We start from the raw sequence: 72,089 nt of genomic DNA on the forward strand, positions 1-72,089 counted from the left end.
CTCTCAGATTGCTTGCCATTTAGGAATGGTAAGAATTCTGTGTTTTAAGTGCATAAAGCTTTTAACATTCCTCACTAAACTGGGAAACTGAAAGAGAAGAACAAACAATGTTGCTTCACAGTTTTCTGTATCAAAGGCTGATGACTGAGGGAAAAACAAGTTGATTAACATGCTTTCCTCACATATGCGTAGGAAGTACTCAAGGGAATACACAACCTCTACTAGGTGTGATAGTTTGATACCAAACAAAGAGATGCTGATGGGATGCCAAGGGAAATAAAAGAAGAAAAAAAAGAGAGAGAGAGAGAGAGAAAGACTTGGTAGGCAGTTTAGACACCAGCCCAGGAGAAGGAGACAGTATTAAAAATGAAGAATTCCCTCTATGGATGGAAATTTCCCTGGCTATGACTCCTCTTCTAGGTTCAGAGATTTCCTGGTGTTTCCCAAATAATACTGATGCAAAGCAGCTTCTTGTGGAGGCGCATTCTCTGGCCTCCAGCAATGCTCAAGGTTTGAAGAACATGAAAAATAGAAGAACCAAAAAGGGGTCTAAACTTAGAATGAAATACACAAAGAAACGGACAAGCAAAGGCCAAGAGGGAAAAATAAAGTTGCATTTAAATTTAGGATTGCTGCAAAGTAAAAGGGGATGAATTTTCATGGGAGAGGGAGTGTGGAAATAAAGATTTTTATATGTTATGTTGTTGACACAAAAATACAGCTCTCATCTCAAACAGGATAAGGGATAGTTTATTCTGGAGGTAAGTATGAAGGACCCAGACCTGGAAGCACTCATTTATATTGCCCTAATACCATGTTTCTACATGTTAACAATTTTATAGTTAATGACCAAAAATAAAGTCATAAATCAAGGCACTTTCTAAACAGAACTGGTGAAAATGAAAGTGAGACAGGTCACAGCAAAGTGAGAGGAGAGTCTGTTCTGTGTCTCAGGCAGTATTTGATGATAATTTTAGCCGTTAGTTCGTAGAAGCTAGTGGTTCCTTAGTACATTCTAAAAGAAGTTACCTTAATAGATATTGGATATTAGGTCAAACAGAGATAGGCAACAAAGGGCTACCAAGGACATTAAAGATTCCCAAGGTTAGCTTGGCTATGGATCTACAACACTCCAGCTCTTCACTGTCATAGACAATGTAATCAGATTAATCAATGATGTGACATTTCTCCGGCAACTTCAGTTCAGAGGAACAAATAGGATGATGAGGGATGTTTTCATTTAAAAACGACCAACTTAAAAATAATTTGCTTTGAGGGTAGGGTGCTGCAATCAGGATGTAAAATAAATGAATGAATAAATTAATGAAAAATTTGATCAAGTTCATATCCTTCTTCTTCTATTGGGTCAATGAACATTTTTTTTTGTGTCTCTGAAGCTCAAGATTGAACATTTATTGTAAAATAATGTGTGTGAAGTTGGCAGATTCACATTTCACTAACATCTATTTTAATTTAATTTGAGACCAATGTTCTTGTACTCTTAAAACACAGTTTATATCTGAAACCATTTTGAAGCAGGCAATAAATAAGCCCATATTACCTTTAATATCCTTACAATTTTTACTTAGAAGTATAAAACAATGTAAATTCAAGCCTGAGCATTTAAAATAGTACTATAGAATTGGGCTTTGAATGGGAGAATAATATCTGTGAGGCCCTGCAATATGTTTGAGAATCTAAAAACAAAGCCACAGGGACTAGGGAGCTGGCTCAGTTGACAAAGTGCTGGCTATGGAGACAGGGTGACCAGTATTTAGATCTCCAGGAACTCTGTAAAAATCTGGGAATGGAAGCATGTACCACAATCTCTAGCATATGACTTTAGCCTGGAACATGGGGTAAGACAAACAGAAAGATCCTTGAAGCTCACTGGTCAGAAAGACAACTCAATAAATTTCAGGTTCACTGAGTGACCTGTCTTTCAAAAAAAAAAAAATGAAGCATTGAGAAGAATAGGAGATATCAACATCTTGGCTCTACACATATATGCATATATCCATGGACACATATGTCCCATGTGGTACCATGTACCACACACACACACACACATTTTTAAAATCAAGTATTTAATCATTGGCTTATAAATTTACGTTTAATTTTGATTTTGTGGCCTTCTCCTACCTACTGTACTTGGAGTGCTATTTTTCCATGCTGCCTCTGCACAAACTAACACACACACACACACACACACACACACACACACATGCAAACACACACACCACACACACAGAGGAAGAGAGAGAGAGAGAGAGAGAGAGAGAGAGAGAGAGAGAGAGAGAGAGAGAGAGAGAGAGAGAGAGATTTTCTTTTTCTTTTTTGGAGAACCCTAATAGAATCATTTTTGGGAGATTCCCTTTGTTTCATGAGACAGTTATAGATATTTGTCTTTTATTATGTGTGTATAAGTGTATTGGCTAGTTTTGTGTCAACTTGACACAGCTGGAGTTATCACAGAAAAAGGAGCTTCAGTTGAGGAAATGCCTCCATGAGATCCAACTGTAAGGCATTTTCTTAATTAGTGATCAAGGGGGAAAGGCCCCTTGTGGGTGGGACCATCTAGGCTGGCAATCTTGGTCCTATAAGAGAGCAGGCTGAGCAAGCCAGGGGAAGCAAGTCAGTAAAGAACATCCCTCCATGGCTTCTGCATCAGCTCCTGCTTCCTGACCTGACTGAGTTCCAGTCCTGACTTCCTTCAGTGATGAACAGCAGTGTGGAAGTGTAAGCTGAATAAACCCTTTCCTCCCCAACTGCTTCTTGGTCATGATGTTTGTGCAAGAATAGAAACCCTGACTAAGACAATAATCCTGTTCTGATTTTTTGAAACTTTCTAGTATTCTAGATAAGCACAAAGTAGACTAAAACATTAATGTACATGTTTTGGGTGAGATGTAACCACTTCTTTTGATGCTCCATCTTTCCTTCCAAGAATATAGCCAGTTTTTCTTTTTATCACTGTGTTTTTGAGGCCGGGAGGTCAGGTCAGTGGCAGTGACTGTAAGTCATAAGAGTGACTGTAAGTCATAAGAAACATAACGATTTGCCTGATAACCTAAAGAGACCCCTTCCAGGACTCAGTGGAGTTGAATTATTCAACATTCTTCCAACCTACAGGAAAATCCCTACCACAATCAAGAATTTTCCTAGATATACTCAGGGCATACTAAGCTTAAAAACTATCCCAAATGGACCTTTGGAAGATCCCAAACCAGTTAAAACCCAATGCATATGAACTGCCTTTCCTGCAGATTAATATGATAGAATAGAACACGCATGAGAAATATAGAGATTTTAGTCATCTATATGAATTAAGGAAAGGCCCACCTTGTTTGTGTGCTCCACTACTCCATTTTGTAATTGAAAGTCTGTGGAATAGAAAATGAAAATAAGAATCTTTTGAGTTCTACTTGCTTAAGGCTGCTCCCACTTTTTTTTAAAATCCACTTTCTTTTGTAATAAATCTATGTTTTTGCTACTGCTTTTCAAGACGCACAGACTCTGGAAACCTAAACACCCCACTTCAGGTTTAACAATAGTTTCTAATTATATTTCTCTAGATTTCTGTATTTTTGTTGTTGTTGCATAATTGCTGATGAGAGTTTTCTGCTTATATTTCCTCTTTAAATGGCTGTGCCAGTGAGGTGGTAGGTAGATGAATCTAATTGATTGTTTTTGCTGTTGTGGAAAACCTGTCCTTTGATTGTCTGTAATTGTTCAATGGGGATATATAGGAGAACTTTAATCTTATATGGTTTTTCTTTCTTTCTTTTTTTTATTTTTTATTAGTTATTTTCTTCATTTACATTTCAAATGCTATCCCAAAAGTCCCTACACCCTCCCCCCACCTTGCTCCCCTACCCACCCACTCCCACTTCTTGGCCCTGGCATTCCCCTGTACTGGGTCATATAAAGTTTGCTAGACCAAGGGGCCTCTCTTCCCAGTGATGGCCGACTAGGCCATCTTCTGCTACATATGCAGCAAGAGACATGAGCTCAGGGGGTACTGGTTAGTTCATATTGTTGTTCCACCTACAGGGTTGCAGACCCCTTCAGCTCCTTTGGTACTTTCTCTAGATCCTCCATTGGGGGCCCTGTGTTCCATCCTATAGATGATTGTGACCATCTACTTCTGTATTTGCCAGGCACTGGCATAGTCTCACAGGAGACAGCTATATCAGGGTCCTTTCAGCAAAATTTTGCTGGCATGTGCAATAGTGTCTGCATTTGGTCCTGATTATGGGATGGACTCCCGGGTGGGGCAGTCTCTGGATGGTCCATCCTTTCATCTTTGCTCCAAACTTTGTCTCTGCAATACCCTCCATGGGTATTTTGTTCCACATTCTAGGGAGGAATGAAGTATCCACCAGTTGGTCTTCCCTCTTCTTGATTTTCTTGTGTTTTGGAAATTGTAATTTGGGTATTCTAGGTTTCTGGGCTAATATACACTTATCAGAAAGTGCATATCTAGTGACTTATTTTGTGATTGGGTAACCTCATTCAGGATGATATTTTCCAAATACATCCATTTTTCCAAAAATTTCATAAATTTCATAGATTTTAATAGCTGAGTAGTACTCCATTGTATAAATGTACCACATTTTCTGTATCCATTCCTCTGTTGAGGGACATCTGGGTTCTTTCCAGCTTCTGGCTATTATAAATAAGGCTGCTATGAACATAGTGGAGTATGTGTCCAGTATTACCAGTTGGAACATCCTCTGGGTATATGCCCAGGCTGGATTTACTGGTATTACTATGTGCAGTTTTCTGAAGAACCACCAGACCAATTTCCAGAGTCTTTGTACAAGCTTGCAATCGCACCAGCAATGGAGGAGTGTTCCTCTTTCTTCACATCCTCGCCAGCATCTGCTGTCACCTGAATTTTTGATCCTAGCCTTTCCGACTGGTGTGAGGTGGAATATCAAGGTTGTTCTTGATTTGGATTTCCCTGATGATTAAGGATGTTGAACATTTTTTCAGGTGCTTCCCAGATATTCAATACTCCTCTGTTGAGAATTCTTTGTTTAGCTCTGTACCCCATTTTTAATGGGGTTATTTGAATTTCTCGAGTCCAGTTTCTTGAGCTCTTAGTATATATTGGATATTAGTCCCCTATCTGATTTAGGATTGGTAAAAATTCTTTCCCATTCTGTTGGTGGTCTTTTTGTCTTATTGACAGTGTCTTTTGCCTTACAGAAGCTTTGCAATTTTATGAGGTTCCATTTGTCAATTCTTGATCTTAACAGCACAAGCCATTGCTGTTCTGTTTAGGAATTTTTCTTCTGTATCCACAATTTCGAGGCTTTTCTCCACTTTCTCCTCTATAAATTTCAGTGTCTCTGGTTTTATGTGGAAATTTTTGATCCACTTAGACTTGAGCTTTGTACAAAGAGATAAGAATGGATCAAATTGCATTCTTCTACATGATAACTGCCAGTTGTGCTATCTCCATTTGTTGAAAATGCTGTCATTTTTCCACTGGATGGTTTTAGCTCCCTTGTCAAAGATCAAGTGACCATAGGTGTGTGGATTCATTTCTGGGTATTTAATTCTATTCCATCAATCTGCCTGTCTGTTTCTGTAACAATACCATGCAGTTTTTATCACAATTGTTCTGTAGTATAGCTTGAGGTCAGGCATGGTGATTCCACCAGAGGTTCCTTTATTGTTGACAACAGTTTTTTCTACGCTTGGTTTTTTATTATTCCAAATGAATTTGCAAATTGCCCTTACTAACTCAGTGAAAAATTGAGTTGGAATTTTTATGGGGACTAGCTTTTGGCAAGATAGCCATTTTGACTATATTGATCCTGCGAATCCATGAGCATGGGAGATCTTTCCATCTTCTGAGATCTTCTTCAATTTCTTTCTTCAGAGACTTGAAGTTCTTGTCATACAGATTTTTCACTTCCTTAGCTAGAGTCATACAAATGTATTTTATATTATTTGTGATCATTGTGAAGGATGCTATTTCCCTATTTTCTTTCTCAGCCCGTTTATTCTTTGTGTAGAGAAAGGCCATTGATTTGTTTGAGTTAATTTTATATCCAGCTACTGCACTGAAGCTGTTTATCAAGAGTTCTCTTGTGGAATTTTTAGGGTCATTTATATATCATATCATCTGCAAATAGTGATATTTTGACTTCTTCCTTTTTCAATTTTTATCCTCTTAATCTCTTCTTGTTGTCGAATTGCTCTGGCTAGGACTTCAAGTACTATATTGAATAGGTAGGGAGAAAGTGGGCAGCCTTGTCTAGTCCTTGAATTTAGTGGGATTGCTTCGAGTTTCTCTCCATTTAGTTTGATGTTGGTTACTGGTTTGATGTATATTGCTTTTATTATGTTTAGGTATGAGCCTTGAATTCCTGATCTTTCCAAGACTTTTATCATGAAGGGGTGTTAGATTTTTTCAAATGCTTTCTCAGTATCTATCGAGATGATCATGAGGTTTTTGTCTTTTGGTTTGTTTATATAGTGGATTACGTTGATGGATTTCCCTATATTAAACCATCCCTGCATCCTAGGGATGAAGCCTACTTGGTCATGATGGATGATTGTTTTGATGTGTTCTTGGATTTGGTTTGCAAAGATTTTATTGAGTATTTTGCATCGATATTCATAAGGGAAATTGGTCTGATGTTCTCTTTCTTTGTTGGATCTTTGTGTGATTTAGGTATCAGAGTAATTGTGGCTTCATAGAATGAATTGGGTAGAATACTTTCTGTTTCTATTTTGTGGAATAGTTTGAGGAGAGTTGGAATAGGTCTTCTTTGAAGGTCTGATAGAACTCTGCACTAAACCCATCTGGTCCTGGGATTTTTTTTTTTTTTTTTTGGTTGGGAGACTATTGATGACTGCTTCTATTTCTTTAGGTAAAATGGGACTGTTTAGATTGTTAATCTGATCCTGATTTAACTTTGGTATCTGGTATCTGTCTAGGAAGTTGTCCATTTCATCCAGGTTTTCCAGTTTTGTTGAGTATAGCCTTTTGTAGTAGGATCTGATGATGTTTTGGATGTCTTCAGGATCTGTTGTTATGTCTCCTTTTTCATTTCTGATTTTGTTAATTTGGATAATGTCCAGCTCTCTCCTGAGTTTCAGTGGTCAGAGTACTCTCTGCAGGCAAGCTCTCCTCTTACAGGGAAGGTTCACAGAGGTCTGGCATTCAGACCTGTCTACTGGCTGAAGATGAAGGTCTGAAACAGGGCCTGTCCCAGAAGATGTGTTGCCTCTGCAGTCTGCACTCTCACCTGAAGAGCCTGGTCTCTGAGGGACCCGGGACACAAGATGGCTCCCTCACCTTCTCTGGCAGTCAGAGCCCTACCAGGCTGACACCTCTCCTCTGGTGGGGAAGGTGCCCAGATGTCTGGAGCCCAAAACAGGGTCTGTCCTAGAAGCTGTGTCACTTCTGCAGTCTGCTGGCTCACCCTCTGAAGTCAGCGAGCTGACCTGTACAGACTGGTCTCCAAGGGACCTGGGACACAAGATGTCTCCCTCACCTGCTCTGGCAGTCAGAGCCCTACCAGCAGGTTTTTCTTTCTAATGTACAGGCTTCTCATATGTGCTGGCAGTTTTGATTTTTCTCTTGAGCTGCTAGAATTTCTTAGGTTTTTGTTTTGTTTTGGGTTTGTTTAGTTGTTTGGTTTGTTTTCATGTTGTTTTGTTTTTGTTCTTTTGAGACTGGGATCTTTTTATGATACCAAGGCTGGTTTCATATTCCTGAGTTCAAATAATTCCTCCTACTTCAGCCTCCTGAATACTGAGGATGAAAGTTTTTCGTTGAATTTTTGTCAGAAAGTTATGATAATCAAACTAATCCAAAGAGATCTTCCTGTCATTTCCCAGTGTTCACACCTATATGTGTATTTTGTACATTGCACCTGATAGAACTTAAATTCCAATGTTGTCTTTGCCTTCTTTATGGCTTTATGAAAATGTTGCTAACAACATACTAATGAGAATAAAGTTTTTCTGAAGATTTTCAATTCAGAATTCCAATTATGGCTAAGAAAATTGTAGGTACCTGTTACCAAGCCTGCCACCTATGTTTGTTCCCCGAATTCCACATGTGAAAGAAGAAAACAAAACAGAAAAATGGATTTAGAGAGATGTGCTGGTACATACTTACAATACCAGGACTCAAGAAGCTCAGACAGAAGAAAGGTCCTAAGTTCAAGGCCAGCCTGTGCTAAATTGTGAGACCCTGACCTAACCACTCAAAACTCCAAAACCATACCACGTTTTGACCATTCCTAAATTACCAGGTTTTTGCTTTAAAATATATTCCAATTTATCACATGCTGTTTTATTTTATATTTTTGAGACAGGGTCTCATGTAGTTCTGACTGGCTTCAAATTCACTGTGAAGCTCTGGATATCTGTGAACCTCTGATCCTCTTGCCTCCCCTTCCTAATTGTCTTGATTCCAGGCATGTGCTTTCATTACTATTTTATAAGGTTCTGGGATGGATCATCCACTCCTCTAACTGAGCTATAGCCTCTGTTCCTTTCTATTAGCCACTGAAAAGTTAATCTGTTTTGTTGTTTTTACATAATAACACAGTGAATTTCACTTATGTATTTCCTACTGTTATTTGTACAGTTCTCATATAACCAAACATACAGAATTCATTTTGCTAATATTTTCTTTTTTAGTCCTATGTACGCTATAATATATGAAAAATATTGATGAAAAACACCTAATATGTTTGAGAAGTGGATTTCAGCTACCTTTTGGATAGTAGGCAATTCTCATCATCTGTATCATCTTGATTTTATTTTGGTACTTTATATTTCAATGACATTTGCTTAGTTCTTCTAGATTTACAAATTTGCTATTGTCACTTAATATGAAAAACACTGTATCACTTGCATGAAAAGGAATTGTGATGGATAGGTATGTTCTAAGAATATGCTTTCCTGGGCCTGTTTCAAGACAACCCAATATTTGATGAGGGGATATAGCTAATGTGTGACTTACTAGTCAGTGTCTTTTTCTAGAGGCAAATATAAGTGCATTTTATATTTATTGCTACAAGGACTAGGAGGTGAAGGTTTAGATTATTGATCATCAATGTGGCCATAGAGTGAGAAGTGAGGAACAACAAAGTTCATCTGTGAAAGTATAAAAACAATTCGTCATCCTTCTTGGTAAGACAACTTCCCCCCCAAACCATCCTCTGCTACCAGATGTGGGGCAGTGGGCATGGGGGAATAAAGGGAATGGGAGGAAACCTGAGTCCTGCCAGAGTTCTGGTGTTCTGGACAAGCAGACGAGGAAGACTACCTACCGCACACTTTCCACATGGCCCCCGGTGGGTGCCTGGCTATGGGAAGCTATGGACCCAACCCACTGAGTTGGACAAGGGGCAGTCCTAGGTAACAGGTTCTTAGTCCCAGGCATCCCAGACACCACTGAATACCATGGAAGAGCTGACAACAAATGGGGGTCCTGGGGGCTGCTTGGTTAGCCCCAGAGCCAAAGGAAAAGGAGGGCAGGGAGAGAGGTGGCGCTGGGTGGTTCCCACACGGGCGAGCGAGTATCCTTGGTCTGGTCCGTGGCTGATACAGAGGAAGGCCTTCCTGTGGGAAGTTAGAAGCAGCTCTTTTTTTTTTTTTCAAGATATAAAGTATCATGTCATCATAGACACAACAATATGAGCTAACCAGTACCCCAGAGCTCTCTAACTCTCTAACTGCTTATGTAGATGCAGCTCTTTAAGGAAAAGCCTATCGCATCCTTCAAGCACAGCAGGCCTTGATGAGCAGAGACAGTCTATGGTTTTAGAAAGGCAGGGAGAAAGAGAGAAGATAGAAAGAGGGAGAGAGGCCAGCCATGGTTACTTGGAGAGAGGGGACAAAGGAGAGAGAGAAGGAGTGCTAGAGATGAGAGTAAGAAAGGTGAGAGCTGAGAGAGAGAGAGAGAGAGAGGGAGGAAGGTCCAAGCAGCCCCTTTTATAGTGGGCTGGGCTATCTTGTAGTTGCAGGGTAGTTGTGAGGAGGAACATACCTGGCTATAGTCAGGTAACTGTGGGGGTGGAGTCTAGTCAGAATGACAGAAGCTTGAGGCTTTAACTGCATGAGTGTGACTGATAGTCACACACCTTTCCTGCAGGGACTGTGGGGGCAGTAACTTCGACAGGAGCCAGGGGTTCAGGAGACATGATCAAATACCTTCCATCCCATGTAGGTGGAAATCACCACCCATCAAGTCCCCTGGGTTCCAGACCTTTGCTCAACTGGAGACCAGACTGTCTTTGCACAGCCCACTGCCTCACACTTCCATAGGTGACTCCCATAGGTTTACTATGTTTGAAACTTTGGTCCCTAGTTGGTTGAACTGTTTAGCAAGTATTAGGCAGTGTGGTCTTATTGAAGTAAGTGTGCCACTAGGGGTGAAATTTGAGGTTTCTCCATTTCTCTCTCTCTGTCTGCACCCCATCCCCTACTGCCTAATGGTTTTTGTCTTGATCTCTAAGCTCTCAGACACCATTCCACCACTATGCCTGCTTGCTTTCTCCCATTCTCCCTACTCCACACTCTCACCCTCTGTAAGCCCAAGAAACTCTTCTTCTATAAGGTGCCTTGAAGGTTTGTCAAAGCCATGGAAAAGCTATGGAGATACACACAAAAATATGTCCATACATATGAACATTAAAGACATAAACCGACCCCAACAGCAAAAACAAAGGAAAGGGTCATACAAGTTTCTGACCAATACAAACAATACATCCCTGGGGAGATTTATTTATTTATTTATTTATTTTACATGGTAAGTGTTTTTCCTGCATGTATGTATAGGCAGCATGTGTATGCCTGGTATCCAGAGATCAGAAGAGGGCATCAGATCTCCTAGAACTGGAATAAAAGATGGTTGTAAATCATCTTATCATGTAAGTGCTAGGAACTGAACCCAGGTTCTCTGCAAGAGCAACAGGTACTCTTAACCACTGAGCCATCTCTCCAGCCCCAGGAAATTTTATTGTAGAGCTAAATATAGTAATTGATTGATTCTTAAGAATGAAAAATATTCATTTCTGTGGATTAATATAATGATTTTTAATAAAAATTATGAAAAGTTTTATGTGTTTTAATAATAATGGGCTTATTAATAAAGGAAAGAATATGATTTGATCATTTTAAGCTGTTAATATGTACACAGAGTCTATATGATTTTGAATGTCAGTGTGCATAATTAATGATATGTATTTATAAAAGGAAGTGAAGGCAATTAACATAGAAATAGAGTAATTAGACGTCTGGGGTTTGTTAAAGGGCATCAAGATTTCATTGGTAAATACTATCAATTTTTAAATCTCAGTTTTCAAACTGAGTGCTGTTGCTTTTTCAAAAAGTCAGTGACTACTAGAAGGAAATAAATGATCACCACACCTTTTAAGAGCAAGTTCCTGGCACTCAACCTTATTCCCTTTCAAACAGAGATGGGCCTAACCAGGTGTCTTAGTTGGGGTTTTACTGCTGTAAACAGACACCATGACCAAGGACAACATTTAATTGGGACTGGCTTACAGGTTCAGAGGTTCAGTCCATTATCATCAAGGTTCTACATCTTCCTCTGAAGGCTGCTAGTGGAAGACTGACTTCCAGACAGCTGGGAGGAGGGTTTTAAAGCCCATGCCCACAGTGACACACATACTCCAACAAGGCCACAACTTCTACTAGTGTCACTCCCTGGGCAAGCATATACAAACCATCACACCAGGCTTAGAATTGAAACCATTCTGATAAGCAAGGAGATAAAATTCATGGTGGCTTGTGATAGAATGGAATAGTTTCTGTGACACTGTGACTACAGACATTTCCATAATGTCATCTGGGGAACTGTGGGCCTATTAAGATCATTGTTTCAGGATGTAGGGCAGTTCCCTACAAAGATGCCAGTTAGGTTGAGCAGAACTTCTGGACTTCTGTTTCTATTTCTCCTTTCTGTTATTCCATATCAACCCCTGAAAAGCAGACTGAACCATGGTAGCTAGTTCTTCTTGCTTTGTGTTACTTCAGATTCTTACTGCAGCTTCACTTCTGACTTGGTGGTTCTAGACTGCCTTTGATAGTTGTTTTGGGAACATTTCTTCAATACTAAAGTTCCAGTGCTCCAGACTGGAATGGAGACACTCTTTGTGTTCTTACAGATTTAGAAGAAAGGTACTTTCTTCATCAAGGTAATTTGAATATGTACATATTTAGCTATTCAAATTTATACTTTAGCATTTATGTTATCATGCTGTATTTTTAGCATTACCCAGTGTTTAGGTGCAGAATCCATCTGCTCACATGTGTTTGTGCCTGTGTGTTTGCATGTATGTGTGGCATGTGTATGTGTGGCATGTGCGGGTGCGGTATGCCATGTGTGTGTGGTGTAATGGTGTGTGTGTATAATGTTGTGTATGGGGGTTATGGAGGGTTCTGTGGTGTGCTGTATATGTGTGTGGTGGTCTGTGATGTATGTGTTTGTGTGGTGTGTCTGTATGTGTGTTGTGTGTGTATGTGATCTGTGTGTGTGTGGTGGTAGTGGTGGTGGTGGTGGTGGTAGTGGTGGTGTGTTTGTGTGTGTGTGTGTGTGTGTGTGTGTGTGTGTGTGTGTGTGTGTGATTTGCTGGCACGCATGTGGCACAGTGCACATACAGAGGTCAAAGCACAACTTCAGATAAAATTCCCAACCTTCCACTGTATTTGAAACAGGGTCTGCTTGTTGTTGTCTCTCTGCTATGTATTGTAGGCTAATTGACCCAAGAGCCTCTGGGGATTCCTCTGTCTTTATCTTCCACTTCCCAATAGAAGTACTAAGATTAAAGATACTGATGCTATGCATGTGTATTTTACACAGGTTCTTGGGATTTGAACTCAAGTTCTCACACTTGGGTAGCAAGCACTTTACCCACTAAAGTCTCTTCAGCCCCATCCACTGTTTTTCTTTCTTTTTTTTTTTTTCTTTTTCACTTTGTAGACCAGGCTGGCCTTGCACTCAGAAATCCGCTTGCCTCTGCCTCCCGAGTGCTGGGATTAAAGGTGTGCACCACCACGCCCGGCTCACTGTTTTTCAAATATAGTAAATCTAACTCTATTCCTCTCCTGTGAACTGTATCATTTATAGGCGAAGCTCTGAGCTATTTTGTGTGTTTGAAAAACTTCAATCATTTGGTTGGGGCCCAAGATTAACCTGCTAGATAACAATATCCTGCAGTGAATTAAATTCCAGTAAGTTTCCAATTTTGTTTCTTTCTCCTGCTATTTTTATTAGCTTAAGTAAATTAAATTTTTCTCCAGAATAACACCCACCTTAGATCCTTCTTTTAGATTGTACGTTCGAGTCATTTCTCTTCCTGAACTTTATACTGTGGAGTTGCTGGATTCTCATCCATGTGTAGGAGCAAAATGATGAGGCACTGATACCAGCTTTGAAGGGATGTTACCAAGGAAACAAATCAAATTCCAAGTCTCTGTTTTCTGTAATCTTCCAGGAAGATTGGAGATGAACCCTTGAAATTTAACTTCCTAAGAACACATCATTTTGGGAGCATGGTGTGCCCAGAAACAATTGAAAGGGTCAGTTAAACAAATACATTTGATTGGATAGTCAGCATTTCTTTGCTGTTTTTTGCCCTTTAAATAACTTAAGCACTGTTCGCCCTTTAACAATTATAAGTACTTGGGCCATGTTCATGAGGAATGAAGAATTTAATTATAGAACATTTAGATTTATTGGAGATTTGGAACATTTGAAAAGCAATAAATGAACTTTATATATATTCTAGACCATCCAAGTGTTTCATGCTCTTTTAATATAGGTTTCCTAAAAATTTTCTAGATTACAATTGCCTATAGAAATAGAAATTATTTGGAGGGGTAGAATTTGATTGTAAAACCAAAACTCTTATTTCCTATCATCTATCTTTTGTGTACCTAAGACCCAGAGAAAAACAAAACATAGGTATAAAGTAGCCCAAGATTTCAGAGTTCTATTATAAGTAGTGAGTTCTGGGCTGAAAAGATCATTCATTGGTTAAGAGAACTGCTTGTTCTCCCACAGGTCCTGAGTTCGGTTCCCAGCAACCACGTGGTGGCTCACAACCATCTGTAATGGGATCTGACACCCTCTTCTTGTGTGTCTGAAGAGAGCAATGGTGTACTCATATACATAAAATAAATAAATAAATCTAAAAAAAAGAGAAAGACAAGACAAGTAGTGAGTTCTAATATAGTTTGTCACACAGGGAATACCTTCCAGTTGAGAGAAACACAAGGTGACCACCATGTCCTTAATCCTCCCCTCCCCTAGCTTACCTACAACATCTGAGTTCTCAAAATATTCATGACCTATTCAGGGCTTGCTATACCCAACATGGCCTGGGATAACAGGCCTGTCTTGTTGTCCTCATTTTTGTGCTACTTTTCTGAAAAGATACTGATCTCGTGACTCCACATAGTCTATCTTTTCTCTATTCCTACAATAAGAGATGACTGGTATAGACAGGATAGTTGCCCCCCAAAGATGTCTTTTCTAGACATCTAGATGTCTTTTCTAGAATTAGACATTTAGTCTAATTCTAGAACTAGTAAATATGCCTACATGCTAAAGAGGCCACTGCTATGATTAAGTTTATGAGCTAAGTAGTTTATCCTAGATAACCTGGATGGACCTCATGTCATCATAAAGGTCCTTAGGCAGGGGAGGCAGAAAGGCAAATACAGGGAAGAGATGAGGCTATTCACAGAGGTTGGGGTTGAAGATGCTATATTACAGGCTTTAAAGAGAGAAAGTAGACCATGCTTCAAGACACCGATGACCTTTAGAATCCTGAAACTGATTCTCCAAGAGCCTCTGGGAGCAAGCAACACAGTGCCATTGGCATTTTGGGTTCATTCCAGTGATATCGAGTATAAACCTTAGACTTTTATAACTGAGGGGAAATTAACTACTGTTGCATTAAACAACCAAGTATGTGGTAATTCTTTATAGCAGCAATAAGAAACTAATACACAGGCCATAAGGATGTCTCAGCTGTTAAAATGCATACTGCTTTGGCTGGAGAGATGGCTAAGCCATAAAAGGCTAGGTTGACAAAGAAAAATAAAAATAAGAATATATGCTACTCTTGCAGAAGACCAGCAGCCAGTTCCCAGCACCCGTATTGGACAGCTTGAAACTCAAGATCCAAAGGATCCAGTGCCTCTGGCTGTTGTGGGCATGTGCACTCCCATGCCTCAGCAGTCCCAGCATGGCCTTGCAAACCTTGAATATTCTTAGAGAGCTGCTTGACTTCAGTTGACAGTGGAGCCTGGAAGTGATGATTTTAATGGTGAAATAATTTTCAGCAACAGGGTAAATCAACTTAATGGAAAGAGAGAAGGCCAAGAGAATAAAGGAGAATTGCTCCTTCTTATGCTATGTTCTATTCCATTTGTGCTGCTACCAGAAGTTGCTACCCACATTTTGGGCGTGGCTTCCCACATCAGTGAAAGCAATAGGAATTCCTTGGCTGCAGCTTCTTGTTCAGGTGATTCTAATTGATGGCAAGTTGACAATCAAACCAACTATCACGAGGATAGAGCAGACAGCTGCACTATGGACAACTGAACAACTTCTCTGCATTAGAGCTTTCTGGCCCTCAACCTGCACACTTTCCCTTTGCTTCTTGTAGTTGGCTTTTTTGTTGTTGTTGTTGTTGTTTCCTGCTTTTTTGTTTTGTTTTTGAGGTAGCTGCAAATCCCTGAATGCTCTATAACTCACCATGTAACCCATGCCACTGGGTTTTGAACTCATGATTCTTCTGCCTCAGCCTCCCAAGTACTGAGATTATTTTCATGATCTCATTTCTCTTTGTTTTCTTATTATAAAAGTCTAATGAGCACACTATGCTATAACGCATTACAATTAAACTCTGGAATTGGATTGCCTTTTCAAAACTTTAAAAAATTTTCTCCTTTAACTATAGAGCTAATCTGTCATCTATCTATCTATCTATCTATGGTGTAAAGAATGAAGTTGGGCATTGCATATGCTGAACAAATATTCTACCACTGATCAATCATCCAAGCCTTCTGAAGGATTTATAAAACACAATAGTTTCACACTCTGTGGAGGATGAACTCCTTGGTCAATGGATTGGGTGAATATTTGTTGAGTGTATACTGTGTATTTATTTGACTTGGTTCTAAGCATGTACAAAAGAAGAGAAAGTCTCTCCCTTAGAGGGGCTGTCACTTTGAGATAATGCACAGCCAAATTACAGACTAACCAGGCACTTAAATACAGTTCAACCTCTCCAGGGGTGATCTGTGGATTGAGCAAATATGAAGGACTCTAGGATGCTGCTATTTGATTAGACTCTGAAGCAAATGAGGAAGTAAGCAACACTGCTTTCTCAGCTAAAAGTAAGAGTCTTAACTAGAAAATTGCTTAGAATGTTCAGTGCAATGCAAAGACACCTGCAGATGGAGGCTGGTGGCAGTCATGGGTGTAGTGGCTAGGATTTTGATCTCCACTGTGACTCTGATGATGAGATTTTAGGAAGCACTGTGATGTGACATTTGAAAAGTGATTCCCTGTCTGACATATGGAGGTTAGACTCCAGGTGGCAAGGATAGAAGGCAAGGGAATTGGACTACAGGCAAGATGTGATGATGGCAGCATCAGTCCCACTTGCAATAACAGAGGTAATGAGAAGCTGCCATTCTGTAAGTATGGTCCTCAAGCAATGCCAGTAGAATATTCTCCTGTATCGGATTGAGAAGTAGAATGTAAGTCTAGAATTCCTAAAAGTGGTCCAGATAGTGTGTGTATGAATGGTGTTTGTGAACTGTGGACCGGATAAGTCTAAGTAAGGAGTGACTGAAACATGCAGAAGTCTATACTCCAAGTGGGCTGTGCCAGTGCTTTGGGGTAGAGGAAATGAAGCTGAGAGGGAACTCTAAGGAAGTAGGAAGATAACCAGGCGTAGTGTCCTGAACATTTGTGAAGAAATCATTTTGAAAAGTGATGTGAGATCAGAATGTAAAATAGGATGAAAATATGATAAAGCTAGATGTTGGTTTACATTACATGTCCACCCCTCCCTCCTCCCCCCTCTATGCTGTTCTATGCTGTTTTTATGTTTGTTTGTTTGGTTGTTGGTTGGTTGGTTGGTTTTTGTTTTTTTGTTTGATTGTTTGTTTGTTTTGTTTTGTTTTGCCCTGGCAGGTCCCAGCCTTATACATCCTTTCACAATCACTGTGAGTTCATATGTGCATCTGCCCTGTTGCATCTGGAAGACACTATTTCCTTGTGTTGTTCACCAGTTCTGAGACTCACAATCTTTCCACCCATTTTCCAAAAAGATCCCAGTACATTGGGGATGATATAGAGCTCAACATACCACCATTGGTTTTGTGTTTTGTTTGGTTTGTAGGTTGGATGGGTTGTTTGTTTTTAAATCCACGTTGTTATCCACACCATTGTTTGCTGTCTGCACATTGCATTTGATAGCTGCTGAGAGGGGTCTTGTAGGTTAATTGCATTAGATCAGGAGAGACTGAGGAGACAGGAAGTGGAGACATTGAGAGTGGCCATACCTTTCTAGGAATTTAGCTATGACCACAAAGAATTTTATTGTGTGATAGGCTCTGGAATATGGGACTGAAAGAAGACTTTTTTTTTTTTTTTAATATGGAAGATAGTACAGAGTTTTGAATGCACCAGGTACCTGACCAAATGCAGGGACTTGAAGCTGAAAAAAGACATTGCTCAACTGAAAGTATGAGTAGACAAGAAGAGAATGTGAGTTCAGAAGGCAGGTGAAAAGTATGGCCTTGTAAATGACAAGGGAACAGCTCATGCTTTAGAAAGAATTGATAGGGCATATATTCTGGATGTGTTTGTATGTGTTTACATTTGCTTGTGTGAATCCATAAGTGTGTTCATTCATGCCTGTGATGGTCAGAAGATGACCTTGGGTACTGGTCCTCACCTTCTACCTTGTTTGGGACAAGGTTTCTTTGTTGTTTTTCTACCATGTATGCCACATTGACTGGCCTGCAAGCTCCCAGAAATTCTGTTTCTGGCCCTCATTTCTCCCACAGAAATGCTGGCTTTACAGATACTTAAAATATGTATCTGTCTTTTATTTGGGTTCTGGAGATTTGAACTCCACCAAATATTTTTAGCTACACAGATATATCCCTAGCCTGACACATATTTTGAAGTAGGAGATTATAGGAAAATTTATAGATTTAAAGCCTTAGGACAGGAAAAATAAAAACTGGAACTGTCTTGGAAATTCCATATATACAGACTAAGCTTTACTTGTAAGGTTGTTTTTACATAGATCTAGTTGGTTGTTATAAGTTACTAGCACACACCTAGAGGTGGGTATAGCAGTGCATACACTTAATTCCAGCACTTAGCAGGCAGACAACAGTCAGATCTTTGTGAGTTCAAGTCAAGCCTGGTCTATATAGTGAGTTCCAAGACAGCCAGAGCTAGATAGTGAGACTCTGTCTTGAAAAACCAAACCAAACCAAAACCGAATATACCTGGAATCCCACCACTCAGAAGTTCTTGAAGTCTCTAATAGAGTGCAAGTGTGTTTCCTTTAAACAGTAGATTGTTCTATTCTACTGAACCACACCTGAATCCAGCCAGTCAATAAAGGTTAGATGAGAATGGGTTTATCAGGCTAATTCACTGTAGAGCCTTCTCTCTACTGGTAGAAACTATCCATATGTCAGCACCATTTCATACAAAAGATAGCATGTTCATGATCTCTCTCCCTCCCTCCCTCCCTCCCTCCCTCCCTCTCTCTCTCTCTCATATATATATATATATATATATATATATATATATATATATGTGTGTGTGTGTGTGTGTGTGTGTGTGTATGTATCATAGTACATATATATGTGATAGTTTCAAAGTAATGGAGCAGCCTTTTCAAAGATGAACTCCAATTTACTAAATCATTTAAAGTGCCAGGCTTCTTCAAGCATTTTGGACATTTATATTGCAAAGCACGGTTTCATCACAGTAATTGTGCAGCTGTGTTGCTTAGGAAGATTTTTCAGGAAAAGTGTGCTCTTGGGGCTTAGTTTTGATTGCCAAGTGTTAGTCTTGGAAAGGTATCTCACAGCAATTAGGAAAAATTGGTTACTTTTATCCACACCTCGCAGGTGACAATCAGATGATGGTTGATCAACTTGCCCAAAGTCCATAAATAGTGCTGATTGTATGAATCTGGGAGTATTGATCAGACCAGGTCAAGATGGGGGCATTAGGCAGACTTTTCCTTTCCCTCCTTCCCTACTCCATGCTTTCTCTACATCATCATTCCCACATTGTCTTTCTACCTCTCTTCTCTCTGTCAATAATCCCTTTCCCACCTTTCTTTCTAAGCCCTACTTCTTTCCACTTCTGCTTCCTTCATATCTCCTACTTTTTTCTTGCCAAATACATGAAGGAGAACACATACCACCCAGATCCCTGGGAATGGCCTCAGTCAGCCACATAGTACATGAGTTGAAGCAAGTTGTGAGACATCAAGTGCCTTTCCAAACTGGAGCCCTTCTAAACCATTTATTCCTTCTAGAAGTCCTCCTAAAAAAATGTTCCGACTCTGATAAGTAAACATTGACCCTTATTACATACAATTTCATTCTGAACTTGGCACCTCATCAAAAACAACAAATAGTTTTCACTAATGAGCCATCTCTCCAGCCCTAATATATACCTTGATTTTAATTTGGCTATGATTTCATAGAGCTTCCTTGGGCTTGCGTATATAGTGTGTAGCAATGACTACAAAGAGACCCTGATCCTGTTTTACATCATGCTTTATGATCTTGTTAGTGAAAATAAAATGATATCATTGAAGAGTTTCTACAGCCTGACAAGCTATTGTTTTCTCTCACTAATTTTGTTTTATAAAATACTTCAAACTTTTACAAATCCTCTACTTCTAACCTTTTCAGCCAAGGATGGTACAGGAAGGGTTAGGCCAGTATATGAACTGGCATTGATTTTACAAGGAAACAACTTTCTATGAAAACACCCCATTCTTGGTCATTCTGTAACACCTCTAGATGTTTTAACTTTGTAATATTCCTATCACAGCTGACATCTTTCTTACCAGGATCTAATAGTGTTATATAGCAGTGTCCCTCTGGACTTAGAGCCAAGAAGAACTCATTTCTACCATCCAGAGGCTGTTATTGGAATGGAAGCTGTTTTGTGTTAGGCATGCCTGGGAAAGTCTCCCTCTGTGTTAACATGGGGCTGACTGGGAGATGCTTTGCTTCTCATACAATCTATTACTACTGAATACTTTCCCATTTCCATCTCTGTTCCAAAATTCATAAAGCATTTATCTTGGGTTAGAGCAATTATTTTGTCACCCATAGCCTATAGTGTTCACTGTAATTAGGTGTATAGTCAGATAACACAGCTTTATGGACTATGTAATTAATCATGCCTGCTTGCACGCATTGCCTAGCACCCCACAATGCAGGGCTGACACAAGCCCAACCTCCTGCCTGATGTCTTTCCCCAAGTGTTGTGTAATTCAAAGGGCATTTTCTAAAAAGGCCCTGGTCAGCTAAAGTATGGACAATAGAAATAATAGCTATCACGGTGGGTTTGAAGCTCTGAAATATAATTTTTATTATGAAAAAATTTTCATACTTTTCAGATACAGATCCTGTAGTAATAAATAAACACATGCATGCTCAAATTAAACACATTGAGTTTCTTTTTATCTTGCTACAGGCATTCTTTGTGAAACAAAACAGAACATTCTAGAATCAGATACATTGTTGCCCCAATCTCCTTTTCTATCTGCAGAAATTACTGGCATCCTGAGCATGAGCTTTGCCTGCCTAGTTTTTAGACTTCATTTCCATTCCATGTATGTCTAGACATTGGGAATGATCTCATTTAGGATGTTTTTCACAATGTATCTAAGGAGTTTCAAATTGCCCCCTTTTGCATAGATCTTATGTTTCTTAGAAGTTTATCTAAGTTGGTATATAGAGGTCTATTTTCTTCTGTTTTAGTTCATTGTATAAATCTACTTTGTGGTATTTATACAATCACTGCCTGCTAGATATTCACATTGATTTCCTGTTCCCTTTTCTCTCTCCTTTCTCATTCCTCTCTTCTTTGGTTTGATAGTCTGGCTATGTATTCCAGGATGGCTTGGAAGTCAGGATCCTCAGGCTTGCTTCAGCTTGGATTATAGGTGTGCCTAACCTTCCATTTCTTTTTAATGCAGCAACGTTCTATCTTTTGTATATCTTCCTTGCATACACATCTGAGAGATTCTCTGGGATCATCATCTTCCAACTTTGTAACTGATCACAGAGTAAAATGTGTTCTAATTTACATGCTAGGTAATTTACATGTTAGTAACATCTGCCGTGGCTGTATGAAAGCAACCATTTTACAAATATGTAAATGAACCGGTATGGTATTTGTTGGTGAAATACATTTATAAATGCCGACATTAGAACTTCTTATCATTTACATGTCATTCTAAGACCTGTGGTGACTTACTTTCTCCCTTCAACCCTTGAAAAGTGTGTGGAAAACATTCCTAATGAAAGCTTGAGCCCATAGACTATAATTTGCCATCCCTGGTTCTAAGCTATACTCCTATACTGAGCATTACTGTCTCAACTGAAACTTCATCTTTATGAGGTAGGGTCAGATTACTACCCACAATAGATTTAATCAGTTTTATATTCATTCCTACCCACATTTCTGAGTAGTACCACTTACTCTTGATGGAATCAGTCTTGGAATGCATTGACAATGTGCTTCACATTAAATGATGTCTTGACTTTATTTTAATAGCCATTTTTGATAAATCAGAAAGTGTCCCTTTTTGTACACTCAGGATTAGCAAAGGACATCCTGTATGTTTATTGGGTTCTTGTTTTCACTCTAATATCAATATGTCAGTCATTCAAGTTTTCTATTGAGTTGTTTACTCTGTTTTCCTTGCTTCTTAGTCTTTTTATATAATCATCATACTAATCTCTTGCTAAATAGAAACATCACATTGGCCATGTCTTAGATTTGTGGCATGTCTTTAATATACTATCATCATTTATATAAAATATCATTAACTTTTTATTAATGTAGGTACTTTTGATATCAAAGAAATTTCCAGTAAATTACTTGCTCTGAAGCTAGTCATATTTATTTAAAAAGGCCACCACCACTGTTGTAGCTTCTACTCCAAAATTTAGAAAGGGTATATCCTTGTCTTAAGTGAGTCCATTTCCTACTTTTCAAGGCCTCTTCCCTCCAACTCTTGAGCTCTTGAACTCTGCCACTCTTGCTCTTGTCGGTTAAATCTTGGTCCACAGTTCCTACTGGATGCAAATGCCTAATATCTGCTTACTGGTTTTTTTCCCAACGACATCAATGACTTAATCTAAAGGCATAATTGACTGATACAGAATTTTAGGTACCAGAAAGTAATATAAGAGGATTTTCTTGACTCTCTGAAATCAAGCCAGTTGGATTGTTGTAGACCTGTCTTGCTAGTGCAAGACAAATGAGATTATTACTTCAACACCACATATTATTGATTTTGCATATGGTTCTTGTGTTGTATTAATGAAATTTGAGATAATAAGAATGTGGGAGTATTCCAGAAATGTATTATACATTGAGCTAATGTTTCGCCAGTGACATGAAATTGCAAATGCATTTGCTCAGCATGGGTCTTACACCAAGTAGAGTGACATAATTAAGATAATCTCTTTTATCCTATAATTCTTATAACAACATTCAGAGATATTTCCCCCAAATGCTTTAAATTATGGTCTTTGGAAAGACAAGTGCAGTGTAGTGTTGTAAAGGGAAGAAGGATCTTGCAGCCTGTGTGGGCGGAGAGTTGTAATCAGTGGGAAAGAGCCGGAGAGCAATAAGCATGGAGGCAGCAAAAGGCAATTTCCTTGGCCAGATCATGTCAGAAACTGGAGGGTGAGTAGGTTTGACGCCCATGCTAGCTGTGATTGGAATCCACCCTCAAGCCCGGGGAGTGAGAATGGATGCATCCTGGAGGGAGTCCATGCTTGTGCCTGCATGTAAAATGAGTCAGCTCATCCCCTGGTTTTTTTTTTTTTTTTTTTTTTTGGTTTTTTTTTTTTTTTTTTTTTTTTTTTGGTTTTGTTCGAGACAGGGTTTCTCTGTATAGTCCTGGCTCTCCTGGAACTCACTTTGTAGACCAGGCTGGCCTCGAACTCAGAAATCCGCCTGCCTCTGCCTCCCGAGTGCTGGGATTAAAGGCGTGCGCCACCACGCCCGGCTCAGCTCATCCCCTGTTAAAGTTTGCTCTCTTTCAAAATTTCTTCACTGGATGCCTGAGAAGTAGCAACTTGAAGGGATGAACATCTTACACTGAATCATAGTTTGAGGGAATACAGTCCCTTATGGTGGAGAAGGCATGACAGGAAGAATGTAAGGCAGTTTCAAAAAGACACTTGCCTGAGGAAACCCAACTAGCAATCATCAGAGAGCCCTTGATCTGCCCCAGTTTGAGTTACCTGTTGAGCTTTTACCTGACTGAATTCAAATTCTTCATACTTGCACTATGCTTCTAGAAAATTTAAACTAATTCTGAGGAGAAGGAAGATATGAATGGGTAAAGACAAAGCATTTGTAGGACAGTGAAAATACTCCATATGATCAATACTGTATTGTTGGATGTTTGATGTGATATTTGTCCGAACTCACAAAAGACAAATCACCAGGAGAGTAAACACACTAACACATACTCTGGGTTTTACTTGAGCCTGATATGCTAAAGTAGGATTGTCAGAACTTTTGATGTATCAATTCGGTGGCAGATGTAAATGATGGTGTGTGTGTGTGTGTGTGTGTGTGTGTGTGTGTGTGTGTGTGAATGGGGTACATGGGAAATCTTAATGTCTTTCCTTCTTTGTTACTGCAAGCCTAAACATATGCTTTCTGTTATTGGTAGTGATGGGAGTGTTTGGGGCTTTTGTCATTATTTTAGTTTGTTTTAGTTTGTTTGGTTTAGGGGCACAGGATTTTACTCTGCAGGAACCCACGAATACCTCAAATTTATGATCCTCCTACAATAGCCTCCCTCATGCTGGAAATACAATCTGGGCCACTATATTTTAAAACAATTTTTAGAAAATTTATCTTATGTTCATGAGTGTTTTCTGTATATGTCAATGATCTGGGTCCTTTGCAAGAGCAGCAAGTGCTCTTAACCACTAAACCTTCTCTCCAGCTCCCTCTAAAAGAAGAATGAAGAAAGCAGGTGTGAGTACAACTGAGAAAATGAATAGGTAACAGCAAGTGGCCTATGATGCAATTGCCAGCCCACCCAGCATCAGCATCAGGAGAAAATTAGCTCTCTATCATCTTCCTAGTATATATTTTCTTATGTAGCTCAGGCTGACTTTGAACCTCTTGTCTGTACCACTAGGATTACAGGTGTGTGTTACTTTGGGCTTATACAATGCTGAGGTTGGGGGGAACTAGATAATCTCTCTACTAATTGGTCTGTTAGTACTTTCTACCTTCCCAATATGAAAAGTTGGCTTTTCTGGCCAGAACTCATCAATAAGTATTGAGCAACATGTTGCTTCTCGGACTTTATTCATCACTGAAAATTAGCATCAAAGTAACCACAGACCATAGGTTTTTTTTTTTGTTGTTGTTGTTGTTGTTGTTGTTGTTGTTGTTTTCCAGGTTGGGCGGAGCTGAGCTCCACATAGGTCTTGATTGTAAAGAGTACTAAAAGACTGGAGATGGAATAGCAAATAAGCCATCCCTCAGTTTTCAAGGTCTTTCCTTTCCTTCTCATTTTTACCCGGTTTCCTATTAAATATTTCAGAAAATTATTCTTTGCTTCTTTCTTGAAAATATTGCTTGATTTTGCTTGTTGAAATGCAGTCATAGAAATGTTTTCTTATTACTTCCTTGTCTGTGCTGAATGTGGAATACGCACTCAGGGTAGAGAATTAGGAACATTTTTCAGTTTTATGGGAAATTGGCTGATTCATGCCACGAATAAAGTACTAGGACCCTAAGACAACGGCCTGTCTTTACTCTGCTGGCCCTCTCTGGAGAAGCAGCGGAAGGAAGAGAAGAGTTGGGTTTTGTTGCTTGTTTGTTCTGCTTTGTTTTGTTTTCAGTACAGGAAATTGAATCCTGGTGCCAGTACCTGCTCATAAGCATGCTACTGAGTTTTACCTCCACGTCTCATTTTACTTTTTATTTTGAGATAGAGTGTCACTAAATTGTCCAGGCTGGCTTTGAACTCACTCTGTATATAGCCCAGAAAGGCCTTGAACTTTAGCTCCTCCTACCTCAGATGCTAGAGCAGTGGTTATCAACCTTCTTTATGCTGCAACCCTTTAATACAGTTCCTCATTCTATGGTGGCTCCCAACTATAAACTTATGTTGCTACTTCATGACTGCAATTTTGCTACTGTTATGAATTGTAAGATAAATATCCATGTTATCCAATGGTCTTCCAGCCCTGTGAAAGGGTTGTTTGACTCCCAAAGGGATGATTTCCTTTTGGAAAATTACTCTTCCTTAAATGGGGACAATATTTCAGAAAGCATGAATGTGTCTTACCCAGAGGCAGCAAGGGTGGGGTGGAGGTGCGGTGCTTGGCCTGTTGGAAAAGTTTATAAAATAGTCTGATGTCTTCTGACAAACTTTATGGAAAAGGCTCTACAGATTAGTCTTAAAAATGTCCTACCTTTCAGAAGCAAGGGTGGTTGTGAATGAACATTTTAGATGTTTAAGAGTCTTTTGAGAGGCTGCCAAGATGTCTCATGGGTAAAGGCACTTGTTGCTAAGCCTGATTAGCTGAGTTTGCTTCCCAGCACCCATATGATGGAAGGAAAAAACCAGCCCCCCCTCATGATGCCCTCTGACATCTGCATGCACACTGTGCTTCATGCTCCCCCACACAAACACACAGGAAATAAATGCCAGTTTTCAAAAGCCTATCTTAGTTGAAATCTCCTGCAATGCCCATTTTTCACCTGGAAAGTTCTGTTCTCTGTTTCCCACCTCCTGGTAATCGAGGATCCTCGATGCACCACAGACCTCAATGGAGACCTTTACAGCTTTATCTCCACTTTGTCGCCTGACTTATTTGTTTTGTAGCATGTGACCACTACTGCCTTTCTTCTAGAAACTTGTTGCTTTCATCCCCAAGTTTTCCCCTGGGTCTCTGACAGGTCCAAGGTAGCCCTGTCTCTGATTCTATTAGTGAACAAGACATCCCATTTCTTAATACCAGAATCCATTTCTTCCCACGGTATTTCTCATGTTGTTTTGGAACGGGCTCTTAAACATGTTTTTGTACTTATTTCTGTATTTTTATTTATTGTCTCTGTATGTGTGTATGTGTGTGTGAGTGTATGCATATGGAATGCTGTGTGTACAACAGTCTAAATCAAGGGAGTAAGTTCTATTTTCTTGCCAAGTGGCTTCCAGAGATTGGACTCAGGTTGCCTACTTTTGTTTTTGATTTTTTTTCCTTTCCACAAGTTACATCCTATCTGGCTGCCTTATAATTCTAGGCAACCCTTATGCCTTAACTTCAGAAATGTTGAGATTGGAGGCATGACCCACATGCAGGGCTTCACTTTTGTTCCTTATTAATTTATTTTTTTCTCATTTTCTTATGATATTTTTTTTCTGGCAGTGTACAGACCAAACCCATGCTTTTGCGTGTATTAAACAAAGCTTTGTTACGATTTCAGTCATTTATTTAGGTTCTTCTGATTGAACTGAGCATAGTGTCTACCTCTGGGTCTGGAAACTTCTTTGGACTTTATAGAATTTACATTTTTTTTTTACTTCCATCAGAGTCTGAATTATTTTGTTTACTTGAGTAAATACTCTCATTATTGCCTTCATATACCTAATCCATACCCAATCTATTGCTTTCTCTATGAATATTTCTCTTTAAACCTTAGAACTGTATTTTGTTGATTTATGTGCTTTGGATGGGGACTCTGGTTTGTATCTGTCCCCAGTAACTACCACTTCCCTTAATAATACATGGCACTGACAGAAGTCTTCATTTTATTTAGTTTGCCTTTGCATCTTCATCATGGAAACCTAAATGTGAGGCTAAATGACATACATTTTTATTTTGTATTCAGGCCTCTAAAGTCCCCCCCCAAAAAAAATTACAGGGACTTTTCAGGTAAAAACTGAGAAATTTGTTTTCTTGAAATTTCCCTCCTTCCCTGTGAAAAGCCTACACCAGTGGTTTGCAACCTCTTGGTCATGACCACTTTGGGATTACATATCAGAAACCCTACATATCACTTACATTGCGATTCATAACACTAGCAAAATTACAGTTATAAAGTAGCAATAAAATAATTTTATGGGTGAAGGTCACCATACGATGGTAGAAGCAATAGGAAGGTTGAGAACCTCTCTACTACACCAATTTCTGTGTCTGGGGAAAGGGATTATTTTTGATGGAAAGAATCTCACTGGAGAAGAAGAAGCGAGGCAGGAGGATAATGAGTTCAGGGCCATCATGAGCTACAGAGTCAGCCTTGCCTTAAAGGAAGAAAAAGAGAAGAAAGACATTTCTCAGGGCTTGAAGAGATGGTCCAGCAGTTAAGAAGATATATTGCTCTTGAAGAGACCCTGTGCTTGCTTCCCAATACCATATTAGGTAGCTCACATCCAGCTGAACTTAGGATATAGGGGTTCCAACATGAACTTCTGGTCTCTATAGGAACCTGTACTCATACACAGACTCTCTCTCTCTCTCTCTCTCTCTCTCTCTCTCTCTCTCTCTCTCTCATACACACACACACACACACATACACACACACACACACATATTTATAAAAGAAAAAGAACCTTCCATATGTTTAACATTTAGGGCCACTGGAACTCTTTCTAGAAAAAAAATGTGTGAGGGTGAGATCTGGAGGCTCTGCAGCCTTTTGTTTGGCATCTTGTGAGAAGATTTCCCTTTGATTCATTGCACCCAGCCAGCTTCTGGATGCCATTGTATAAGTGCTTCTAATTCTGAGCATCACTCCCAGACTTCTGTATTGCCCTGTCTTTCACTCTGTGTGTCAGTTAGGAAGTCAGACCAACAAAGTAGAGTGTTAAGCTACACATTTTCCCTTTAGTTATGAAAACATGCTTCCCCTGTGAAGTGGTCATCTCTGCCATCCAGTAACAAATTGCCACAATGGTAGTGGCTTGTTATAGCCAGATGAGTATTTAAGCACAGCTTAGCTAGGTACTGCTCAGGGCCTTAAAAGTTTGTGATTTTGGTATCAGCCTAGGCTTTGGTCTCATCTGAACGGTGGCTGGGAGAGGATGTCCTGCCAAGCTGGTACTTGGTATATTGCTTGGCATGTTGCTGGTAGAAACCCTTTTAGTGATAGGATTGAGATCTTGGAGCATGTTTTATTTAGGGTTTGTATTGCTTCAATGAAACACCATGGCCAAAAACCAACTTGGGGAGGAAAGTGTTGATTCACTCTATATTTCCACATTGCTGTCTGTCACCAAAGGAAGTAACAACAGGAACTCAAACAAGGAAGAAACCTGGAAGCAGGAGCTGATGCAGAGGTCATGGATGTGGGTTGCTTGCTACTGGCTTTCTCTCTTTGTCTTGATCAGCCTAATTCCTTCTAGAACACAGGGCCACTAGCCCAGGGATGGAACAATTCGCAATGCACTCAGCCCTTTATCATTGATCATTAATTGAGAAAAGGCCCTACTGCTGGATCACATAGAGGCATTTCAAGTTGACACAAAACCAGCCAGAACAGTGTCTTACTGACTATTGAGAAGAAGCTACCCTCAAGCCACAGAAAATTACCAGACTTGTGGCTTGATGGACAGACAGAAGCCCATAAGGCATCCTGTTTCTTCACCACCAGCAGCAGTATTCTCAATTAAGTCTTTGTAAGACAAAGTCTTCTGTTGTTGTTTTGTTTTCTGAAACAGGATTTCTCTGTATAGCCCTGGCCATCCTGGAACTCCTCTGTTGACCAGGCTGGCCTTGAACTCACAGAGGTCCACCTGCCTCTGTCTGCCTCTGCCTCCAGTGCTGGGATTAAAGGCGTGCACCACCACTGCCTGGCATAAGGCAGAGTCTTAATGTAACGTCATGATGGGAGTAATCCTGTCAATGTTTTCATTATCTGTTAGAAACAAGTCATATTTTCCATCCACACTCAACAGGAATGGATTCTATAGGAATGTGACTTGTTGGGCCATGAAGAGTCAGGTGTAATGCGAATCTTCTTCACAAGGTTACTCAGAATTCCTTCTCTTCATTCTGATACCAAAGCATCTTCCAAAGACCCAACAGCATTTTTCTCTCAAAATCCTCAAAACTACAGGTTATACTCCCTTCCCAAATCAAGAATGAGATTGTAAAAGAAAGATGTTGTAAAAGTATCTATTTTTAGTCTACCATCATCAACATAAATTGCATAAATACATTGGTTTAATTATCAAATGATGGAGTCCATCCAATGCAATGGTCTCTCACAGTATCTGTCAACCCAGCACTGTCCTTAGAGCCTGGCTCATTCTTTGTCATAGAGATGCCATATGTCTTGGATGATGATTAGCAACATCTCTGGATAGTGCCTACCAGACACCACATGCGTTCCCACTTTTGTGCTTTTATCGGGTTCATATGTCTGTAGACATTTTTTGCCAAGTGTCTCTAGGAGGGGATTGTGCATAATTAGTCTCAGGTGGGATATGTTCTGAGAGGGTCTTTCCTTAGTCTCCATGGCATAGACAATGGGCATGTGATTGTGGTGAAATTTGTGGTGTTATTTCATGGAACTACATTTAGGGTGAAATTGGGTAACGCACAGCTCTTAGTCTTTCCATCTTCATTCAAACTGGAGTCCCAAATTAGGGAAAAGTTGAGAACTAGCTTTGATTGTAGCGTTTGCATGCTCAGGTTGTTTCATCTGTTAAGACAGATTGCACAGGTTATTTTACACAGGTGACTAAGATAAGGGTATTCTCATCACAGTGTTTTGATTGCAAAAAAATGCTTCTCAATACACAGAAATCCCCCTTTCCCCTCTCTTAACAGTGTATCTGTTTCTTGAAATATATGTACTTAGTATTGCCAGTTTCAGGATATTTTCCTTTACAAAAGAATGAATAAAGTTTTGCAACCATTATAATAAATAGTTTGTAAAACGTTCTTTGAGTTGTGTGGGTGTGGGAAATACTGAGGTTTGAACCTTTGGCATCAAACATGCTAAGCACACATTCTTCCAGCTCCTTCTTTTTTAAAAGTTAATTCATTTTTTACACTCCATATTTTATCCCCCCCACCCTCCTAATGTTCCATATCCCATACCTTCTCCCTACCCCCTGTCTCCATGTGGATGTCCCCATCCCCACCCCTACTGCACCTGACCTCTAAACTCCCTGGGGCCTCCAGTCTCTTGAGGGTTAGGTGCATCATCTCTGAATGAACACAGACCCGGCAGTCCTCTACTGTATGTGTGTTCAGGGCCTCATATCAGCTGGTGTATGCTGCCTCTTTGGTGGTCTAGTGTTTGAGACATCTGGGGGGCGGGTTACAGATTAATTGAGACCTGCTGGTCCCACAGGATTACCCTTCTCCTCAGCTTCTTTCAGCCTTCCTAATTCAACCACAGGGGTAAGCTGCTTCTATCCATTGGTTGGGTGCAAATATCTGCATCTGACTCTTTCAGCTGCTTGTTGGGTCTTCTGGAGTGTGGTCATACCTTTTGAAGTAACTCAGACCCAAAAGGACATGCAAGACATGAACTCACTAATAAGTGGATATTAGCCACACACACACCCCCAAAAAAGTACAGAATACCCAAGATACAGTTCATAGAACTCAAAAAGGTCAACAAACTGAAGTGCCCAAGAGAGGACACCTCAGTCTCACTCACTCAGGAGGGAGGGGCCCAGGAAGGAAAGTGGACCAGGCAGGGGAGTTGGGGAGAGATGGGAACCTGATCAGGTATTGGGTGAGGGAAAGGGACTGAATCCCTGAGGGCCAGCAAAAAGGATGGAAACAGGCAACCTCTTGGGAGGTAGGAGGTTGGGGGGACCCTCCAGAATGCACCAGAGACCTGGGATGTGAGAGACTCTCAGGACTCAAAGGTAGGGACTTTAGATGAAATCCCTGACAGTAGGGAGAGGGAACTTATAGAGCCCACCTCCATCAACTTAGGAAGAGGGGGCCATCCCACAGTCCCAACTCTGACCTATAATTGTTCCTGTCTGAAAGAATTACAGGGATGGAAATGGAGAGGAGCCTGAGGAAAAGAAGGTCCAACAACAGGTCCAAAGTGGGATCCAGCTCAAGGGGAAATCCCAAGGCCTGACACTATTACTGAGGCTATGGAGCACTCACAAAAAGGGACCTAGCATGACAGACCCTTCATAATAACGACTTTGAAAAAGAAAACCTGCTTTAAAAAGAGTTGCTTGTGTCCATATTTGTACATGAATATAAAATTCCAGTTATCCAGCCCCTTGAAATGATAGCAAAATGTATGCAACTAGAGTGGGCTATATTTTGGAATTCAATAGATACTGTTTGTATATATGACCCCATACATCTCAATTATTGGCACCCATGAAAAATGATTTCCCTGTATTTTGCTTTATTATGTAATGTTTTTCATTCAAGCTGAGGTAGGATTAAGCCATGCCAGTTCTCCAGTCACAACCTGATGATTTCATTTATTTTGCAAACATCTGCAGTCGTGAACTTTCCTGTTGAGGTCATTCTATTGTTGGGCATATGAATTGAGATTTATTCTGCAACTAGAGTCTTAAAATAGAGACCTGTTAACAACAATCTTTTGCTACAATATAAATCTTCTTGGCAATGTGAATCCCTTTACATCCCAGGGCTTTAATGCAAAATAAAATCAAAGATGTATTATGCCTTAATGTGCTGTTCAGACCATGAACACATTTGTGGAGAAGTTCCGTTCTTTTGGTTTGAAAATTGTTGCTGAACCAATTATTTTTGGAAACTTTCAGAGACCATGCACCATATTCTTTCAATCAGTAATGTGTTTCTTTCTCTGAGAGCTGCAAAAATTAGGGCATTGAACTCGGTGAGGAGCAGGCAATAATATTATTTACCATCTTGATATTTCTTCTTTCTCTCCTCTGCTAGTTAGCAAGCTCTACTTACTCCTTCCAGTTACTAAGATACAGGCTTATCATGGATAACCTTAATGTTTGAATGGCTTTTACTGTCTAGAATGTCCATAAATCCAGACAGTCCTGGTATGTTTCTAATTTCATAGCTCATGCTGCCCTTAAACTTATTAGGTAGTGAAGGATGAACTTTCATTTGTATTTATCCTGCTGTTATCTTCCAAGAATATGAGAGGCATGGACCACCATTCCTAGTTTATCACATGGTAAGGATCAAATCCAGGGCCTGGCAAATACTCTATGAACTGAGCCTTGTTCTCATCATTTCTGCGTGCTTTCTTCAGATAATTCTTGTTTTGGTGATGGTATATGTGCCCCCCCTTCTTTTCTCCAGTTTTTTTTTTTTGAGAAATTCATTCATGTATGCAAAGTCTTAAGAATATTCCTGTGTTTGTTTAGAAGTCATGACCAGGAATGTTCTTGTTTTTGACTGACATTCCTCTGCTTCTGGTTGTTTTCATGGCATGTTAAATGAGAAGAAGGCAATATATGGGCATGTGTAGGAAGAGATGAGCTACACATAGGTCTCTCTGGGGAACTTCACTAACATATAGTAATGAAAGTGAAAGCACTGTGTATTCTGAGACCACAAGAAAAGACCAACACAGGTGGAAGGGACAGACAGTTTCTGCTTAAAGAAGAAAACGAGGCAACTTTTAAGACTACTGGAAGTTATTTATATAGTGAAAATTTGAGAACCATAACTTGAGTCAAATGTATGAGCATGTCTTTTTCAGGATGTATTTTGATTGCTCTCCTCCTCCTCCTCCTCCTCCTCCTCCTCCTCCTCCTCCTCCTCCTCCTATCTTCCTCCCCCTCTCCCTCCTCCTCTTCCTTCTCCTGCTCCTCTTCCTTTTGAGACAAGGTCTTACTATGTAGCCTTTACTGGCCTGGAACTCCTTATTCAGAGCAGGCTGACCTTGAATTCATAGAGATCCACTTTCCTCTGCCTCCTGAGTCCTGGGATTCAGAGTGCATGGCCCAGCCTGGCCCCAGCTGCTTTTCTAAGGAAGGCTAGAGTGCTAATATACTATTGTCCTAAAGTTCTGGGGTAGAAGCTAAACAATATCAAAGTATATAGCACCTGAATGTGTTCCTAAAAAAAATGTTAGCTTTGATTTACTGAATTGTATAGTTATTTGCCTTTCTTCTCATTTCAATGTCTGCTTACTTAAAGCCCCCTTACCAACCTACCATGCTATCCATCCCATCATATTACTTGTTTTCAAGAAGGAAGTCACGTTTTGCAAAACAGAGTTGCACAGGATTGAAGTGTTCTGCTGCCAGCAGGAACCATGTTTCTCATATGCCAAGCCCCCTGAGAACATGAGGAAGCATTTCAAGTTGCCCTCACTTTTCCATTGCCTGCAGACACAGCATGGGAGTTGTATTTGAGTGGAGGTAAATGTTAATATTTTCTTCTCTTCTGGGCTAATGCTTCTTTCCTTTCTCAATTCTCATTTTTCCCCAGAAGCCACACGCACTGGGAGGTCTTTCAATAAATTTCTTTTCAATTGCATATGAGCAGATCAGTCTTTGTCAAGTAGTCATCAGGCCATGATTTTATCTACTGGCAACTTGGAGTGACTTCATTACTTCTCTTTCTCATGGCTTCCTTCTCATCCACCTAGACAGCTGCTTATAGGACATTAATTTCTGGCCTGGAAAGAAGACAGCATAGTAAAAGGTACATGTTGCCCTTCCAAAGGTCCTGAAAATTGTCTCCAGAACCCACTCTGTGTGACTCACCACCTCTTGTAACTACAGTTCCAAGGATCTGATGCCCTTTTCTTACCTCTGTCTTCACCTGCACTCTTAAGGCATATACTAATATAAATGCACACATATATGCATATATTTTTAAATAATATAATAATCTAATAATAATATAATAATCTGTTTAATTTTAGCATAATTGAGATTCTAATAGTAAAGAAGAATATATAACATAGACTCTTTAAGGAGTTGTGCTCTTCAATTTTATTAAAGTCAAAGTTGCCCTAATATCACCAGAGTTGACAATTCCTACCTCTAAAAATGTCATCAATATCCTCTGCTGTATATGAAAAGAATTCCCTCATTTCTGTGAAATTTATTATGTGAGAATGGAGCCACCATTAATATTTTTTCCTCTCACTGTGACATTATTCAGACAGTCAGTAACACACTTTTGAAATTACCTAGTATAGCCCTAATGATGATGTTTTTAGATTTATTTTTCCTTTTGGAAATAAAGCATCCTTTTTATATATAAGATTAATTAACTGGTGAAGAAAAATACAGTTTTAGATACATGGTATAATAATTTGAGACACAATTGATTCTTGGTTTATTCATAGAAAATATATGCTTTTAGAAATGTGTCTTTGTGTCTATTTTGACAGAAACTTGTAATTCTGAATGAGTAAATAGGTAAAATATGCTGGTAATTTTGGCACTTTAAAAGAGTAATGAAAAAAATTTCAAACATTAACATTAAGGATATTATCATCATCATCATCATCATTATTTCTTCTCTTTGTCTGCTTATACAGTTCAAGATCCCAGCCAGAGAGTGATGCCACCCACAGTGAGCAGGTAGTCTCAACTCTATTAATGCAATCAATATAATATCCATCTCCCAGGAGATTCTAGATTCTATCAAGTGACAAATACATCACAGAGAGGGAATCAAGTGTAAAATGTCTGATATGTAGACTATTTGATGACCTGTGAATTTGGGTAGGAGAAATATACATACATACATATATATATATATATATATATATATATATATATATGAACAATGAGTGAAAACCCTTATGAAATTATAGGACATATCACTTGAAATTCGTAAAGGTGGACTGGATGTGGGCATATAAGGCAGCAACGTTCCCTGTATTATGCAAAAAATAAAGGTTAATAAAGGTTAATGAGTTCAAGGAGGGCCAGAAGTACAAAGTAAGAGTGTGTTTGGACGGGAGTGGGACCGGAGGGCTGGGAGAGCTTGAAGAGGAGGATGAACTTATGTTTGAGTATTTTCTAGTCTTTTGCATACACACATTTTTATGTGTATATCCACATATATTTACAAAATGTTCATGTTTATGCTCTGAGGAACATATCCTGTGAGATCCACAAACTCACAAAGCACATACACAAAGTACAATGGAGGAAGATTATACAATACAATGTATAAATCTATGAAATTCTTAAAATTGATAAAATTAAATTAAAGAATAGAACTTGACAGCTTGCCATTGATCTAGGTTCAATGACTGACTTTGATTATGATACTATTGCAAATTTTACTCACTAGAGGTGGCTTTAGAGTTCAGCTTAACAAGGATTTCATGTGGATCTACCACACAGCAGCTATTGAGCTAAAGATGTAAAGATGTGTATTTTAATTAAAAAAATATGGTGGAGATTAAAGTCTTACAGAAACCTGAGGATGTGAGTATTGCTTGAATATGGACAGGATTATTTTGTTTATTTATATTATGAATGATTTAAATGAATTAAACTGTTTACTGAGTTTATTTAGATAAATGCTGACTCTCTTAAGGTTTATAATACTCTAAACATCATTTATAATATAAAAATTAAAGGGAAAATCTACCCTTAAAGCCATTGTCATGTAATAACTATTAATATAACTACTATTATTTATAGACAACCTTATGTTTGAGTATATTCTAGTTATTTGCATACATATATTTTATGTGTATATGCACATATATTTATAAAATGCTCTTAGGAACATAACCTGTGAAATCTATATATACACAAAACATATCTGCAAAATAAAATGAAGAAGAAACAGTTCTTTAGAGTGTTAAATTCTCTAAAACTCTTGAATTACTGAAATTTACTTAATTTTGCCTTTCTCCATGTCTCAAACATGTGATCACTGAATTATTTGTGTGTGTGTGTCTGTTTCTTGTTTTTCCCTTATGACAAGCAATTCAGAAAAACAGCTGGAAAAATACTGATGGGTTTTACTGGAACATTTATGTTTCTAAAATAGGTGTCTATTAAGGTCATTACTGTTTTGTTATTAAATTATCAGACAGTAATAGGCAATTCTTTTTAAGGCTCTGGAGAAATCAGCCTATAGCTGTCTGAAGAAAGAGTGATGTGAATATCTCACTTTCAAAAATGTAACAAGTGTTAATCAGCTTTCTATCACTATAATAAAGTACAAGAGAGAACCAATGTAAAAAGAGGAAAGGTCTCACCTCATAGTTTTGGAAGGGTTGGTTTTTGTTTGTTTGTTTGTTTGTTTGTTTGTTTGTTTTTGGTTTTTTTGTTGTTTTTTGCATGCTGCTGTCAGCATAGCATAGTTAGGGGCACAACTAAATGAAGTAAAGCCACTCCATTCATGACAGACAGGAAATAGGGAGTTGGGGGAGAGGGCTGAGTGTGGGAGGGAGGGAGAGGGAGACACAGAGAGACACAAACAGAGACAGAGAAAGACACAGAGACAGAGAGAGACAAAAATATGAGACAGAGACAGACAGAGACAGAGAGGGAGAGATGGAGGGAGGAAGAAGAAGAGAGAGAGAGGGAGAAAGAAGAAGGAGGAGGGGGAGGAGGAGAAGAAGAAGAAGGAGAAGAAGAAGGAGGAGAGAAGAGAGAGAAAGAGAGAGACAGAGAGAGGGAGGGAAGAAGAAGAGGAGTAGGAGGAGGTGGAGGAGAAGGAGTGATATGGATTCTCACTGTCCTTTAAGGGTCCTCAAAGGCCTCCATTAGGCCTTACCCTTTAAATATTTTACCACTTTCCAATAGTACAACAAGCTGAGGACAAAATTCCCAAACATAGGTCTTCATGTGCAATTTCAAGTCTAAATTACAGCAGCAGCAGCAAGATAAGGAGATGCCTCGAATATGTCATTTGAGTTTCATTCATATCTTGTAGTCCTCTTCAAAACACTACTGGTGTGGGCAAATATGTTTCTTGGTGCCATTCTATGGACCAAGATCCAAAGGGTTATTTTTGTTTTGTTTTGTTTTGTTTCATTTTGTTTTGTTTTGTTTTGTTTTGTTAACCATGCATGGAGACCATTGTAACTCCAAGAGGCCTTCTGCATTTCTTTCCATGCCACCCTTTTCCAGGCTCACCTAAGGTCCTCTCTCTACATGTCAGACCACTTTTAAACAGTTTATTTATTTATTTATTTATTTATTTATTTATTTGACTTCATGTGTATGAGTGTTTTGTCCTCATGTGCTTATGTGCACAGAGTGTGTATCTAGCAACCTCATAGGTTAAATGAGGGCATCCAGTCTTTTGGAACTGGAGATGCACAGTTGTGAGCTGCCATATGGGTGCTGAGGGCTGAACCCAAGTGTTCTTAACCTCTGAATCATTTCCTGAGACCCCCATTCCCATTTTTTAAAAAAATAAGACATTAATTTTTATATCAGTTCATTTTTAAAGATTCAATAAGTAAGCCTCTATGATACCTGCCAAGTTGAAGTCTTCCAAAATTTCTTGCTACCTTTGGCAAATACTAACAGGTGTGTCCAGATTTTGGCATATTGACACAGTGTTGTCATCTCCAAGACTCACTCTCAAAAACTGTGCAATCAAGTTAATTGCCAAAAAGAAAACCCCACACAAATGTAATTTCAAAGTAAATTTACAATTTAGTGTGGGACTTCATTTATAGCCATGTGGCATCACTGGCCACAGGTTGGATAATAGCTAGACTATTAGAAGCAAAGTCCAGGTCTTATGGGCAGGGATTATATAAAGCTCATTAGACCTCACCTCAGTGTATGCCTACTAAAGGAAATGTGCATGGGAAAATCAGAGGAGAGAGGTCAGAAAATGGTGGAGGGAACTTTTCCTGCATTTTCATAATTATGCTCAGCTCTGCCCTGCTCTCAGTGCTGTATCTGACATCCAAGTATATACCCTCAGAGTCCTCCTTTCTGAATCCCTCCCCCAGCATTGCTATTACACAGGCTGAGCATAGGGATTTGGGAGGGCTGCCAGCTACACAGGCTGTCTCTCTATGCTGTGTTATATAAGCCCTAGGCTTCTCCAATAGCTTTGTCTGTCTGTGTCTAAGCAGAGAATTGATACAAAAGCCTTGTTCAAGGAGAAATAAACAAATAAAAGATACCCATATCATTAAACATGTTTCTTGAATATAAAATGTAGACTGTTTTTTTTTTCTGTCTTTGAAACGACACAGCAAAGAATTAGTACTTGCAAGATTTTCTTCTTTCTTCCACCCAATGCTTGTAACTAGAGAACAAACACAGTGTGGTTTATAATTATAAAGCAAGTGCTAAGTTATGGTTCTGATGTACTGCTGCACCAATCAGTGCATGCTTGTATTCTGAAGGACACAACTGGCCCCAAAGAAAATTAACAACCATCTCCTCCACCACTGGATTCATGTCACGCTTTCAGAGAAGCATGTTTTTATGGGAGGATCCTTGCTGCTTTTGCTGTGGATTTATTTCTTCTTCTTTATCCTGGGATGGTCAGCTGATAGGCATGAGCAACCCTTCACATTGCAATGACACATTGCTGCCTAGAAAGTTTATCGTTGAAAAAACATGCAATTGACTTACAAAACACGTAATTCTTTGCCTCATAATATTTTAGTAAGGTTATGGTTTTCATTGAGCTGTATTCATAGCTAACCCCATCCACATGCAGACCATGGGCTATGAGTTAGAAACGTCTTAGAAACTGTATATTCTACTGTATTTTGCTAATTCCTAAAAAGTACAGGAGACAGCTGTGTGCTTAGAGTGGTGGTAGGCCCACATTTCAAGTTGTCTTCCTGTGTTTTATTCATTGTCACAAAGTAAACACTGATTGAAAGACTGGAAATTCCCAGATCAAGAGCAGTAAGACTTGCTGTTGCCTGATACCTGTTTTTTGGTGCCCAGATTATGACTTTTGTGTCTTCTACAAAGTCTACCAGGAAAGGGAGTTGTCTAGGATTCTATATTAGTTACTTCTCTGTTGCTGTGATAAAGTACTATGGAAATAAGCAACTGAAGGAAGAAAGGATTTATTTGGGCTTATGGTTCCAGAGGGATGAGTCCATCATGACAGGGAAGCATAGCAGCAGGCAGCAAGCATAGCAGGAGGAGATAGAAGCTGGGAGAGGGCTAGGAAGTATGGAGAGGCTATATAATCTTGAAGTGTGCTTCTGATAATGTATTTCATCCATCTAATGCTACCAAACAGTACCACCACCAACTCAATTATTCAAATACCAGATCCTATGGAGAGCATTTCCCATTCCAACTACCACAGATGCTGATCCATTCATTGGCACTCTACCATCTCTTAAAGACCCCAACCCTCACCTAGTCGCAACTTCTCAGGAGCTAGAATTTCAACCTGGAGTTGGAGAGGGTGGCCCATTAATACTGAGGCCTGTGCAACCTTCCACTGAATAGATTATGTCGTCTCAGACCAGCCACTTCACTTTGAGTCTGCTTTCCTGTTTGTGAAAGTGTTTCTTTGCAGTTCTCAAGTAAGTGCTCTGCACTCTTTGTAAAGAATGACATGTTCCAGTGTGTTTAGCAGAAGACTGGAGGTGGTGAACTGATACTGGCGAATTGAAGGGTTTCTGTGACAGTCTGAACAGACCAGCTGTTCTTTCGTTGGAGATTTCTCCCTCTGAGCAATGATGACTTTCTTTATCAACATAGTGTGCAAACCAGAAGTCACTACCTGGAAACAAAGCAAAATATTGCCAATTGAAATATATTTTGTTGCTTTTAATTCCACCAAAAATGTACCTTTATGTTTTAAAATGGTTCACATAAGGCAAAGGGGACTTATTTTTGTTGCATAACCCAGTACTTACAAGTTGAGCACACCCATATAACCAACACTCAGGCTAAAAAAAAAAAAAAAAAAAAAAGAACATAAGAACATGCCAGCATCTCCTTAGAGAAGACCTCCTCAGACTCCCCTGTACAATAACTACTGTCTTTACATTTCCTTATCATCTCAGCTCATCTTTGCTTGTCTCCTCTCTCTTGTCTCTTCTATCTCTTCTCTCTATTTTCCTCTCTTCCCTTCCCTCCTTTCTTCCTCCCACTTTCTTTGCTTTTTGTGGGTTTTAAATATATATAGCCCTGACTAGTATTGGTCATGTAGCTACCTCAAGGTGGCCTTCAATTTTTATAGCCCTCTGGCCTCAACCTCCTAAGTGCTGAGATTATAGATATGAGCCATCACTGCTAACTTGTGTGCTCTTCTGCTTGGCATTTTTTTACTCAACCTTTTATTTGTAAAGTCTGTATCCTGTTAGTGATGAGAGTATTGTAATCATTCATTCTGAAGTCATATCCTATTCAAAGGATGTGGATGTCTTGTGATTCATTATACTGACAGTCAGTATCTAGGTGGTTGTTAGATTTTTAACTGCTATAATTATTCTAAAATATGCTTTTGAATGGACTCATATATGCATTTCTCTGGAGGATAAACCAAGGAATCAAGTTGTTGACTCATAGGATTCATTAATGTTAGGAATTTGTAAGTTCTGCTGAATACTTTTCTAAAATTGATTTAGCTTGTGGTCCCATGAACTCACTGTCAGAGCCTGTTCTGTTACATAGTCAGTGTAGCCATTATAGAGGCTGTAGAGTTGATATCAACAGTGTTTTGTTTTGTTCTGAGACAGGATCTCTCTATGCAGTACTGGCTGTCCTAGAACTTGCTATGTAGATCAAGCTGCTTTTGAACTCAGAGACTCTCCTACCCCTGCTTCCCTAAAATAGGATTAACACACATTGTTGTCTTCCTTCTTCTTGAGCTTCATACGGACTGTGAATTTTATCTTGGGTATTCCAAGTGTTTTTTTCTAATATCCACTTATCAGTGAGTACATACCATGTGTGTTCTTTTGTGACTGGGTTACCTCACTCAGGATGATATTTTCCAGTTTCATTCTTTTGTCTGTAGATTTCATGAAGTCATTGTTTTTAATAGCCGAGTAGTACTCCACTGTATAAATGTACCACATTTTCTGTATCCATTCCTCTGTTGAGGGACATCTGGGTTCTTTCCAGCTTCTGGCTATTATAAATAAGGCTGCTATGAGCATAGTGGAGCATGTGTCCTTATTACATGTTGGAATATCTTTTGTGTATAGGCCCAGGAGTGGTATAGCTATTTTCTTCTAAGAATGAAACCCCAGGCCTTTCATACTCTAGTACTGAGCTATGTCTCTAGCACTAAATACAACTCTTTGCATGCATGCAATATATGCTCACAGGCATGATACACATATACTTTATGTAAGATTGTTGTGTTTTCCTTGTTCCTTTCTCCCAATACAGTGGAAAACATTTGCAGAAGATCTGCAGCCTTTTCTCTTACTGTTCTGGCTAGCCTTTTCTCTTACTGTTCTGGGCACATGAGGTGTCTATCCATTTAATCCTCACAACATCCCTATAAATGTGTTACCAATTTATTAGCCCCAGTGACAGATAAGAAAGTAGAAACACCAAGGAATTCATATTAACAACAACAACAAAAAAAGTATTCTACTGCAGAATGTATGTGAACTGTTCACCAAGCATCCACACACTTTAGGAAGTGCCAGAAAGCAGATCTTTCAGGCTTGGTGTTCCATTCACTGTTTGCTGCACCCCATCAGCTTTGCCATTTTGCAGTGGGTAATATGAGAATAAATGACTGTTTCTATGTTTCAATAAAACTCTACTTATATAAATAAGTGGCATAATCGGGTTTATCCCAATGTATCATGTTATAAGTACTCCTGATCCTAACCAGAATGATTAATTGTCCCTATACACAAAATTTAAGAAAAAAATGATTTTCTGTTCCTTTTATCTGGTAGATATTTGTAGGGTTCACCTTCAGGTGACTTTCAGGAGACATTTGGCAATGTTTGGAGACATTGTTATTTATCATGATGAAGAGGGTACCTACACCTCTATTACTGTTATATGTTATAATCTCTAAGTTAGCTTTTCATAGTAGAATATTTTGCAGTTCCAAATATTAATAATACCAGGTTAGGGAAAATTTGAATTAGTTGAATCAGACTTATTTCCTATCTTCTAGAGCAGTTTCTTCTCTCTGTCTCTCTGTGTCTCTGTCTCTGTGTCTCTGTCTCTGTCTCTGTCTCTGTCTCTCTCTCTCTCTCTCTCTCTCTTTCTCTCTCTCCTTTTCTTTTTCTGAACACAACAGTACTATGCTGTCATTGCTTCCTAGGTAAATCATCATTTCCAAATAATAACTATAATGATACTTAATGTGATGGTGGTTGGGGCAACAGCTGGCATCAATTGAATAGCCTTTATAACTACATATAATATACCACTCTTACAATATTCCATCTCACTTCAAAATAAATTCATAAATAGGTATTATGATTTTGCTTTCCATTCTATCCCACAGTCTATTTCTTCTTATAATGAATCACATCATTGGCCATAACCCCTAGACAGAAGGACCTCCAATTCTGGAAAGCCTCCATGAATACTAGCTATGCCTAGGAGACAGTGCTAGCTGTATACATTCCAGTTTTATTTGCAGAGTTGATTTTCTATCCACAGTTAGCTCAAAAATATTTCTTTTTCATTGCTTTAATTTGTACGGCAATGGAATTCTGTCTTGAAGGAAGTAACCTGAGGACAGACGTTGAAGACAGGTGTTGAACACAGAGAGTTGGAAAAACAGAACAATGTAGACTCTGGAGGACACCATGAATGAATGTGAGATGAGCATTCCTCCCCCCACCCCCAAGGCTAAGGAGGAAGAGCCTTGGGGGCTGAGCTGTGTCTTCTGAGCCTGACTTGTCACCATTGTCTTGCCTTCGTTCTGTGCATTCATCCAGCAAACATTCATAGAGTCTGTGCTTGCTGGCAGTTGAGGTTTTGGAGCCAGCAAAAGCCCTTTGCTGCTGCTGTTGTCATTTTTTTTTTTTTTTTTTTTTTTGGTTTTTCGAGACAGGGTTTCTCTGTGTAGCCCTGGCTGTCCTGGCACTCACTTTGTAGACCAGGCTGGCCTCGAACTCAGAAATCCGCCTGCCTCTGCCTCCCGAGTGCTGGGATTAAAGGCGTGCGCCACCACGCCCAGCTTGCTGTTGTCATTTGTTTGTTTGTTTGTTTGTTTGTTTGCTCTTCTGTTTTCTTTTTGTCAACTTGACACAAGTTAGAGTTATTTAGGAAGAAGGAACCTGCATTGACAAAATGTATTCATTAGATTGCCTGTAGGCAAGTATTTTGTTTGATTATGATTGATGTAGGAGAATCAGACCACTGGGAGCAGTGCCACCCCTGGGCAGGTGGTCTTGGGTTGTCTAAAACAGCAAGCTAAGTGAGCCATGAGAAGCAAGCCAGTAATCAACATTCCTCCATGACCCCTGCTTCAGTTACTGCCTCCAAGCTCCTGCCCGACCTTCATTTCATGATGGACTACAGACTATAAAATGAATAAACTCTTCCTTCCCAAATTACTTCTAGTCATGTTATATTCTCACAGAAATAGAAAGCAAAGTAAGAAAAGCAGTATCTCCAAAGGTCCTCTAAAGAAGAGGTAATTTCTGTGGTATGATAAAAGGTAATAATAATTGGAGAAAAAAAAGTATGTTGGCAAAGAACTAAGGAGAGCTGTAGAATTTGAAATAGTCAGACAAGTGATAGACTTGGGCTATGAGAGTCTTATGTCAGAATCATAGAAGGGAATGGTATGTCTTTCCACAATATAAGAATGTTTTGATGAACAAATGATGATAGTTTCTTTGGTTGTAGTTTGCCAAATAATCTCATTTCACTAGACACTTGGCAATTCGTACTCGCAGATTCTTTTATTCCAATCTTAATTGTGATATTAACTCTAAGGCTCACCTCTGGTTTTCTGATATGATTCAAATTATGCACATGTGTCATTCTTTACTCTTGTAAAATAAATTAGCAATTTGTTCCTTACTGTCTACTGGAAGGTAGTGCTTGTTTTCTTGTATAAACAAGACATAGAGTCATTCTGTCTTGGCATGTACTCAAGATGGAGTAACTCAGGTCAAGGCTGTCACTTTATGAAATTATAGATTATAAATTTATAATATAGCCTGAAAGCTAATACTGTATATGATATAAAACGAATTTGATCAGGCCCTGCCAGTTTGACTCAAATAAGTCTACCTCTGAATGGAAGTTTTTGTAGATGTGAAAGAGGCAAGAGAACAAGCCATTAGAATAACTAGGAAGGGAAATTGCAGCAAGAGGGAACCGCAAATAAATTGTTGTGGTTTACAGAGATGAGCTCTGGGGTCAAGATGAAATAGATTTGAAATGCTGAAGCTTATCAGCTTGGTTGGATTGAGACTCCCCTAGGAAGTAGGGCCTAACTCTGGATGTGGCTCTGAACGCCTTTCCAGAGAATATTTGCTAAGGTAGAAGGATGATTCTTAATGTTAGTATCACTGTAGGCTTGGAGTCCAGCTGGAGTAAGTAGAAAACATGGAGCAAACCTAGTCAGGCATTTTCCTTCTCTGCTTCCTGGCTACTGTGATTTGAGCTGTTATGCTTTGCTTTGCCACAATCTCCCAGCATGGTAGACTGAAACCGCTGAACTCATGAGCAAAATACACGTTTGTTCCCTTAAGTTGTTTCATAAGATATTTTGTTACAGTGATGAAAGTCTGACTACCATAGGAATGGACCATGAAGGTGAAAGGTAAACAGTGAATTGTAAGAGAAATAAAGAAACTTGATGACTGGGCTGCATTTGGATAGAAAAAGAGGTGAGACTGGTCAGTGAAAAGATATCCAGGTGTCTGCATGTCATGGGCAAGATTGACACTATCAGTTTGGGCAAGAAGAGGACTCATTTGAAGGGTTATGAGCAGACTGATGAGAGCTGTGTTGGGAACAGATCAGTCAGAGGTAGAAGAGACTATCCACTTCATCCATTGAGATGCTCTTCCCTGTTTTTCCTTTAAGCCAGAGATTAGCTGGCTGTTTGACAATCTACTGCTTAGGATCTGGAGGAGTTGCTTTTATAGCTATCTCAAGGCAAGAACAGACATTAATAATTCCCTTCAGGAGTAAACCAAGAGAAGTTCATTTATATATTTACCCACTTCTTCCTCTCTCTTGGGTAGGGCCTCATGTATCCTATATCAGCCTTGAGCTTGAAATACAGCCATGCACTTCTGATATTTCTGAATCTGCCTCCTTAGTGACGAAAATATGTCCACTACCATAACGAGAATGTACAATGCTTGTTATCAAACCCTGGGCCTCATACATGCTAGGCAAGTACTCTATAATTGGACAATATTCCAATATCTTATAATTGAATGGCAAAACCAGTGGTCTAACTGGTTTTAAAATAGTTGCAGAGAAGATCAAGACAAAGAAAAGTAACCAATTTACTAGATGAGAAAAATCAGTGTAGTTTTTGGAAGGTCGGGTGGATTTGAGACAGTCTCACAGATTCCAGGCTGGCCTCCAATGCACTATATAGCTGAGGATGAGTTTGAACTGAGCTATAGATTTCCAGGCATATGCCACCACACCTAGCAAGTGAGCACATTTAAAATGGTGTATCGTACTGAGTTTTATTGTCAACTTGACACAAAGTCAAATCACACTATGAAGAGGCAGTCTTGCCTGCTTTCTCCCTTTAACTTATGGGGATGTATGTGGTGGATTGTCTTTAATTAATGATTCATGTGGGAAGGTCCATCTCACTGTAGGTGTCACCATTCCTAAGCTGGTGAGCCTGAGCTGTATAACAAATCTAGCCGAATGTTAGAGAGATGGGACGGTAGTTAAGAGTACTTGTTACTTTTGTAAAGGACCAGTATTTGATTCCTAGTACTCATATGGCTGTTCACAACTGTCTGTATCTCTAGTCCCAATAGTTTCAGCAACCCTTCCTGGCCTCCAAGGCTATTGCATTTATGTGATACATATACATACATGCAGGCCAAACACCCATACACATATAATAAAATGAAGTGAAAAATTTTAAGCAAGAAAGAGGGATATCAATAACAAGAGAGGGCCAGGTTAGTAAGCGTCAGTCCTCCCTGGAGTCAGATTCAGTTCAAGACTACACTGGCTTCCTTCCATGGTGGACTGTAAAACCTGTAAAGCCAATGACTCTTTGTCTCCCCCGGTTGCTTTTAGTCACAGTATTTTATCACAGCAATGGAAAATGAGCAAGGACACATATGAAATAGGGAAGAGGTCTGAGGTCTATATTTAATAGGTCTAAAATCCCAGGTCCTACTTGTCCTGGGATGCTGCCTGTGCTTCTGCTCACATACCTTATGTATACCACTGTCTTCTTTTTAAAGCATGGTGTGTTTTGTGGGATATAGGAGTCTACCTTTATGCTAAGAGAGTTCCTAAGTGCTAGGACTTTGTGTTCCATTTAGTTAGAAAGAAAACAGCAATACAGAGGTTGAATTGGTGCTGTCATTCCTGTAACAGAACTATAAGTTGACAAAAACAGGGAAGAATTTTAAAAAAATAGTGCGATTCTTTGTTGTTGCAAATGGTTCCAGTTGTAATGTACATTGCTTCTTGTGATTGTGCTTTGTTTTCACAGAGTAATATCAATATTCTTGACTGGAATTGCTGTACCATTGCTTATTCACAAAGCCTCCCAGAGATCAGGAGGGTGACAATGTAAAAACATACAAACATAAATACACATTGGTGCCCTGTGGTTCTTGTTCTTGACTTTTTTTGTTGTTGTTGTTCTTATCTAAAAGCCTAGTACAGTTTATTCACATCAGTGAATCTACTCAACCCCCTTGGTGACATGGTTGGATGTTAGCACTAGACTTCATTTAATAGGAAGAAGTTGAAGCAGGTCTTTCCCCCTGACCGAACTGTGGAAGAGAATTAATTTTTATTGTTTGTGTAGATATCCCTTTTATTGGCTTCTTGTGTTTCCTCATTTACTGAGGATCCAGAGTTCAAAGTTGTGCACAACTGTTTTCATATTTCCATTCTTATACCAGTTTCCTGGTAGTCAGTGGGCTATTGTGTATCAGCCTGGGTCAGGGTGCTGGAATTTGAACTTTGCTCCCACGTACAAACATGTGTGTGATTGTAAGTAAATCTCTTACTAAGTCTGTGCATCAGTTCTCTTACAGCACAGGAGCCCATCTTGGGGTTTGATGCCTAGAGTAACTGAAAGAATACACAGAAAAGTGATTCCAGAGACCAGCTTTCTGGACCCAAGAACCAATTTGCATCTTTGGTTATGGGGTGATGGACAGTGAGAGGAAGCCTGGTAAGGTATACCTAGGACTTGAAACTCGAGGGACCAAGAAGGAAGAGTAGGAGCTTTGCCTGTTCCCAGCTCTAGGCCCCTGTCAGGTAGCCACAGTGCCGCCCCACCCCCACCACCGCCAAGAGACTGATGATGGCCATCAGTCATGTAAGGGCAGTGCCCACAAGTCCCTCTTCATGTACATGAGTCATCTCAGGCCAAGCCAATAGAAAGCACCTGTTGTCAGACCCATCCCACCCCAAAACTGTATGTAAGATCCTATCCAGAAGGAATAAAGATGTGTGAGAATCACTCCATCATCTAAGAGCATGTGTCACAAGAATTGTAACTCTCCTAAAGCTTTCTCCACCAGAAGCTCCCCTGCACTTTGCTTGATCACTAGCCAGCTCAAAAGACAAGCTTGTGGAGTTGGTTCTTTCTATCTTTAAATAGCTTCCATAGATCAAATTAGGTCACAAAGCTTTTGTGACATGTCCTTTAGCCTTGAGCCATATCCTAAGCCCTCAGGGCTGATCCTGTTGAACTTTTCATATCCTTGCCAATAATGGCAACTAAAAGTACATAGAATTGAACCCAGAGCACAGAGGATGTTTTGCAGTAACAACAACAACAACAAAAAAAAATGCCAATCTGTGTACTGGAAGCTATCTGCGGAGACCTCTGGCCTGGCCTGGTTGGAAGGTTCAAGCGAAGGGGAAAGGGCAGGGATGGGGAAGTGCCTCTGCTGCTGCTGCTGCTGCTGCTGCTGCTGCTGCTGCTGCTGCTCCATGCCCAGACCTCTCCCTGTGCTTTCCTGCTTCCAAGGCATCTCCTTCCAGATTGCCTTAAGGTGAAAATATGTCTAGGCTAAATCTACCATTATCTGCTCTCCTGAATCCATGCCTTCTGTGATGTGGATAACATATAGCCCTGAGGTACCCACTGGAATATTCTCTCTAGCTTGATCAAAATCTATTAATCAAACTATGTTGTCTAGTATACACTTGGTAGGAACCTGTTAGAATCAATGTCTATGCAAAAGGAACTAAAGACAGTTGGGGATAACACAGAGGGGAGAATGCTTTGGAGGATGCATACTTGAAAAGCCTCTGTATCCTCCAAAAATAAGCTCCTGCCCAATTCTGAAATGAGGCATTGTTTTTTTAACTGATATACAAATATGTGAATTAGCAAATAAATTTGTGATTCTGTTGTACATCTTGGCAGCAATGGCATGAGGTTGTGTGAGATTTGAGGTCATGTCTCAGTTTCCTTAATTTGGAGGATACAGAGAATACTCGAACTGCAAAGGGATGTAGAGATGTGGGCAGATCTTTCATTGTTCATGTTCTCATTCAGGCCTGATGGATGGAAGGAATACTTGCAAGGCAGTGGATGTTTACAGATTGAGTTTTTTCTTTAGGAAAGGGTTCAATGAAGATTCAGCAAAATATCTGTAATTGCCTTACTGAAATATAGTCATCTATCCTAAGAGTCTTCTTTTTAACAGCATACAACTCAATGCTTTTAGTTTCTTTATATAATTGTGCAGCCATCACCAAGATCCAATTGTATAATAGTTTCATTCCCCTAAGGATAACCATATATATATATTTTTTTCTTTATTCCTATCCCTACTTACACACCCTGGTTTAGCTAACCCACTCTCTGTATCTGTCGATTTGTCTGCATCTAACATTTCAGAGGGATGGAATCATACAGTATGAGGTGTTTTGTGTCTGTCATTTTTGGGTAGCATATTTTCGAGATTTATCTAGGCAGTAGTCTACTTTTTTTTTTACAACCATTCTTGTTTTCTTGCTGAGTATTGTGTCACTGTATGAGACACTGCACTTTGGTTATCCACTCACAACTAACTAACATTGACCCTTTTTATAAGTAGTATTATGAACACTTGGAAACAAGTTATTGTGTGGACATATGCTTTTGTTTCTCTTTGGTAGACACAGTCTGATATCATTTACTTTATGGAGACTGCAACCCTGCCTTTTAGAGGCTTTATACCATTTTATCTTCTGACTAGTAATTACACTTCCAATTTATTCCTGTTTTATCCAATACTTATTATTGTCTAAGCTTGGGTCATATCTTAATTATGTATATATGTATTTTGATGAGACATGGTTCCATATAGCCCAGACTTGCCTCAAACTTGCTACGTAGCTTGTAGCTTCCGTACATAGATGAGGGAAACCTTGAATTTCTGACTCTCCTGCCTCCATCATTCAAATTCTGAGATTGAAGGCACACTGTACTCCATCTGTTGTAGGCTATGCTAGAGAAGCAATCCAGGACTTTGTGCATGGTAGGCAAACACTGTGCCAACTGATCTATACATCCAGAGCTCCAAGGTCATTTCTTAATTGACACAACAATGCCATGTATTTGAAGATGGGTTACTTTTATTGTTTTACATATTTTAAGTCATTAAATTACAATTAGGGGAAGGCTGGTAGTGATAGACATTGTGAAAGATTATTACGAAAAATTGTATTTCAAACGTGTGAAAAACACTGTGAAACAAATCCGTGCATAATGTTGATCTTTGGAACATTGAAGTTGACATAAAACTTATTACAGCTGATGACAAATGACATTTAACATTATGAGAATCATGTCAAGAAAGCTGGTTTTTGCATGCTTACAACTTGCATTGACTTCAAAAATTCACAGGAAGCGATATTCTTTTACAATGAGTTGGGGCTCTGGGTACGTTCTTAGTATCTTAAATGAAGCAAAACAATGATCTAAGCAGGCCTTCCTCTCTTTCTCCCTCCCCCCCCCCGTGTGTGTGTGTGTGTGTGTGTGTGTGTGTGTAAATGTGTGTGTGTAAGACTGAATGTGAAAAAAATCCAGGTATGATAAATACACCTAGAATCTTTTTATGTAGGAAGCAGAGATGAGAGGATTGCTGTGAGGTCACAGTTATGCTGGACTATAGAATAGTTCCTTTATCAAGATGAAAAATAAAATTAACAAAAATAAAAGCTTATGTAAGGCCAATCCAGTATCAAAAAGGAACTATCCTAACACTGTTCTTCTCCCTCAGAGTGATTTGAATTCCCATAGGATCTGTTTGCAGGACTAGGGCCACTGTATTTATTGTTATGGTTGTGGGTAGGATGTGAGTAGAGGAGAAGCCAAGGATGATTGACTCATCCTGCTGTATCCCAGACAGCCTCACCACAAAGCTTTCTCTAGCACTCAGTGTCATGAGGACAGAGGTGGAGGACCCTGCTCTTAAAGATGCAGTAGAGTCCCCTGTAGTGTTGCTTCCCCTTATGTAAGTCCAGATGTCGAGTTCTTTGCCCAACTCAGGTATCTTGAATTTGAGAGTGATAGGGTAAAGGCTGACTCTGGTGCTGGGAATGGATTTCTAGCTGAATATGTCAATCCCTATGTCCTTTCTGATCTAATTCAAAACTATTACATTTTTTAAAAAATATTTATTTTATTTTATTTATCAAGACAAGGTTTCTCTGTGTGGGTCTGGCTGTCCTAGAACTCAAGTCTGTAGACCAGTCAGGTCTCAACCTCAGAGATCTGTCTGTCTCTGCCTCCCAAGTGCTGAGATCAAAGATGTGCATCATCACCTCCCAGGGAAATTTATTGATTTTATTTTATGGGTATAAGTGTTTTGCCTACAGTATGTGTGTGTGCCACATATCCATGAAAGTTAGAACTGGAATTTCAGGTGGTTGTGAGCTACCATGTAGGTGGTAGGAATTGAACATGGATCGTCTGAAATATCAACCAGTGCTCTTAACCACTAAACCATCTCCTCAACCCTCAAAACCACTACTCTTGAGCTAGGATAGCCTAGGATAGCTTAGCATGTTTGAAGCTTTCAGCTGATTCTCAGGACTGGATATGAAAGACAAAATGAACCAAGGTACGAATTGTGGCATGTGCCTATAACCCAAGCACTCAAGAGGCAGAGGCACAAGGATTGAGAATTCAAGGCCAGCCTCAAGTATATATCAAGTTCAAGGCCAGGCTAGGCTACATGACACTTCCATCTTAAATACAACAAAACATGCAAACCTATTGTAAAACTTCTGTATCTCCTATGGTCTCTTTAAGCCAAATTAAGATTCAGCATTAATATATTGGCAGAGTAGATGTTCTCATTTCTGTTTCTTGTTATGGAAAGAATCAATCACTCAGTTCCTTTCTCTATGGCAACACACTGATTGTTTAGGGCAAACCTCTGAGTTATTGAAGCTTAAATAAGAAAATATCTACTAGTGTCTTCCAGGAAATTCAGGGTAAAATTATTTTTTGACATTCGTGTTGCAATTCTCCGCTTGATTTTGGCAAGACCAACTTCTCACTGGAAATAACACCAACGAATCCTTCTGAGACTATCAATTTCACAATGAGTTTGAGCCCTGGAATATCGATGTGTTCTGCTTGAGCTGTTTGGATGCACTTGGTGTTAGGGAACAGAGTCATTCTCCTGAACCATCAGCCCTGCTTCTAAAGAGAGCTGGAGACTGTATAATATGAATATCACAGGAAAGCATGTGGGGGAAAGAACATGTGCTCTAAAAGAGAGTCCTAGGCTCAAATCCCAAGCCTACCACTTGTGTGAGCTATGTGTCCCAAAGCAAGCACTCTCAACACTCAAAGCAATGGTTTCTGCAGTCCTTTGGGATGCTCAGAAATCAGCAAAGTATCACCCAAGATCCAGACGTCTGTTTGCTTTTATTAGTAAAGTTTTATTAGGACATAGCCACATCCTTTCATTTTCATATCATATACCTTTACAGAACTGAGTGGTGACAAAATCTGCCTGCAAAACCTAAAATGTTTATGAATGATCACCCCCAGGTCTAACTCAGATACTTGGTGGGACTTCACTGTTAGTATAGCATAAACATCAACAGTTGTACAAAAGCTATATTTCATTCAGCATTTAATGTAGACTCCTGTATACAAAAGGATATTCCAGTCTCACAAGAACCCAGATATTATTGTTTTCACCATGTAGAAGAAAAGGTGTTTCAGAGAGAGGATCTTTTCAGTGTCACATAACTAACTAGGAGAGTTGGTGATGACATAGGAAAAATGGGCTGGGAAGATGATAAAGGGTTTACTGCACAAGCCTGAAGACCTGAGTTTGGTTCCCAAACCACACAGGTAAATGCAGGCATGCCAACATATGTTTGTAATCCAGCACTGGGGAAGTGGACACAGGAGAATGACTGGAGGTTGCTCACCAGCTTGTCTAGCTAAATTGATGAGCTACAGGGTTAGTGAGGGGCCCTATCTCAAAAACTAAGTTGGACACACACACTAGAAACAAACAAATAAAACGAGATAGAAATCAGAGAAGAATCCTGATATCTCCTTCTGACTCCCACATATCTGCAAACACGTCATTTGTACACATATACATGAAACTGTACACATGTACACCTGCATGTGTGTATGCTCAAATGTAAATATAACAGTAGTTTTAGATGCTTTCTCACTTACATATTTACTTATTTTTATTTTTTAAAAATTCTGTGTATATATGTGTTAGGGTGGATGTGGCTATATGAACAATCCTTGTATAGGCCTATTACCAAAAAAGTGGTTGCTATCACCTGTTCATTTGGTCCAATCAGCATAATGTCATTCATATAGTTCACCAATGTGTTATTTGTGAACAAGACAGATGATCAGGGTCCCTTCTAACTAAATTATGATACATGTCTGGAAGTTAATGTATCCTTGAGGTTGTCCTTATGGACAGGTACTAAGAAAAATGCATTTGCTAGATAATAGCTCCGTGCCAGGTACCAGGAGATGTGTTAATCTGATCACAGAAGGATACCACATCTGGCACAGCAGCTGCCATCAGATTCTCTACTTGATTGAGTTTTTTTTTTCAATATTCAATTGTCATTTTCCATGACCCACCTGTCTTCTGCACTGGCCAAATGTGGGAGTTAAATGGAGATGTGATGAGAACCTCCAACCCTGCACTTTTTAAGACCTTGATAGTAGTACTAACTTCTGCACTTTCTCCACGTTATGTGATACTGTTTTGATTCACTCTTTTTCTTGGCAGAGGCAACTCTAAAGGCTTCCATTTTGCTTTTCTGATGATAATAGCTCCAACTCCACAGTCGAGGGAAAAAACATGAGAATTCTGTCAACTTCTAAGTATACCTATTTATTCCAATTATATATTCTGGAACTGGGGAAGTAGCTACAGGAGATGTTCAGAGGACCCCCTGGACCTACTATGAGTTAGACTTCAGCCAAAACTCCTAATCACCTGACCGGCATAAGCACCTGCTTTAACTGGAGGGCCACAATATTTCTTGGAGTCCCCTGGAATCAGTATCAGTTTAGAATCAGTATCTCTAGCAAGCCTGATAATTATCTTTCCCCTGGTATACAGTTACTTTATATGTAAAGAGCTCTAGGTTCTTCTGGGAAAGGACTGGGGAAAGGGTAACAGTAGACCTCTTAGGTATTTATCAAGATCCTTCTCGAGGGGAACCTAGCCATTCCTTCACTCAAGGGGTTCAGGACCTACAAAGTGGTTCAAGTCTGGAAACTGGTTCATGGGCCAAGATTCCCTTTTGCCAAAATTCCCTGCAGTCTTTATTTCGTTTGTCTGAGAAATTTTCGGCTTACACAGATCAAAGAAATATTTGGTAGTGTACTGGCTATTTTTGTGTCAACTTGACACAGCTGAGTTATCACAGAAAAAGGAGCTTCAGTTGAGGAAATGCCTCCATGAGATCCAACTGTAAGGCATTTTCTCAATTAGTGATCAAGGGGGAAAGGCCCCTTGTGGGTGGGACCATCCCTGGGCTGGTAGTCTTGGGTTCTATAAGAGAATAGGCTGAGCAAGCCAGGGGAGGCAAGCCAGTAAAGAACATCCCTCCATGGCCTCTGCATCAGCTCCTGCTTTCTGACCTGCTTGAGTTCCAGTCCTGACTTCCTTTGGTGATAAACAGCAGTATGGAAGTGTAAGTTGAATAAACCCTTTCCTCCCCAACTTGCTTCTTGGTCATGATGTTTGTGCAGGAATAGAAACCCTGACTAAGACAGGTAGGCTTCTTTTATATTTCATTCTAGAAAACACCATGATTGATTAGTAAGTACCAAAGGTCCAAACAAGTCATACCACCATAAAATTCACTTGCCTGTGCTGCCCGTTCTGGGTCAGGCAATTAAGGACATAGTTTGTATATGCTGCCTATTATAATAACTGAGATCACCTTGCCTTTGGTGATTTAGTGCTGCCACCTGACCACCACTACTTCAGGGCCCAATTAAACCCCTTGCATTTAATTCATCCAAGGGAACAGCAGTGTCTCCAACCTTAAGATCTTGTATGAGAAAAAGGAAGACAACAGAGCTCTTCAAATGTACTGGTGCCCCTCTCACCATTTAATGTCTTATATGATAGTGAAAAGCATGCCATCTGGGCCTTCCTGTCACGGAGTATCAGGTTTTACACAGATTACCCACTCTAGCATTGCAATTTCCCTGGGCCTTAAAATCCCTTCATCAACACTACACCAAAGGATTTCAGGCATCTCCAACTCTTTTTCAATAAGCCATCTTTTCACAAATGCTTCAGACAGGCATTCAAACAAACTTTTGACACTTTTTAAAAGACTGTGTGAGCTTCCATATTAAACCTAGAATTTCTGCTCTGTGGGCCCATATCAATTCAGACAGATCCAGTTTCCTTCTATCATTATTCCATACCCTTGAAATCCATTCTCACACGTAGTTCCAAGATTTCTGCTTGAATGAATTAGCAAACTCATTAAGCTCTTTAGTAGTATAGTGCACCTTGCTATGGACTGTTCATTGGAATTCAATTTCTTTTAAAAATCCAGTCTCTTTTAAAGCATAAAAATCCCTTTTTAAATCTGGTCTCTCAACTGTGGGCTCCTGGCAAATTAAAAATAAGTTAAATACTTCCTTACTTCAAGAGGTAAGAACTATTGCCCAGTCATAATAAAGTCAAAACAAACCCAATCCCCAACAGTATACATCTTTCAGTGTTCATTATCTGGGATTCATTCATAATCTTGGCCCCTCCAAAGAGCCTGGCTCACTTACAGCCCCACTGTAGGCAAATACCTCAGCAGATCTTGGCTCTTTTCCTGGAAGAGTGACCCATACTTTGGTTCCTGACAGGTCTGTGTCCTTTGTCATCCTGCCTGGTTTAGGTTGTAGTAGTTTTCCCCTTGACTTGATTTGCAGGACACAGTAGCACCAAGGACCTAAAGAACCCTACAGACACAATCTTTCTCACCACCACTGTGGAGAAGCAACTTAATTTCCCCTTGGTAATCTGGACCAATCGTCCCTTGTAACTCTGATGTTAGGAGTAGGAGTTAGGATGTAATCACCCCTCCTAACCTTCTTTAACCTGTTGGTGTAAGATCATCAGAAACTCAGAGTGGCCAGGGGAAAGTCTGAGCTTCCAGTTCAATGGAATGTTTGTTGTGGCTCCTAAGTCTGGAATCAAAAATATCTAGGCCAGCAGAATTTAAGGTCATGGGAACAGGAAGACAAATTTTCCTAGTGGGTCACTAGGGGTGGAACTATTCCTTTTAACATCCCTTGAGTCATGGACCCCTAGATCTTACCAATGGACACTGATTTCTTATAGACTCTAGTGCTACCAGCCCTTGTATAGCAATACCCACAATGAACTCAGCTTTCCCAAATCAATCAATAGTTAAGAAAATGCCCTATAGCTGAATCTTATGGAGGCATTTTCTCAATTGATGTTTCCTCCTTCAAGTAACTGTAGTTTGTGTTGAGTTGATGTAAAACTAGCCATGACCAGGCTAAAGGCATCAGACTCCCCTTGGGACCAAAGGGGTTGTACATGCAGTTGTAAGCTACGTGATATGGGTATTGGGATTCAAACTCAGGTCCTCTACAAGAAAGGTATGTGCCTCAGAGGTTCTCCAGCCATCTCTCCCACCTCTTTCTTAGGATCTGAAAACCCTCACATTTTGCAGCAAACTCTTTGAAATCCCTAAAAAATAATGCTGGCTTTTAGCAGGTCCATGAGACTTCTAAATATTTCTGTCAGATACTAACTGTCAATTGTTTTCTAGAAGCTGTTTTGTATTCGTTGGTTGCTATCTTTCATGACCTATATGCTTTATCATCCTTGTTTCTCCTTTCTTCCCTGGTCTTGTATTTCTTCCCTCTGTCCCAACTCTCTCCCATCTTTCTTAGTGGAGGGATTTGGAGGAAGCTGGTGGGAGAAAGCAGCCAGATAAGCGGCTGCCTCCAACAGTCAAGACACAAGGTGCTTCCTCAAGAGGGGCTACTGGCTATAAAGGACAACGTATCCCAAAGCTCTGGGGAATGTATCTTTCTTTATGTGTGTTGTTTGTTTGTTTGTTTGTTTTGGTCCAACTTTATTTAAGGTCTCAGTATGCAACCCTGGCTGGCCTGAAACTTCCTACGTAGACCTCAAAAGGACAGAAATCTACCTATGTCTAACTACTAAGTGCTGGGGTTAAAGGTATGGCCCCAATGCCTGGCTTGCCACAGCACAGTGTCTGAGGAAACTTCACACTCAGCTCTCTCTGTGTGCTGTGTGGGTGTCTGATTGTAGTTGTGCCTTTATATATTAAGTTAGCTATCAAGGTCCACACAGCCCTGTAACTTGAGTGTGCATTTGTAGTGCATGCTTTTTCCTATAGTAAATACATATTGCACATTCCACTCTATCTAGTGTCTACATGACAATTGATCTGTGCCCTTTTCAAGGTGCAACTGACAGAAGCCACCATGGTGCTTCAGTTGGAACTAAGTAGAAGGCAGCTTCCTCTCGCCCTTTTCTACCCTTGCTCTGCATGACACATGCTTGATGAAACTCACTGAATCTTGTTGATTTTCAGATCAAGTTTTTCCTTGACCCCTTTAACCAACCTGCTGCAGGAAAGAGCCACACTAGCAAATACTATGTGTGTAAGCCAGAAACTCAGTAGTGATGGGGCCAAAGCGTTCAAAGGAAAAGATGTTATGTTCTATTTAAGTTGTCTCCTGATTTGCAAGCAGTTGTGTGGGGGGGGGGGCGCACACGCACGCACGCACACGCATGCTTCTCAGAGGATGGCCTAGTCGGCCATCAATGGGAAGAGAGGCCCTTGGTCTTGTGAAGATTCTGTGCCCCAGTATAGGGGAATACCAGGACCAGGAAGCAGGAATGGGTAGGTTGGGGAGAAGGGTGGAGGGGTGGGGAGAGGGTATGGGGACTTTTGGAGAGGAAACTAGGAAAGGGGATAGCATTTGAAATGTAAATGAAGAAAATGTCTAATAAAAAAAGCAGTCGTATCCTGTTCCATTCTTCCTCAGTATGTATTGCTTTCAAGGTCATGCATGATATGTTTTCCTTTGATATTGACTTTTTTCTGAGTGTTTTGAGGAGTTTAACAGCAAGGTCTATGTGCTGTAAGGGTATGTGTTTCACATTCCCAGTATTCCTGTCTAAGACTAGGGTACTGTTTAATTCATCATAGACCTTAAGAAATTTTAGTGTAGTCCTGTCTAAAATGCTTCCCCAGAGGTTCCTATATTGAAGGCGGCTTGGTAGCCAATGCAAAAATAAGCAGAGGTCTTTGAAAGGTGATGGGTGTTAGGTTTCAAACTCAGGGCAAATGGCTGAGTTGCCTATTTAACATATCAAGGCAGACCTAGCTGCCAGGTTCTCTCTGCATCCCTCAGTCCCTATCTGTTACAGGGCACCCCCTGACTAGCATACTAGGCCCAATACCCTTGACTCTCCAGTCCAGGGGCCTGGGCTACTCTTCCCTATATAATCCTACTATTTGTTTGCTGGCTCCCTTTTTACCTTTGGGCCTCCTTGCTCCTTTTTTCCCTTCCCCTCCCCAGCAAGCTCAGTCTGGTTATCACCACTCTGAACTCTCCCAGAGGTCACTGCCTCTGGCTATGCTCTAACTTGTATCTACAATAAATCTCCACCACCATCCCTAAGTGTAATTGTGATTCTTTTTCTTTTCCTCCTTCTCTTCTCTTCTCTTCTCTTCTCTTCTCTTCTCTTCTTTTCTCTCTTCTTTATTTCTTTTTTTCCCTTTTTTCTATTCACTGGAGACTTGAGGAAAGGAGGTCCAGATTTGGGGGGGGGGCACAGGACTGTGTAGTAGGAATTACAGTAGAGAAAGTACCACTCATGATCAAAAGCAGTTCTCGATCTGAGGTCATGGATGCCTCAGAGTTAGTGGACATTTTAGGAGAAAAATAATCTATGGATTCCTGAAAAATGAGTTCCAATTGTTGTTGAAATATTTTATTTTCTTGAAAGTAAGATCTGGATTAGTCAGGTTTTTTTTTTCACCATGACAAAACAACTTACACAAGCAACTTAAGAGGAGAAAAAATTCCAGTTTTGCCTCACACCTTTGCAGGTTTCATCTTGTGGGCACTTGGTTCTGTGGGTCTTGGGCCTGTGGTGAACTAAAATGTGATGCCAGAAAGCTCACTGGGGAACAAAATAGTGAGAGACTTCTCTTATTGCTGCAGGGGCAAGGTGGGGAGAGAAAAATCACTTCAAGGTATACCAAAATTGTCTGCTTCCTTCATCTGGATACCCTGAAATGTTCATCACTTTACAAAGACCCATACCTTTGTATATTGTTGCATCAGCTACAATACAAGTGAGCCTCTGGGGAAACATTTTAGACATAAGCCATAACAGGACCTACACTAATTTTCTCTTATGGTCTGTGATGAGTGTTGTAAACATTACTAAGTAAAACTTTCCTAAAAGGGCTTGTGTGCAGAGCCACGCACCACCATGGTGAAACTACCTAATAAAAGACTGCCATTTGGGAAAATGGAAAGCGATTTGCCTATAGGGGTCACCTCATGAAATATCCAGATTTTATTTATATATGGAAGGTACTTTTTTCTTCTACAATGCTCTTTATGCCAGTTTATCCATATTCCTTCCTCCCTTCCTCTCACCATCCTTCTTCCACTACTTCTGGTCTTGATCTAACTGGGAAACTTACCTATTAATGAGCTTAACCTTCTCCAGTTTTTGGTTTTGATTTTTAATTTACCTAAGGTAAATTAAAAAAAAAAAAAGGATTGAAATTCCTGCCCCTTTCCTCTCCCTACCACAAAATACTCACCACTTTTCTTTTTATTTTCCCCCTTCCTCATCTCCTGCCCCTCCCCTCCCCTTATTTTCCCATCACATCCTTTTCCCTTTCTCTTCCTCTCTGTCTCACTCTAGTGAAGACACCCTTAGGCCTAAAGCATCCTGGGGAACAACCAATGGGACATTCTCTTTTGCTCAAGAGTTGAGCTTCAACCTCAGCTCTCCTGGCTTTTCTTCCCGCCTCAAAGCTTGAGTCAACACAGGATGAATCTAATTCAACAAAGCAAAACAAAAGCAAGGGGCAGAGTAGTAGAACCAGTATGCCACCTAAAAACCAGCTACTTTTGTGGAAAACTTCAAGTCACCCTATTATGTGATATTTGTACATGGCCCTGTCTTTGGACACATCACTTAATTCTTAAGCCATCTTCCCTATAAAACGTAAAAATAGAAATGATAATCTTTATAGAATAGTTACCATGCAGCACATATTCTATTCTCTGCTCATATATGTTAAGTGCGTAGTTGCATATTCATATAGTTGCATATGTGCTTAATTATATAAGCTGTAATTAATATGTTAGTTATACATTAATTATCATATTAAATAGTATTTTCTTCATAAGAGTCCTGAAATCGATTTTAGTTTCAACCTGTTATAAGTGAGAAATCTGAAGTGGTGTTCTACAGAATAGAAATTGAGTGTTCTATAGAACTGAACATTGTTTTATAATTTTATACATAAAATTCCAGTGTAATGTGAGGAAGTAATAATTCAAAGCATACCTTATAGTATTTATTTTGAGAAAATATTATCAGCTTGAGGTGAAAACTTTTAACTTTACATTTCAAACTCTAGAATCATGATCCTCGTGTGAATGTAATGAAAAATTACAGCAGGAAGACAAAAACAGTTAAATTTATTCATTTTATTTATCATTAAATCAATGTAATCTTTGACTGCTTCAGGTCTCATTTAAGAATATATATGTATCTCCTCAGCTGGAATCATATTGCTAATGCCATATCATACACACTCAGAAGCAAAAAAAAAAAAAAAAAAAAACAATAGTTGTTTTTAAAATTGAGACAAGAGTCTCTATGTAGTCCTGGCTGTCCTGGAACTCAGTATGTAGACCAGGCTGGTGTCAAACTTACAGACATATGCCTATCTCAGCCTTCTAAGTGCTGAATGTAAAAATATGTGCCACCATACCTGGCCAGAAATACTGTTTACAAACAGAATGTGTGCATTGTTGAGTTCTAATATTGATACTTAGAGTTTTGATGTTCTTTGTAAATATGTGGCCTTTTAACATTAAATTTTAGTTATAAGAAGCATAGTGGATTACATGGGAGCTAAAGGCAGGAGAATTGGGAGTTCAAAACCATCTTCAGCTTTGTAGTAATTCATGGCCAGCCTGGGATATGTGAGAGCCCATCTCAAAGAAAAAAAAAGTCTTAATCATAAGCTAGCTAGATAAGGCTCAGGGATTTCGAGTGCTTTCTGTTCTTGCATAGGACCTGAGTTTGGTTCATAACACCCAACTTGCATAGTTCACAATTCCTAGAACTCCAGCTCCAGAAGATCTGACACCTCTGGCCTTCTTGAGGACCTGAACTCACAAATATACACTTCTCCTCCAGCCCCCACATATGCATAATTAAAACTAGGAAAAAATATTTTTAAAGAAAGATTAGGAATTTCTGACAGAGAAGTCTGGGAGTGGGCCAGTGACATAATCCCTTACAGATCTCTTCTTTCCAGACTTTCCTATTTCTTCATTTTAATAGTTGACCTCCTTAAAAGATTCTTGTTTTTATTGTTCCCCAGAGTGTTTATTTAATATCTATAGAGCCTTGACATTTTCTATTATATAACATACATGCTAAAACTTTTTTTTTCTTTTGATTTTTCGAGACAGGGTTTCTCTGTGTAGCCTTGGCTGTCCTAGAACTCACTCTGCAGACCAAACTGGCCTCAAACTCAAAGATCCACCTGCTTCTGCCTCCCAAGTTCTGGGATTAAAGGCTTATGCCACCACTGGCTGGCCATGCTAAAACTTTTTTATCCATATCGCTCAAGTTTTGTATATGTACATGTATAAGTAGTTAAATTACTTAGTTTCTTATAATGAACCTACCAGCACACATATATCCTCTTGTGTGTTCTTTGTTATATTAATCTCTGAGGAACTTTAACTATCTCTCAGGCCTTACTGTTTGTTCAACTCCATGGTCACCAAACCCTTCTGAGAACCTTCTGAAAGAGATGTAACATGACAAAGTTACATCTAAAGGGCAGAGGCTCATTTATTTAGCCAAGCCAAGACAAAGTGAGTATAGGACCTAACCCAGGACTCAAAGTCCTGTGTCTGTATATTGATCTTCATTTGCATACTTGATGGAGCTTTGTCAGGTCCACCTTCATTGTTATTTATAGATGCTGGCTTTCTTCCTTCCCAGAAATTAGAATAGCAGCCCTGCAGAACCTTCCTAGTCTTGACAAGCAGGGAACACTTCAAATTGAACTCCTCAGTTATTTGCATAGCTATCTGTATGCTAGAGAAGTTCCCTTCCTGCACTTGGGGCTCCTTCCATGCCATTTGCCATTCAATTTTGCACACGAGCAAAGCTGTCTCTGTCTTCTGGAGGAGGCTGAGGATTTGTCTCTGCTTCCCTTGATTGAGACATCCCAGCCCCGTTTTCCTTGGCACTTGCTCCTCCAGTTATGGCGCTGGCACAAGCTCTACCTGGAGCATCCTGTTACTCACTAGTGCTAAAAATAACCAAGATCCTGGGTGAGACGTCATATATAATTCATGGGTTTGATTTATTAATCTTTCCATTAAGCAGGAGAATGACATTTTTGCTGGCTTCATTCCAGTCTGCTTTATCATCAGCATTTAGAATTTCTATTAACTTGAGTATCCTGTGTGTGTGTGTGTGTATGTGTGTGTGTGTGTGTGTGTGTACTGGGAACATATATGTTTACACACATGTGCAATATGTCAGTTTATTATTATTTCAGTCGCAGTAATGTCAAAAGTATTGCCTCTTCTAACCCCCTGATTGTCCACTTATGCCTTACTTCAGACCCTCAGCAGGAATGTCTGAAGGCAGCAGGCGACAAATGCATGTTGCTGATGATACAGATATCGAACCAGAATGAAGAAGAATAACTATGTCTTTCTTGCGTATAGCCTTAAAGTTAAATTTATGTCCACCAAGTGAAAGGGGACAGCAGTGGGAAGCCAGCTCATTCATCCAGTATTGATTTATTGTATGCCCCATAAGTACTATGACCCATAGAACTATGAGCAAGTTGACCCCCATCCTGCAAGAGATAACAGTTCTGTTTTCAAGCATCTCATCCTACCCAGTAAATCTTTAGTATAAATTAAAATCTTTTCCTACTGCTCTGCCCATACCAGAGTTCACCTTGAAAAGAACGGAAGCAGTCTCCTTGCTGTGTACAACAGAGACATCCTACTTCAGCTTCATGGCCTCTGCTGCTTTCTGGGAATCTTTCACCACCATTCCATAGTTCTTTCATGTGACTAAGCTCTCTCAAGCAGAAAGGGACAGTTTTGTGATATTTAGTCAATAAACAGAGGGGAGTATGCCATTAGAAAATTTCTAGTGTTCTATGCTTTGAGTGGACACACCACTAACTTTTCAGAATTCTGCTACCCCAATACCCGGAGGACTTTTGAAACATGATCATGTCCTTATGAAAGTAAGCTTGCCTTGACTTGAATATGATATCATGGACACATTGGAATTTTGTAGGAATTGATTTGCCTATTAATAATTAACTGTCCTCCAATCATTTGTTAATATAAAATAGGCCACTTTATGTTAGTATAATATCCATAATTAAGAATAGGGATTAAGGGTATTCATGAGATCAAAAATGTAGTCAAAACTTAGTGTTGTGTGTATTTTATATTATTTTTAAATTGTGTTTTTGAAATTACTATTTAACTGAAAATCCAGTGTTGATTTCAAATATTGAGCATATAATTTTAAACTAGCATGTTATAATTTAATTTGATCCAGAAATACTTATACTTCTTGTATGTGTGCACGTGTGTTATACTTATGGAGTCAAGATTTTAATGTCAAAGGTCTTCCTCAATTACTTTCCATCTTGTTTTTGAGACAGGGTCTCTTCTTGCACCTAAAGCTTGCTGATTCAACTAGACTGCCTGGAAAGGAAGCTGCCAGGATCTTCTTGTCTCTGCCTCTCTAGCATTAGGGCTACACTTTTGTAATACCATGCTTGTCAGTTTACATGCATCCTAGGGCTCCAAATGAGCTCCCATGCCTCTACGTCAAGCTCTTGACCCATTGGTCCATTTTCCCATCCCCGGTTCTCCCAGTTATCCAAACTCATCTTTCTTGTGGGGTTCTTAAAGTTACTTTAGAACTGACCCTCCCCCACCCTATCTTAGGCACAAAAGTGGCTTGACCCGAACCATTTAAAGTACCATATCCTCCTAGATAATGAGAGCTTCAGGAAGAGGGTGACTTGTGATAGGCCAAGTCTACTCACCATTGGGATTTTCAGGAGTCTGGGATGGAAAATGCTATTACTTTTCTTCTGGAATTGCCATCTTTTAGCTTGGCAACCATCAGGTATAGATCCAAGGGTTCCTATTCATTAAGGAAAAGGAAAACCTTGAACTGCTTAGAAGAACCTGTCTGGGAATTAGATCAAGGTAGTGAAAAGTATTGCTGAGGGGTTTTTGTAGTAGACAGGTTTCCATCATCATTGGGCCTCCAAATAGACCCTTGAGCTCAAGAGCAGATACTGATTACTTTAAAATTAGAGATATTTTTAAAAAGTGAATTCATTGTCTTGAAGGTTTTAGCCCAAGTGGCTGTGTTCCTTCTGGAGGCTGTCGGGGGAAACTCACTGAATTGCCCTTACAGGCAGAGAGGGGCTGTTCCTTCATTCCTTTGCTTGTAGCTAGGCACCTCTCCTATTCATGCAATCATGGGCCTTTTGTTCTCCTGAGGCTGTTTTTGTAGTTATAGGGAACTTATGATTGAACTGGACCTTCCTCACCAGTCTAAAACAAACAACTCATCTCGAAATCTTTAACTCGTCACCAGAATAAAAGGCTCTTTTCAACTGTGCATGTGATACAGTGGCAGCTTCTAGGGACGAGGGTGTGAAGGAGTATCAGTTGTCATACCCCAATGAGCACATGTACTCCTGTTTGGTTAAGGCTAATGTGATTGGAAATGCTGTCGTTTACAACCAAGACTGCAAAGCAATCCTCTGTATTAAAGACCATGAGATACCAGAACAATTTAGAAATTATGGAAAGATAATCATTTATTTTTTATTCATTTTATTTTTATGAGTATGACTGTTTTGCCTAAATGTATATATGTGAGCCACATACGTGTCTGTTGTCTGAGAGGACAGAAGAGGATACTGGACAGCCTGGAATAGTAGGTATTGATAATTGTGAGCCGCCATGTGGGTGTTGGGAGTTGAACTCAGGTCTTCAGCAAGGGAAATAATGTTCTTAGTCACTGAGTCATGAAGCCTTTTTCTTTTAAAAACATTTAAGAATTTTTCACAAGATTATAAAATTATTATACACATAAGTTTAAAGGGCTACAACAGTGATCTTTTCCTTACTCTTTGTTCATTTGTTTTAAGACAAGGTCTTCTGTAGCTCACACTAGTGTCAGTAGATGTCTCTCTCTGAGTTCAGTGCCAACCTGTTCTTCATAGTAATTTCCAGGCCAATTAGAACTTTAAGACCCTATGTCTCTGTCTCTCTGTCTGTCTCTGTCTCTGTCTCTCACACACACATATACACACATATACAGAAAACTTGTGATGTAGTCAACTGGGAATTATCATCATCGTCGTCAACATCATCATCATCAACAGGGACTCACTGTGTGGCTATGGGGAACTGGGAACTTCCTGTGTAGATCCATCTTTCTCTGCTTCCTGATGCTCAGATAAATGGCATGTGCCACCATTCTTGCTTGGGATTTTCTTTTACACAGCCTTGTTCTCACTCAAATTCACCTTTAAGCATCTTGCTTATAGTAGCCATTTATATTCTTAAGAAATTTACCACATGGAAAAATCCTCCTATTTTTCTTCTTTCCTTTCAACTTTTCTCATTTTCAAAAGTATTTATGTGTGCCCTTTCTTTAAAAAATTATGTCTGTTTATATGTATAGGCTGCCTATGGTAGCTAGAAGAGGGCACTGGATCCTCTGGAACTTAGAGTTGCAGATCATTGAGAACCCCAGCAAACTTGGCTGCTGTTTTCCAAATGCCTGTCAGAAGAGCTGCAACCATTGATTCCTTTTTCAGCAAGCACCATGTGGTCCTTTCTTAAACTTGAATGCTTTTACTTTGTTCTCTGTCTGTGAATTTCTGGCTTTCCTCTCCATCCTTAGGGACAGGAAATAGTTCAAAAAATTTAAATCACATGTTTCCATTCTACAGAATATTTTGTGGTAACTCTCATGACTGGCATCTAATAAACATGCATTCCCATGCCACCCTAAATGAGTGAATCAATCTCTCTTGCAGAGCTGTTCTTATTCTCTGCAGTTTTATGTAAATAATATAGCCCTCGATTCCTTTCCTGAAAAGCTTATACAATAATATTTTTAGTCTTTAAGTACTCATGCATATTTCAACCTCATCATTTTAAAGTTGAAATATGACTTCGCCAGTCCATTTTGACTTTTTACTCATAAAGCTACATTGTGTATGCTTCTTATTTGCTGAATGGTACTTAACTATAACATTTTATCTATGGCAATTTACTCTAACAAGAGAAAACTCTTTGCTTAAACCAGAATGCCAGAAATAACCATCTTTTATCTTTTATTACATTTTAACCATTTAAAAATAATGGTTTAACAGTGTAACAACTATTAAAGTTGTAGAATTATTTTTCAAATATAATATTAATTATCTGTAAGATTCTATGACCCCTTCCATTTTTTTTTCTGGCACACATCATGTTTATTTTTTCTCACGCTTTAATTCATAGGAGTTTTTCTATGTATCTACCTGATCTACATTATAGGCTACTACTATGGCCTTGTGGTTTTGAGCTATGCCCCAGCTTTGCTTACCTCTCATATGTCTTTTCTGCCTTCTTTGCTTTGGCTTGGATGCTGGAGCATTGCACATACTGAGAATGTGCTGTCCTCTCGTTATTTTGTCCCCTTCCCCTCTTTTGCCTTCACTTTGTTTCCACTACAGTAGTAGAGCTATGCCACTTTCCCTTGCTATAAAGGAAATTTTGAGATAAATTCTTTCCTGGTGGTTGATGTAGCCCAGAAATATTAATACCTCTATTTTTCTGCAATCAGGAATAAACCAATAAGACCTCAATGAAAGAAGCAAGGACATGAACTTATTCTGTGCCATAGGAACAGGATATGGGGGAGGACATTTGATTTTTTGTTTTTTGTTTTGTTTTGTTTTAATGAGACTATGATCGGAAGAAAGTTCAGAGAATGAAATAAGATATTTATCCTTAAGCAAAAAAAAATTCTGTTTTTTGTGCTTATTCTTTCTTGGTTGTCACTTCTCTTCCTCTTTTAAAAAGATTGTATTTTATTATTCAATTATATCTATGTATGTGTTTATATGTAGGTATATGAATATTAATGCATTCCCTACAGAGGGTAGAAAAAGGTGGGGTTGGGTTCTGAAGAGATGGTTCCGAGTATAGGAACTCTTGCTGCTCTTCCAAAGTCCTTTGATTTCAGCTTCCATGTCTGGTGCCTATAATGCCAGTTCTAGGAGATCTCATGCTCTCTGCCTTCCAGAGGCAGCTGTGTACATGTGATACACATGAACTCATTCAGGTACACTTACATACACAGAATGAATGAATGAATGAATGAATGAATGAATGAAAAAATATTCTTTAAAAATAAGTGCTAGAGAAATGAATCTGATTAAGAGTACTTGTTGCTATTGCAAAGGACTCAAGTTCAATTCCCAGCACAACCATCCATAACTCTAGTTTACAGAATCTAATGCCCCTCTCTGACCTCTGTAGCTACCAAGCACTCATGTGGAACACATATATACATTCAAGCAAAACACACACATAAAACAAATAAAATAAATCAATCTAAACTTACAAAAGAAGAGGACATTAGATTCCTTGGAGCTGAATTTACAAGCAGTTGTGTGATGCCTGATAAGGGTTGAGGACCAAACTTAGAGTGCTCTGGAAGATGTAGCAAATATCCTGATTATCCTCTTGTTACCCTGCCTATGTGTTAGCTCTCTCCTAATTCTGAATGTATTAACTCTTTCTTATTATCCTTTGTGTCACAGGATCTGAGGAAGGGCATAGATCTAAGACTAACTTGTGTTCTTTCCTTTTCCTGTTGTTGTCATCCTACAGTGTCTCTTCTTCCTTGCTATGACTCCCAATTTCCTTTTGTCCTTGGTCTTATCAGGTATCACTTGATATGATGTAAATTCAATCCTGTCTGGATCCCCATTTCCCAACAGCATTCATCACCGCACTTCCTTTGTCAACCATGCCTCACTAGTCTAGCTACAGAAACATCTTTGCCTCTTGAATTCTGTTCATCAGCTGGTGACTGGATGGCCCATCCTATAAAGCAGTGGTTCCCAAGCTCCCTAATGCTGCAACCCTTTAATACAGTTCCTCATGTTATGGTCACCCCAATCATAAAATTATTTTCATTGCTACTGTATGTTTTGTTACTGTTTATGAATCATAATAAAAATATCTGATATGCAGTATATGTGATATGCGACCCCAAAGTCAATGCCATCCACAGGTTGAGAAACTTTGCAGTAGATAGATGGTTTCTTTCTTCTTCTAAGCCTTCTTTCTTGATGTTCCCTTCTGACTACCATCAATCCTCCTGGATGTGGCTGAGGAAAAGGTTTCTACCGTAGATACAAGGAAGAGAATAACCAGAGGATTCTGGAAAAATCCAGGCTAAACAAGGCCAGCAGAATCGACTGGGCTATGGGGGCGTTGAAGTGAGAGGATATAGAGAGAGGGAACAGGAAAGAGGGCAAATAGATGAAGGGAAGAGCCAAGGACCAAGAAAAAAATTCATGAGAGTAAGTAGCCAAATGGCTGAGTTATATAGGAAAGAGAAGCTGGGGTAATGAATCAGGGGCTAGAGAGGTTTAGGGTGGGAGATGAGAAGTGCTCAGGTCAGTCCACCAAAGGATCCAGGACTCTAGGTCCGGTACTGGTGTTCAGCTTTCGTTTGTCTGCTTTGATATCTTAAAGAATCTCCTCAGCCATTTGCTCGAGGTTTCTTTGAGATATAACACTTTCTATTAGGGCCAACAAGTCTGGTCCTGTCACATTCAGACTCCAGTGACTGGTGGGTCTCTGAAACCTGTTAGACTATAACAGGCTCTCCATGGCCTATTCATATTCTCCACCTCAATTCCTGTCTACCCCACAGGCTCAGCCTCTAGGTTTCTCACCATTTTTTTTTCCAGCATGCCATGTCCATCAGCCTTCTCACTTTGCACATTATAATGATATTTTTGTGGCTGGAAACTCTTCTCATAAAGTCACACTGATCTTTTCTAGGGTCTTCTTTCAAGATGCTTCACATACCTGAACTTTTGCAGTGTTTCTGACACAGACTCCTGAGTAGGTGAGGCAGCCATATAAGGTCATTGGCAGTAAGCAGGGTGTGTGTGGGACACCACCTTTGTGATGGTGATTTCTGCTTAGCCACCTAGTAGCCCTTTTCACTCTGGTTGCCTCATTGACACCAAAGAAAATGAAAGTGATTCCAGTGACAGTTTCTTCCAAGCTGTCTGCCACTGCTTTTCAGTGCACCCATTTAGCTGTGTAGGAGGGGAGGGAAGGTGTCCTGTGTAACACCGGCTGCCCAGCACTGAACATCCTTTTCTCATGTTTAAATCAAAAAGAATGCTCCGAGCAACTTAAAAAAAAATAAGTATTTTTATATGCATGTTTGTCTGCATAGATGTATGTGTACCAGGTATATGACTGATCCCCATGGAGGTGAGAAAGGGTATTATTAGATCCCCTGGAGTTACAGATGGTTGTGGGCTGCTATGTAAATGCCAAGGACCTAAGCTAGGTCTTCTGAAAGGTGCCAAGTGCTCTTAATTGTTAAAGCTATCTCTCCAGTATTTGTGGTAGGCATTGTTGGCTCTGGCCATTTCCTTAGCTTGACTTTCCAAGACTCACAGGTACTATGAGTACCTAGTATTCCAGCTATAAATGAATTCTCTTTGTGTATAGCATACTTAGATATCATGTGGGTAGCTGGCAAATAAATCCATTTCTGAAAAAGTAGCATCTGAGAATATTTATTGTCATATATTTTGAGAGGTTTTTGAATAACCTTTAAAGATCTTTTATCTTCTTTTTGCCCCTTATCACAGCAGTCACCACATATACTTTCAGTTAATTAGTTAGTTAATTAATTCTTGGTTCTTTTGAGATGAGGTTCTTCTGTGTAGCCGTGGCTCTCCTTAAATTCTTCTCAAACCCACAGAGTACTGCCATTAAATGCATGGACCACCCTGTCTGATGCTCTTTTTATTTTTTTTTTAACTGAAAAACACTTTTATAAAATTTATTTTATTTTGTGTGTATGTCCACATTTGTTTATGTACATGTCCCTGCAGAATCCACAAGGCAATATTAGATCCCTTGGAGTTGGCATTACAGGTCTTTGTGAGCCACCTGAAGTGTGTGTTGCAACCCTAACTCCAATCAACTTAGAGAGCAATAGTAACCTCTCTCCTTCTTTTTACCTGATACTGTTTTCCTAATTTTTTTACACCATTTTATCTGGGTTATTCTGTTGTTGCTGTTCATGAGTGCTTAAATTATTTTTACTAGAACTCAATAAAAATCCCTAGAAAAATTAGCGAAGGGAGAATTATATAGTGTATTTTTGATCATATGGTATCAAAAATATGTTTTTAGTTATTAACAACCTCTAAAAACTCTTAGTTTATATCAAAACCTACCTTGTCCCTGAAGCCTGCTTGACTCTCTTTGACCCAAGGACTTACTCATTCTTAATTTCAATTCTTATAGTTTATAAATATCTCATAAAAATACTAGTTAAGTAGACTTATCCACTGGAATTCTCTTAATTGAGAGCTATTGAGAAACCCATTAAGCATGCACTTAAGTGGACTGCAGAGAACCCAGACATTTCTCAATAGTGCTCAGAGTATACTCACCCCAACTTATTTTCCTTCTTTCTAATAAATTTCCAAATACACTGTTAAAAAAAAAAAAAAGAAAGGAAAGAAAGAGCCCACAGTAGGTCACTGTTGCCTATTAGCAAACTTAGTAATGAGCCATATCCAAATCACTGTTGGGGCTCTGTCATTGTCAATGGAAGCAGAAAGGCCTCCCAGTGAGTGTCTGCAGGAACTCAACTGGAACACCTGCTACTGAGGATGAGGTGGGGGCAGGGTAGCTGAGTATGTAACATGTCCATGCTTTCTGGTGGTGAAGGGATCTTGCCTGGAAATCACTTGATTTCAAGAATTAGAAATCTGCTCAAACTAGCTCACAAGATAGGGGTCTATGATACACTAAACCCGAGTTTGCTCAAATCTATGATTCATGTTGTACACAGGATTAATGAGAATGACACAGAGCAAATCACTGCATCTGGTGGCCCTTTCCTTTTCTCTTTTTACCTTCCCTGTTAGCAGTCCCTAGGATCTCTCCCATCTCCGTTGCACCTGGTTTCTTCTCTGGAACAATCTTTACTGTTTTAAAATATTATTCATATTATTATTTTTTTTATTATTATTCGTATGTGTGTGCTTGTGTGTCTGTATATGTGTATACATGTGCAGAAGCGTGTGCAATGACACACATGTAGAGGTCAAGATGACAACTTTTGTTGTAAGATCTCTCCTTCCACTGTGGCTTCTGGAAATGGAATTCAGGTCATTAGACTTGCACAACCTGTGTTTTTACATGACATAGAGCCACCTTGGAGGTCCTCCTCTCTAACAATTTTGACTGCTTATGCAGGGCTCAAAAGAATCCCCAACTCATTGTCTTATAGGTCTCAAGCCATTGTCTAACAGCACTAAAAGTGGGTCTCAGGTGAGAGGCTTTCCTTTGTGTTTAGTTGGATGGTGGTAGATGACTTGGTCAAATGTTCAATACTTGTCGATAGTAGTATATCCAGAATCAGGCCACATATCATAAAAATAAACACTTGGTCCTGTCTTTTCAAGAAGTTTGTGGAAAGAATTTAACATTTGTCTCTGCCTTAGTTATTTTTCCCATTGTCATGGCAAAATGTTTGACAGAAACATCTCATTGGGGAGAGAGTATTGCAACTCATAGTTTGAATGGGCACAGTCCATCATGGCAGAGAAAGTATGGTGGGAGGAGTAGCTGACAGCTAGTCCCAGCGGGTCCCAGGCCAG

This window comes from Mus caroli, unplaced genomic scaffold (assembly GCF_978045245.1).
Source record: "Mus caroli unplaced genomic scaffold, Mus_caroli_1 scaffold_5, whole genome shotgun sequence".
NCBI classification, from domain to species: Eukaryota; Metazoa; Chordata; class Mammalia; order Rodentia; family Muridae; genus Mus; species Mus caroli.